Source organism: Ziziphus jujuba, chromosome 5 (genome assembly GCF_031755915.1).
Source record: "Ziziphus jujuba cultivar Dongzao chromosome 5, ASM3175591v1".
NCBI lineage: Eukaryota > Viridiplantae > Streptophyta > Magnoliopsida > Rosales > Rhamnaceae > Ziziphus > Ziziphus jujuba.
This window is the reverse complement of record NC_083383.1, coordinates 24,070,221-24,142,309: the sequence shown is the minus strand read 5'-3', so window position 1 is coordinate 24,142,309 and position 72,089 is coordinate 24,070,221. Positions and strand designations below refer to the sequence as shown.

The 72,089-nt window shown below is 32.6% G+C and overlaps 6 protein-coding genes across 9 annotated transcripts in view; 2 read left to right on the top strand and 4 right to left on the bottom strand.

Moving 5' to 3' along the window:
• The window catches only part of LOC107421314 (protein DETOXIFICATION 14), a 6,267-nt gene extending 633 nt beyond the window's left edge, over positions 1–5,634 (bottom strand). The window contains exons 1-6 of the mRNA XM_025075215.3: positions 5,370–5,634; positions 2,927–3,471; positions 2,728–2,814; positions 2,565–2,621; positions 2,092–2,330; positions 1–53 (exon numbers count right to left, since the gene is read on the bottom strand). The exon at positions 1–53 is cut by the window's left edge and continues 153 nt beyond it. Of these exons, the coding sequence (XP_024930983.3) occupies positions 1–53; positions 2,092–2,330; positions 2,565–2,621; positions 2,728–2,814; positions 2,927–3,471; positions 5,370–5,567 (1,179 nt within the window). The 5' untranslated portion in view covers positions 5,568–5,634. The remainder of the gene's footprint in view (positions 54–2,091; positions 2,331–2,564; positions 2,622–2,727; positions 2,815–2,926; positions 3,472–5,369) is intronic.
• An 18,757-nt stretch (positions 5,635–24,391) lies between these two features.
• LOC107421432 (ABC transporter B family member 9) lies at positions 24,392–31,353 on the top strand. The gene is made up of 13 exons (XM_060817302.1): positions 24,392–24,625; positions 25,957–26,011; positions 26,118–26,293; positions 26,585–26,806; positions 26,898–27,136; positions 27,553–28,078; positions 28,167–28,440; positions 28,583–28,786; positions 28,853–29,249; positions 29,363–29,591; positions 29,849–30,115; positions 30,224–30,487; positions 30,694–31,353. Exons 1-13 carry the CDS (start codon positions 24,392–24,394, stop codon positions 31,339–31,341), a joined length of 3,735 nt encoding a protein of 1,244 aa, XP_060673285.1. The 3' UTR covers positions 31,342–31,353.
• A 4,701-nt stretch (positions 31,354–36,054) lies between these two features.
• Positions 36,055–37,209, bottom strand: LOC107421431 (ethylene-responsive transcription factor ERF022-like). The gene has a single exon (XM_016030665.4). It carries the CDS (start codon positions 36,946–36,948, stop codon positions 36,382–36,384), a length of 567 nt encoding a protein of 188 aa, XP_015886151.2. The 5' UTR covers positions 36,949–37,209; the 3' UTR covers positions 36,055–36,381.
• Positions 37,210–44,486: 7,277 nt separating this feature from the next.
• On the bottom strand, positions 44,487–49,693 carry LOC107421433 (signal recognition particle 19 kDa protein). 3 transcript variants are annotated; one of them, XM_016030667.4, is made up of 5 exons: positions 49,429–49,690; positions 49,035–49,260; positions 46,462–46,642; positions 46,256–46,355; positions 44,487–45,034 (listed from the first exon to the last, which is right to left on the bottom strand). In XM_016030667.4, exons 3-5 carry the CDS (start codon positions 46,636–46,638, stop codon positions 44,904–44,906), a joined length of 408 nt encoding a protein of 135 aa, XP_015886153.1. In that variant the 5' UTR covers positions 46,639–46,642; positions 49,035–49,260; positions 49,429–49,690; the 3' UTR covers positions 44,487–44,903. The 3 variants fall into 3 exon arrangements, with proteins under 3 accessions (XP_015886153.1, XP_015886155.1, XP_015886156.1); XM_016030669.4 differs by having other exon boundaries at positions 49,035–49,221; XM_016030670.4 differs by lacking the exon at positions 49,035–49,260 and having other exon boundaries at positions 49,429–49,693.
• A 12,058-nt stretch (positions 49,694–61,751) lies between these two features.
• On the top strand, positions 61,752–65,935 carry LOC107421440 (uncharacterized). Of its 2 annotated transcripts, XM_016030677.4 has the most exons (8): positions 61,754–61,940; positions 62,441–63,088; positions 63,316–63,693; positions 63,782–63,840; positions 64,123–64,216; positions 64,966–65,025; positions 65,238–65,287; positions 65,519–65,935. In XM_016030677.4, exons 2-8 carry the CDS (start codon positions 62,636–62,638, stop codon positions 65,541–65,543), a joined length of 1,119 nt encoding a protein of 372 aa, XP_015886163.3. In that variant the 5' UTR covers positions 61,754–61,940; positions 62,441–62,635; the 3' UTR covers positions 65,544–65,935. The 2 variants fall into 2 exon arrangements, with proteins under 2 accessions (XP_024930744.3, XP_015886163.3); XM_025074976.3 differs by lacking the exon at positions 64,966–65,025 and having other exon boundaries at positions 61,752–61,940.
• Positions 65,936–67,234: 1,299 nt separating this feature from the next.
• On the bottom strand, positions 67,235–69,143 carry LOC107421429 (putative pentatricopeptide repeat-containing protein At1g53330). Its single transcript, XM_025074971.3, has 2 exons — positions 68,976–69,143; positions 67,235–68,766 (listed from the first exon to the last, which is right to left on the bottom strand). Exons 1-2 carry the CDS (start codon positions 69,034–69,036, stop codon positions 67,457–67,459), a joined length of 1,371 nt encoding a protein of 456 aa, XP_024930739.2. The 5' UTR covers positions 69,037–69,143; the 3' UTR covers positions 67,235–67,456.
• Between the last annotated feature and the right edge of the window lie 2,946 nt (positions 69,144–72,089).

The window sequence follows — 72,089 nt, the reverse complement described above, 5'->3', positions numbered from 1 at the left end:
ACCAAGATTAATATAGGTCCCTATATGTTGCCATCCAATTCCTCTAGCAACCCCTGATGCAAAATAAATAAACAAATATACGTCTTGTAATTTAACTAATATACTCTTTGGTCACCTGAAAATTATGGTCTGATTTATAATGGAAATACATGGTCACGTGGCAAATAGTAAATTATGTTGCAACATTCTTAACGTTTTTGAGTTTTAAGCCATAATTAATTGATGTCTTGTTCATACCACTTACCATATCACAATTTCTCTCATTATAATTTGGCAAATAATTTTTAAGAAAGCAATATGTATTTGTATATAATTATCTGGCTAGGATATCCCGACTTTATAAAATCAGGATACAATGCAAAAGATCATGCTAAAGTGAAAATTATCAATTTTTCATGATTGATTTATATTTTATTCTAACTATATAAAGTTAGTATATTATAACTGGATCAGAATTGTACATATATAAATAAATATATATATATATATATATATATTTAGTCTCTCAACAGGATATCCTAATGAATTTTCAATCAAAACCTATTTATTAGGCATTAGGTCTTTTCAAAGACTAAGATTTAAAGATGTGTTTGGGATTTATAAATCTAGTGAAATACTAACATCCTAGGAGAGTAAAGTGAACCATATTAGGATTCATATCAACCCCAATGTATCCTTAAACTCTCAATCCTTGAAGAGATCGAAGAGCCGATGAATAAGCTCTCAATGAAAAATCCATCAGGATACGCTGATGAGAAACTTACTATATATATTATATAAATATGTATATCTTCATTCTCCTATTAGGATCTTTTTTATTAATATTTGGAATGTTTTAATGGTAGGTATTTAAAAATATATTGATGGATTATTTGAGTATAGTAAAATAATAAAATCCCTAAAATTTCACCGTTGATACATTTTCGAATCTCAACCTTAATGCAATTTAAGGGGCCAATAAAGTATGTGTTAATAGTGTTCTATAAGAACAATATTGATATAAAAATTTCTATGTATAATACATATAGAAAAATGTTTTTCTCTTTGCTTATCCTTGAAAATATGCTATATGGATACTAGGGGCAGAGCCAAGAAAGTATACTAGGGGGGGTCATTTGACCATTTCAAGCACTTGTTTGCACTTCATAGGAAAAAGGGAAAAAAAAAATTGCTCAATAGTAATTAATGGTACAGTAATATAATTTTTTTTTTTTTCATTTAAGTTTTAAAACAATTTTGTATAAACTTAAAAGAAAATTCATTTTTAGATGGTTTTATTTCTTGAATGACTATAGAAATACAAATAACATTGTTGCAAAATGTATTTAGCTAGCAAAATGGGATATATTCCTACAAAATAAAATATTAAAAGCAAAAGAAGAATGAAATTAAAAAAAGCAAACTAACGAAACAAATCAAAAACAAGCAAGTTCAAACTAATGAATTGCCAAAACTAATTAACTAAAATAATATATATTAAGTATAAATACTTGTCATTAAGAACAAAATTATGCTACAAATATTAATTAATATATAAAATTTAATTTAATAGAAATAAAAAAGTTTCAAAGTTGGAGTAAGAAATTTTAAAAGAATAACAATTTTGTAGATAAGTTAATAATTTTTTTTAACTTGTAGATAAGTTGATACTTTTTGTTGAATAATAGATAAGTTAATGCGGGCGGGAGGAGCAATTACCCAATGCTATATATTAATTAGGTATTAGGTACCTTAAGTATATCTAATCTATTAAAAAAATTGAAAAAGCTCAGTGGAGCATGGCCCCCAGAGGCATAACGTGGCTCCGCCACTGATAGGTACTAAAAGTGTGAGCTACAAGATCCCATATAAATTTAAATGCTTGCTTTCAGCAATTCATTTTTTCATAGTAAATTTTTAATAGTAAAAAATAAATAAGTTTCAAAGGATTGACATTAAAATTAAATAGATTAATCAATGTGGGATCCATTTTGCTGTCCACAATATGGTGCCTTTGAGCATAAACCGGGAGGAGAGAGCTAAAAGGAGATCAATTTTGTATATATATATATATATATATGTAATACTTGAGAGAAAATGGAGGAAACTAGCCTGAAAATACCACTTGTAAGCCGTCCATAATGATTGAGAGAGAAATCAATGGACTTATATCCGCAACATGGTCCACAATTTCCCTGTCATTGCTGAAAGCATATCCCAATCTATGGCGGCTAAAGAAGAGAGTTGCGCTCACTATAACAGTCTCCAAAACTGCAAGAACCATTACAGCACAAACAGCTACTTTAGCCGTCTTAGCATGTCCGGCTCCTAACTCATGTGCAACCAGCGTGCTACAAAATTATCATTGTAAAACAATTAATGGACTTAATTAGTACATATAGGAAAGCAATTTGGAATGGGAGACTGAACTGGATTAAAAACCTAAACTTAAATTAGTTCAATCTAATCCAGCATTTCAAACGAGCATATAGGAGTTGGGAAAAAAACTACATATATATATATATATATTTTTTTTTTTTTCGTCATGAGAGTGTTTTTTTCGAAGAGAAAGTTCTAGATCAAACCTTGCTGTAGCTCCAAACCCATATGGGATGTTGTAGTGCAAGTAGGTAATTGAAAAACTGCTCCATATTTATGATGATGAAACATTAGAAACAATTAATATTCAATGAAATTAAGCTGATCAAATATATTTTTTAATGTTTTTGCAATCAAAGGAAAGCATACCATATTGACAACACTGAAGTCTCTAGCTTTGGATTTGGCACAAGCCCAGAAAGCAAAATAAGAACCTCATAAGACCACCATTCAAGACTATAATGTTTGTCATGCCAGTAAGTGAAATTGAAAATGAACAACAAAAAATAATCAATCCAAAAAGTTTATTATTATTATTATTATTATTATTTTATATGAACTTTCTTACCAAACCATTGTAGCTGATGGGATAGCGAAGCGGAAGAACTCTTTTATACTCAAGAAAACTTCCTTCGAAAACACAGCTCGTGTCTTTTCACATGATGAAGAAAACTTCATGTAAAACCCAAGTAAGATCACATTAAGCCAATATGATAAGTTAATGGCTAATGCTGCTCCAAGTATTTCTAATTCCAATTTGAAAACTAAAACCCAACACAGAGGTACATGAAAACACAGAGTTGCTAAGGAGCTGAAGAACATTGGAAGAATCAAGCCCTGAGTCTGGAAATAGCGGATCAAAGATTGAAGTATAGCATAGGGAAATAGATTTGGGATAAGATAAATGGAGTACTTTTGTGCTACAAAAGAAATTGAAGGGTCTTGGCCTGTCAATCTTAATATCTTTTCCGTAAATAACCAGAGAAGAGATACAGGGAGGCAAACAAGAATGAGAGAGATAATGGAAGCGTAAGTATAAATTCCAAGCTTTTGATATTGCTCTGCTCCATATGCTTGTCCACATAGAGTCTCCAATGCACCAGCCAACCCAAACTGCGTCAAAAATTGCAAAATCAATTTACTTTGAAGGTTGAAAATTGTCTCCACAGTTTTTCTGACAAGTGCACAGACCAAAAGAAAATTACTAAGATCAATATCAATTCTTCCAATTTGAAAATTAAACTTTTGTTTTTGGTCCCAAGTCCCAACTAAAAACCTAAGCACGAGGTCTGTCTGAGTCATGACTTAGTGTTGCATATATAGAAGTTACATTTAGGGTTGGATAAAATCCAATCCAACCCGTTCAACCCGTCCAATCCAATACATTTTTAATGGTTTGGATTTGATTTTTACATCAATTGAATTGGATTGGATTCAAAATATTATAAATTATATGGATTGGATTGGTTATGGATTGGAAATATAAATCCAATCCAATCCAAATAATATATTATATAATTAAAAAATTATATATTTTTTTATTTTTTTCATTTTTATATATAAATTTTAATATTTTTTTCCATTTTTATATATTAATTTTTAACCTTTTTTTCCATTTTTATATATTAATTTTTAATATATATATATTTTTTACATCCCCAAATCCCAAATGGATTCTTAAGTGAATGAATTTTGATGAATGTGTATTATTTTATATTATTTGTTCTAATAATTTTAATTTGATGTAGGAGTGAGATGGTGACATTAATGCTTGCTACGTGATAAGTGCATAATGTGTATCATTTTCTATATTTTATTCTTTATTTTCCATTGTAGACTATGTTATATTATTCTAATTGTATTTTATGTTTGGATAATTATAATTTATTATTTATATTTTATATTTGGAAATTTTTTTATTTGTATTATTTATTTATAAATTAGTAAGTTTCAAACCGATCAACCAATCCAAACCAAACCAATAACAAATGGTTTGGTTTGGTTTGGATTTAACATTTTAATGGTTTGGTTTTGATTGCATGTTAGAAAAACCGATAAGTATGAATTGGATTGTATTTCGGTCTAAAACCGAACAAACCCAATACATGCCCACCCCTCGTTACATTTATTGAAATTTCATTATATTTCAAACTGTGGTCAAGCATATTACATTCTAACATAAAAAAACTCCAAACTGCTGACTCAACAAGAAAAAGCAAGAGAACCTCAGGATTCAAGATTCCAATTACTCTGCTCTCAATCAACTCCTATAAATTTCAAATGTCCTTTCTAAATTAGGTATAGTACTTGTTCAAAAATGGAATCCCTTGTAAAATTTGCTGTTCTTGTAGGAATACAATGTTACCAAGATTACATGCTACTTAGTATGCAAAACCAAAAACAAATAATTGTGTGCTGTAGTGTTTTTTTTTTTTTTTTTTTGGGTGTCTTTTTCTTTCTTCTTAGGGGTTTAATATGCATTAAAGATTTTTTCTTTTTCTAATTTCTTTTGTCCCCTATTCTCTTTTGATAATATCCTCTGTCCTATATGATAAACCATGTATAGAGTATTGAATGGAAAGAAAAAAAAAAGAAAAAAACTTATTTTATTATGTGACACTATTTTAACACAATAAGAACCCGTTTGAAATGCTAAATTGGCTTGGACTGACTTAGGTTATTTTAAGTTAGGTCTAATTAAAATTGGATTAATTAAATTCCATATGGATACTAAAAACTACATATTCCATTAGAAAAATATTATAATATTTTAAAATATAAACATTATCGCGTCAAATGTTAAAACTATTATATCATAATTAAGCAAGTGATAATCTTTAATATTTGTCACACCAATTGATTTATAAAGCAAAATGATAATTATATTTTCAATCAAAATTATATACACATATATAATAAATAAGAAGCAGTCCAATAGAAAATGTCTAAAATGCATGTAATTCGAGGTTATTAAGGACAGAAAAGGAAATAGATGAGATGAAAAACATTACAAGAAAACTGAAGCCCGTAACACTTGTGAAAGAGGTAGCAATGGAGACCCCAGAAAGTGAGAGTTCATCAAGATGCCCTACCATCATCACGCTCGCAAATTGCAAGAGGTACTGCATCACTGTCACTGCCACCATTGGTGCAGCTATGAAGCTCACCCTTTTCAGCTCCCCAACGAACACACTCCATCTTTCTCCCATATTTATCTTTAGTCTGCCCTTAAGTCCCTTGGAGAGTCTATAAGAAAATAGAACAAAATAGATCAAGTTTTTGATGAGATTTGGAAAAAAAAAAAACAAAAACAAAAAAAATCCAGGTCTTCTTTTTTTTTTTTTTTTGGTTATCATGTATGTTTATTGGCATTCATATTCATTACCTAATTAATAAATAGCCACTTACTTTATATGTGAAAGTGGTCCATCCACCCTTGTTTCGTGCTTTCCATTCTCCATTATTTATTGGCTGTACATTTAATAATGGTGATTATTGCACAAAATTTTCGTGGGAGTAGACGCAACTTATCGCCTTTTTAATTTTTTTGGACAAGTTCTCACTTATGATTTGCTTCATGTATAATTCATGCGTTTGCACTTATCATAACTAGAGCTCAATTTTATTATTAATATTTCCTTGGTGAGTGGATCTTCTTTTATCTTAATTGATTGTTTTCTTAATAATTTAAATTGATTATTTTATATTACAGTTTTTTTTTTTTTTTTGAAATCATGGGATCTATTTATCAAAAATAATAATAATAGCTAATTTAGTCACTTTTTTTTTTTTCAAATAGTAATATTTTTATTATTTTGTTTATTTATTTTTGGCTAGTGTGGCTAGGGCTCCAAGCTCCCCTCCTCCAAAACTCGATCCCGAGCACACAGGTTAGGATGTGGAAACTTTGCCATTTGAGCTCCACGGCGAGTCCGTAATGACTTATTTATTATTAAGAGAATACTAGGCTTACTTGTTATTAAGAGAATTGAAGGATTAGGATAAAATAACATTATCTAATATGATTTTGACAAGGACTATTTATAAGTCTTGTAGATAGAATAAAAATAAAATAAAAAAAAGACTATTTATAAGTGGCCTCTTGGGCTTCCCATCGAACCTATCCACTTCGAGCTTAGGGCTCAACGGTCTCATTGAACCTATCTGCTTTTTGCTTTAAGACCCAACGGCTTTTGTAAGGATGAGGAAATATTCTCCTACAATAATAATCTTTATGTTTTTTCGGTTTTCTATTTTAACTTTCAGTTTTTTCTTAATTTTTTTTTTTTAAAGTTTCTATTATGGGCTTGCCCTTTAAATAATAATTAGGTTCTCACTAGCTACAAGCTTTTCATTTAAAAAAAATAATAATAAAAGAAACTTTCAAATTGTTTAATCATAAAACGAGTTATGAGTTTCATTTTGATTAATATATATATATTTTTTAATTATAAATGGCTATTATAGTAGTCCTTTATTATTGTTAGCAAAAGAAAAAAATGGTAGTCATTTATTATTCATCCATTTTTGTTTTAATTTTTGCTATAGCAAATTTATTTTTAAGAGAAATTCTAGTTGCAACACTAAAGCAACTCTGTAAAATCTCATACCTATTTAAATACAATTTTAGTCTTTTAAAATCCTTATCATTGTCTTTCTTCTCGTTTTTTATTTTTAAACTTCTCAACCTCATAGCAGGACCAGCCACTGCTTGTGATTGACCGCCTATGGCTACCGAGGGAGTCACAGCACACCCGTACCGCTGCTGCTACCAGTTTCTTTTTTTTTTTTTTAATAAATAAATCTTGTGTTTTTTCACAATTAATTTGTCAGAATCCTCCAAGGCTTTGACTAGGAGAGAAACCTACCGAAAATTTTATAAAAAATTTCAGCAGCATCTCGTCTACAAACTACACTCTCATTAATATATCCTTTATAGAAAATTCACTTTAAAAATATATATATATATATATATATGTATTATTTTTCACATCTTATTATAAGTTTTTATAAATTTATAGGACTTCAATAACAATAGAATAGAAATATAGATATAAGAAATAATAATAAACTATAAATGCATTTATAGGTGTCGGGACATCTTTTGAAGTTTACTATCTGGCTCCAAACAGCCTCGATTTTTTCCAAATCTTTACTTAGCATACAAAATACATATTTTTATAATTTATGGCCGCTTACACCTCCCACTTATTACAATCACGCATTTCTACAGTACTTCATGAATATACCAGATATAGAAATGCAGATAGAATAATAATAATAATAATACAACCTGAACCTCAAACTTTAAATCATTCACTCTACCCTTTAACATTTAGATACTATTTAGATACAAATTGTACTGATAATAATCGATAAATTGTAACACAACTTTTAATAAAATAAATTTCCCTTAAGAAAACACACATAACAGAATAATACTTTAAATTGGACAATTGAGATCTTAATGGTAGCGCCGATAACATCATTATTATCCAGAACTAATATAAATATACATACATATATATTTATATATATATATATATATATATATATATATATACGGGCACACATTTTCTACATATTTGTACATAACCTCTAAAAGAATTTGGAGTGACCTGCCCAAGAATGAAATAACTGCAAGAGGCTAACATACATGCACGAAAGCTACATATACCATATCTATCCGAAGGCTAATATACTTTTTACATACTTGCTTGAAGGCTAATACACCTATTCGAAAGCTACAATGTCTGCCAAAAGGCTACAATACTTGTCCAGAGGCTACAATACCAGTTCGAATGCTACAATACCTGTCCGGAGGTTATAATATCTATCCAAAGGCTACGATACCTACACACTTGAAGTGGAGTTACATCCTATGTATCATATAGCACACTAATGTACGGCCCAAAGATATTAGCCATCTGTAGATATACTATTATCAATGCAGTCAAAGGTGGTTACTTATAATAACTGTCCAAATGCTAGTCTCATAGGCAACAGAAATACAATACTAAACCATTTATGAACCAAGTTGGATCGTTGACCCAGTACGGTGTGGTATACTATAACATAATATATCATATATACATATATATATATATATATATATATCGATAGGATATCTCATGCACAATACAATAGACTAGTGCTGCCAAGTGATATTTGGCATCCTAAACACCATTTGACAGATAGGAGGGAGAAAAGAGAACCTGCACTACCAGGACCCATCCAAAATTTCTCGCCAGAACCTTAGACAAGTCCTAATCCCAAGGAAACACTACCGAATCTCCCAACGGAAAATCCAACAGTATCTTCCCTAAGAGTAGAACTTACTACAATTTTCCTGCACTGAAAACACACTTCTATATGCACCACCTTAATCCTTCCACTTTACTACAAAATATTACCATAAATTTATGCACTTCAAAAATAAATAGGGAACCAATGCACAATTAAATAAATAAATGTCCAAACAGTATACAGAGCATTATCAACTACAATTAAATATAAAATTTAATACAAGATAGAAATGAAAGGAAAAGCCTTTTGGTCTTCGACAACGAACCAAGACATCAAGCTCGCCTCTGGACGATCAACGTCGATTAACCTGGGCCTAAGGGAACGGATTTAAAAATATGAGATGCTAATAATCTCAGTGAGTAACTCAATCTACTATACAATAATAATAATAATAAAAGGGTAAATAACTTAGTTAATTGATTAATAGGAAATAATTAAATAAATAATAGGCAGTTAAAATTAATATTTTTCCTCAAAACCCTCACGATTCACTCAGTTGGAAAAGTTCCATTCTTAAAACATTTTTGCAAAACCCAACATTTTATGCCCCAAAAATCTAGAAAATTTTTTAATTAATAATTTGCAAATAAAAGATAATAAATTAATAATCCAAAAATTTTAGTGAGAAATAATTATAAAAAAAATAAGCCTAATGACAAATATTAAATTGGAAATAAAATATTGTAAACAATTAATACGAAAAAACTATAAAATTTACATTAACAAAAATGATCCAAGAAATATTTAAATAAATAAAATAAAACCAAATAATTAATAATAGAACTCATTTTAAAATGCCAAAACAATTTAATTTATAAAACACTATTAAAAAAAACATTTTAATTTAAATAAAATTCTGAAATGTTGTATGATTAAAATCACGTCGTGAAAACTATTTGATGCACCCAATATATACCAGTGGCGCCAACGGTACTAAGCGTCCCAAGCACTGCCAGACAAGAGGTTAAAGAGAGAAACCACCATACGGTCGCGTGGCATCCCACTGCACCGTTGCGAACATGCGTCCTGGCCATGGAAGGGCGGCCTATCCTCATCCGATGGCAACCACAAGACAACCCCATAATTACCTGTGCGCTACTCACACCCACCTGCGCACTCACTACATCTACCTGCACGCTAATCATATCCATGTATAAAGAACACCAATACGTATATGGTGCATCTAAAAATCATAAAACCAATATATTTATTTTCAAATCTCAACATCTCATAAATACTACCGGGTTTATTCCATCCAATTAAACCCGTAATTTTTCCACAGTTCCTATATAAATTATCGTCATAAATTCATCGCATAAATTCCATCAATTTTAAATCCATCAACTCTCAATTCCATCAATTTAAATATCCAAATTTTCCAATGGCATAAATATTTTTGAAACATAATAAATTAAATCAATATTTCTTTCTCAAATATTCAAAACCAATTTGAATCAAATATGTCATTTAAACCTCATAAAATCCACAATAATCAAAATTCTCATAAATATATATTTCAAACACATAATAAATCCATCAATGAAATTATCAATAATTTAAAATAAATATTCCTTCAATTTATCAAAATCAAAATATGCTTTAATGCACATATACATTTCAATTTATTCAAATTGTGCCATCAAAATTTCAAATATAATTTTGCTAAATATTTAACTCATAAATATTAAATCCAAACATTTAATTATCACAAAATAAATATAATTTAACATCCGAAAATAATTTTGAGGGTGGGTCAATCACCTCAAGCACGCAATCCAACCAAGATCCTCCATAAGATCAATTTTACAGCTCACACGTGCTCCTAGAACAACAATATTACACAGGGTCAAATAAATTAATATTTTATTCAGTTAAATAATACCCGGTATCCTGGGGGCTAACACATACAGCATCCAAAATTCACAAATAAAGTGTCTATAGAAAGCTAGTGAGACGAGGATCACATTACCAACCTTCATTGACCTCAATTTCGTCGGTGGTGGCCGAAAAATGAACGGAAAGTTCTGGCTAAACACTCCCCTCCACGTATCTCACAAACAGCTTGGAATTTGGGCAAATGGAAGTCATTTTTTGAACCAGGGGTCATAAAATAGGGGAGAGGATCGGTCTCACGGTCGAAAACAAAAGAAAAAGGGGTCAGTTGATCGCCCGTTTTGGATGGCCAATCTCGGCACATCCACCAGCCAAATGGCCTGAAATTGGCTGCCGACATCGCCTGACCATGGGCTCTCAAGCCCACCGGTGCGTGTTGCCTTCCAGCCATTGAAACCCGGCAAAAATGACCGGTCAAAGAAAGAGGAGGAGAGAGTCAAAGGAGAGAGTCAAAGGGGAGAGAGAGAGAGAGAGAGAGAGAGAGAGAGAGAGAGAGAGAGAAGTCACTGTGTGTGTTTTGCTGGTGTTTGTTGGGCTCGGGGAAGAAGAAGAAGAAGGGAAAGAAAAGAAAAGAAAAGAAAAGAAAAGAAAAGAAAAGAAAAGAAAAGTATTTTTCCCACGTGGGGAAAGGGAAGGAAAGGAAGGAAAAAAACAAAAACATGAGACGGTTTTCCATTTTTCCCAAAAAAAAAAAAAATCCTCTAAATGATTTTTTCAATTAAATATTCTATATTTTATAATTTACTCCAACTTAAAATAAATTTATAAATTTCTAACAAAACTCAACTCAAATGTCCTATCTTATTGCCTACAACCCTCTTCCTCCTCCTTTCTAAGACTCTAACCCTAACTTCTATACATTCTCTCTCCTTAAAAATACTAAAAAATGGTGATTCTCTCCTTCTTATTCATCTTATCTGATGAGGTTCATCATGAGAGCACTCAAAGATGGAGTCCTAAGCCATTGGAATTGCCAACTGGACCAATTAAAAGAGCTCGAGTAAAGAGATTCAATGGTTTTATCTTGGAGGTATTTATCAATCAAGAATACAAGAATTTTACTAAGGAATAATCAAAATTGGTAATGATATTGAGCATTGAATGTTGCGGATATGAAGACATGAAGGAGACCAACATTAGGGGTAATTTGGTCATTTTTAGGAGCATGATGATGTGGCACGTTGATGACATGGCATCTTGGACATGTGGCATCTAAATGGCTATCAAATGTGGCTTGAAAAGAAAGAAATCAGCTTATTTCCCTTTTAGACCAAGTTATGTGTCTTACTTAATGACCAAGTTTAGTAATTTTAGTCTTATTTTGAAATTATGAAACCTTTAATTTTTTAATTATTTTTAGCTAGATAATCAATTGTTAACTAGTTTTCTAATCTAATTTGTCATGTAATAAGTTACTTTCCTAAACTATAAAAGAATTGACTAGCTAAATTTAAATTAGGAAATAAGTTAGAATTTACGATTTCAGGGGACAATTTTAGTTTCCTAATCTTATTTGCATGTACTTTCGCCTAGAAAAAGGCTTCAATTTCATTAATATAACAACTTTTGATCTTCAGCAAATTTAATACTTGTGAAAGTTAAACTTTTAGATTCTTTAACAACTAACTATCATTTGAATTTTTCTAACTTAGGAATTAAAATTCAAACCTTGACTTATAAATAGGGTATTTCTGCAAAACTTTTGTGGTATCATTTATTTCACAAGACCTGAATTAATCAATTGATTGAGTATTCGTTTGTACAAATTTAAGTTGGATTGCTTAGGCTGGTATCAATTTGGTATCAAAGCTAAGGTTTCTAATTTTCAGGTTTGATTATCTTTTAATTTTTTGATTATCTTTTAATTTTTACTTTTTGTGTTCTTACTGCAATTTAACATTAGGTTAATTTGCATTCTCATCAATATATTTGTGTTTGATTCTTCATCATCATGAAATTTGAAAAAAAAAATTTCTTCTTGCGTTAGGTTTTGTTTGAGTCCGAATTTATTTAGCTTTTCTTGTGTATCAATCTTTGTTTGGGTCTGAAATTTTTGTTATCCTTGCATCTGTATATTAAAAAAAAATTGATTGTTGTTTCCCAATCTTAAGTTTTGGCTGAAATTGCATCAGTTGTTCTTTTTGAAGAATTTGGTGTTTATGTGATCTTTTTTTGTTAAATTCTAGACATTAATTTTGCATTATCAACCTAGTATCTTGATTATAAAAAAAATTTGCATCAAATTGCATCCTAGCCAAAATACATTAGTGGAACCTGTCAGGACCCGTCCAAAGTTCCCCACCGGAACCCTAGACAAGCCCTGATCTCAGGGAAACCCTACCGGACCCTCCTATGGAAAATCCGGCAGAACCTCCCCTAAGGGATGGACTTACCACAAATTCCCTGCACTGAAAACGCACTTCTATAATTGTCCCCTTATTCCTCCCACAGTACTACAAGTTGGTTCCACAAATTTCAGCACTTCAAAATAAATACAGTAATCCAGTGCAAATTAAATACATAAGTGTCCCATACAGTATACAGAGCTTTACGAAGTATTACTAAGTACAGAATACAGCAAGAGTGAAAGAAATATTACAACTGCAATAAAAGAAGAACAGGGTGCTGCACGAACTAAAATAGCGAGGAAGATCAAGTCCGCTCCGAATGAACACCGACAACCTGGTACCTAGAGGAACAGAATTTAAGAGTGTGAGATGCTAATCATCTCAGTGAGTGACCCTATCTACTATACAATATAATACCATGGTAATACAGTAGATAGATAATAATTAATTGGAAAATAATAATTTCTCTCAAAACCCTTACAATTCTCTCAGTTGGAAAAGTTCCCCATTTAAAACATTTTCACAAAAACCTTGTTTGTAATCCCCGAAAACCAAGACATCAAATAAATACTAGAACAGTAATAATTATATTTTTAATTCCAATACAGTTTCCAAACATTTTATTTTTAAAACACAGTTCTGAAAATCATTTGATGCACCCACTATATACCAGTGGTGCCAACAGTACCCAGCGTCCCGAGGTACCGCCAGACAGGAGGTTATAGAAAGAAACCGGCATACGGTCGCGTGGCATCCCACTGCGCCGCTGCTAACCTGGTGTCCCGGCCATGGGGGGTGGCCACCCTCATCCGATGGCAACCACAGGACACCTCATAATATCACCTGCGCGCTACTCACACCCACCTGCGCGCGAATCATATCCGTGTGCACAATATCCATATCACATATAATCAGAACACCAGTACGTGCACGGTGCATCTAAAAATCATAAAATTCACAATTTAAATTATATAACAAATTTCACATTTGCATAAACATATCGGGCATAATCCATCCGCTTGAACCGGGAAATTCTCCACAATTTCTTTATAATCAATACCATAAATTCCATGATTTTCCAAATCCACCAACTCCCAAATCCATCAATTCAAATATCCACATTTTTCCAATAACATAAATAATTCTCGAAATATAATAATCAAATCTCAAAATATTCCATGGGCATATTTTATAAGAATTGAAATCACCAACATAAGCAAATATTTTCCTTGAAATATTTGAAAATCAAATCGTGCCCAATTCAATATTAAAACCACACCAATTTCAAAATCCTCAAAACCATAAAATAATTCCACATGGAATAATTTGTAAAATGCACATTTTCTTAAATCCAATAAATTCACAAATAATTCCACAATAAATCCAATAAATATTTGGCACATAGGAATTAAATTCCAAATATTTAAATCACATATAATATATTCACCAATTAAATTCCCAAAATTAATTTGAAGGTGGGTCACTTACCTTATGCACGTATCTCAATCAAGATCCTCCGTAGGATCGACTCCGCTACTCGCACGTGCACCTAAACATTCACAGTACACCAAACCACAAATATTAATATTTTATTCGGGTAATTCCCAAATGGATACCCGGGGAGCGAACACCAAACGATATCTAAAATTTACGAATTATATACCGAATCGATGCTCGAGTGATGCTAATCACATATCCGGTCTTAATTTCCGATTATCGTACCCGACGGGGTCGGAATTTCGCCGGGAAGCTTTTTCGGGTTTTGGCTCCTCAATTCTCCCAAACCGTTGCAAATTACTGGAAACGGATGCCGGATTCGGGTTCAGGAGGTCGAACACAGTGAACTGGAGCCAGCCGGAAAACTGGGTACTCGCCGGAACAATACTTTCCGGCAACCGTCGCCGACGGCGGCGCGTGCGGTGGCCGTTGGTCGTGAAATTTTGTAGACTTGTAGATCGTGAGGAGAGCAACCCAACGGGACTGGCGGTGAGCAAAACGGAGGCCGGTCGGCGGAGAAATCACCGTTTGAAGATTTCCGGCCCCTCGTCGGAAAACGCTCCGATCCCGGCGCATCGGTGGTCCGATGGCCGTGATTTTTGGTGGGTCGGCCGGACTTGAGGAGAGGATCAAGGTTGTACAGCGTGTGTGGCCAGAAAATGGCCGGAAGGGGGTCGATTTGCGGTGGCCGGCGATGGAGGGAAAAACTCGCCGCCGATCTTCGGACGTCCGATCCGGGCGCGTCCGGCGGCCGTTCGCCGTGAAACTTGGAGGTTTTGCCGAAAATGAGGAGGGGAACCTTGCTGGCTGGTGAGTGTACAGTAACTCGGCCAGAAAGTTTGAAAAATTCCAGTGGCCGGCGGACTCTCTCTCTCTCTTTCTCTCCCTTCTCTCTCTTTCTCTCTCTTCCCTGAGAATTTTAACAAATAAAAACCCCTGTGTGACACTGTTCATGCCACGTGGACCAATCAGAAGCTGACATGTGGCGTTACTGTGCACTTAAGCCAGATATATTAAAATAATACGGTATCCGGCGAATTTCAAACGTTCATAACTTTTTAACCAAATGTCCGATTTAGGTGTGCCGCTAGTCTATGAACTCGTATCGATGAGTACTTTACAACCATACAAGAGTCAACACAAAATTACATCTCAAGAAAAAGTCAACTCCCGGTACCTTTTGGACTGTTTGCACTTCGACTTGTTTCGCCCATAACTTTCAAACCGTAGCTCCGTTTTCGACGTGCTACTAGTCTACGAACTCAGGGCGTCATGCACTTCGCCACGGTACCCTGGTCAACTCGAAATTCCAACTGGAGCAAAAAGTCAACTTTTGACCCGCTCGGTCAACGTTCAACCTGGGTCAACGTGCACGGATTCCGGTGCGATTTGGGACGGGGTGTTACAGAACCGAACTGAATCAAACTTTATCCATTAGTGTAACTTGTGAATTGTGTTGAATTACTTGGATTGAGATTGATATTTGGTCATATTGTTGCTGTTGTTTTAGTACAAGAAAAAAAAAAAAAAAAGGTGAAAACCAAATCTATTGTGAAGATGATTGTGATCTTACTTCTAGTTTTGATGAAGATATATATTACAAATTGAGTGATTTAGGTTTGGCTAGAAAAAGGAGCACTAAGCCTTAAAATTCAAAGAAATAATTAAGGCTGGTTCAAGGTATTATTTTCTTACTCTTTGATTCTTGAGTTTAATTTGCTATCTAAATCACTTATTATTTCCATGTTTGCTCTTGTGGTTATTTTGTTTCAATTATTGGGTCAATTTATTTCATTAGTCGAAACTAGTTTTCTATTGTTTTGTTTTGTTTTTTTTTTTTTTGTTTGTTTTTTTTTTTCTTGTTTTTCTAAGTTAGTCAATCTTATTGATAAGTTAATTGGACCTAATTTTCAGGTTAGTATTGTTTGGGATCTAATTTACAAAGAACCAATAGATTTGATTAAGAGAGGAAAAAGACAAGAGAATGTGAGCTCATTAGAGAGTAAAAGCCAATATTAGTGTGCAAACATGAGTGTTGATCTCTTATATGATTGTGCTTTTATTACAAATCTTTTTCTACAATAAATGGCACAAAAAACAAATTTTAATCCAAGACTTCCATAATCTCTAATTGGTGACATGATGAAGAAGCTCAAATTGGAATTGAAGGAGGAAATAAAAGAGCCTAGGGGAGAAATTAATTAAGTCAAATCAAGGATAAATGCTTCCATACAACATACCGCACCACAAGCTGGAAGGAATAGGGAAAAAGGTTTGGAAAGGGATGAACATATTAGTAGAACGATGGAGATGGTTTGGGAGATGAAACAGTCAATTCAACTAGTACAAGAAGGAAAAACCGTGGGGAAGACAATGGGTGATACCCTAAAATACCTTCATTCCATGGCAAGATGGATCCCAACGCTTACCTTGAGTGGGAGCGAAGAGTTAAGATGGTTTTTTACTGTCATCAGAATCTAAGAAGGTCAAGCTACCTAGTGTGGAGTTTCTTGACTATGCTCTAAAGTGGTGAGATAAAGAGTGCACTACAAGGAGTAGAGCTAGCCAAACACCAATTTTTACATGGGAAGAGATGAAAACTTTAATAAGAAAGAGGTTAGTACCTAATCATTATTATTTATAGTATTTATCAAAAGTTACAAACTTGTTATTAGGTCAAGGAGTGTAAAAGAGTACCACCAAGCAGTGGAGTCTCTAATGCTTTGGGTTAATATGATGGAGGATGAAGAATCTACAATGACTCGATTTCTTGCGAGTTTGAACAAGAACATTGCTAACTAAGTCGATTTACATAAATAGAGCAGCAATTCAATAGGAGAGTACCACACATGTATCTAGTGCACCAAGCCCTTGGAAATCAATAACCAATCAGTGGAGCACCAATAAAGCCCAACCAGATTTCAAAACAACTTTAAGGCCAAAAATAGAAGCTAAGGTCTAAATTTCTAAGCCACTCCAATCAAGTAAGTTCGATCCAATCCTTTTTCGTAATCGTAATATAATATGTTTTAAGTGTCAAGGCAAGAGATATAAACCTAGTAAATGTCCAAATCGAAGAACAATGGTCATACAAGAGACTGGAGAAGTAAAGTTCGAGGAGTAGGATTCAAGTAACAATGAGATGCTACCTTTGGAAAATTGCAATGATTATGGAGACGAAGAAGAGCTGCCATATCATGAAGGATTGAATTTGGTAGCAAGGCGAGCATGGGCATTACACAAAGATGACGAGGATATACAATATGAGAACATCTTTCATACTAGATGCAACATCCAAGATAAGGTATATAGTGTGATAATTGATGATGGTAGTTATGCATATGTTGCTTGTACTTTGCTTGTTGAAAAACTAGATTGACCTAATCTTAAACATTTAGATCCCTATAGGTTACAATGGTTGAATGATAGTAGTGATATAAAGGTGACTAAACAAGTTAGGATTACTTTGACTATCAAGAAATACATTGATGAAGTTTTGTATGATGTAGTTTCTATGGAGACTGGAGGCTTGTTATTAGACCATCTTTGGCAATATAATAAGGATGCTTTACATCATGGTTGAACTAACAATTATGAGTTTAATTTTAAAGGTAAAAGTGTTGTACTTACACCATTATCTTCTAAATAAATACTGGAAGATCAAAGTCATACAAAAGTCAATGGGGAACTAAATGGAAAAAGAGACCGAAAATCAAAAGAGAGAGAGAATGATTCCACCTTCAGCCAACAACAAAAACACAAAGGAGGAGAAATCACCTGAGGCCGAGCTGCAGTCTAAGAAAAAGAGTGTCAAATCCATGGATGAAAATGAGAGGAAAGAAACAAAAAAACAAGAGGGAAAGAAAGGAAAGAAAAGAGACGCATTTTATGGCAAATAGAGTGAAATTAAGCTTTCTTGAGCAGGAAGCCAATGTTTTTAATGATGCATAAAGAATTTCATTTGAATTACTTGGCTAACCCTAATGATCCTATTTTGCTAGTTCCATTATTTCTCTTTTGCAGGAATACAAAGATGTCTTTCCTGAAGACATTCGTAAAGGATTACCTTCATTAAGAGGAATTGAACATCAAATAGATTTTCTTTCTAAAGCTTCAATTCCCAACAAGCCTGCATACAGAACCAATCCATAGGAAACAAAGGAATTGCAATGTTAGTGAACTTCTTGATAAAGGCTATGTTAAAAAAAGGTATGAATCCTTATGCTATGCCTGTGTTATTAGTGCCTAAAAAAGAACATGAAGAATGTGTGTTGATTGTAGGACCATTAATAACATAATCATGAATTATAGACATCTAATACCTAGGTTAGATGATATGCTTAATGAACATGGTGCTTGTGTTTTCTCCAAAATTGATCTCAAAAGTGGATATCATCAAATTCACATGAAAAATGGTGATGAATGAAAAATAGCTTTGAAAACTAAACATGGATTATATGAATGGTTAGTTATGCCTTTTGGTTTAACTAATGCACCTAGTATATTTATGCATCTCATGAATCATGTTCTAAGAGCATATTTAGGAAAATTTATTGTTGTGTATTTTGATGACATCTTAATATATAGCCAAAATTTAGAGGAGCATGTTGAGCATCTTAGGGATGTGTGTGATGTTCTAAGAAAAGAAACAATGTATGCTAACCTCAAAAAGTATACTTTTTGCATTAGTGAACTTGTATTTTGAGGTTTTGTTGTTAGTGCAGAAGGCAAAGGCAATTAAGGAATGCCAACCCTTACATCTATAACCAATGTTAGAAATTTTTATGGTCTTACTAATTTTTACAGGAGATTTGTAAAGGACTTCAGTACCATTGGACCACTTACGGAAGTGATCAAAAAAAGCATAGACTTTAAATGGTGAAAGGAGCAAGAGAAGTATTTTGATTTGTTGAAAGATAAACTTACTAATGCACCTTTACTTTCTTTGTCTAACTTTGCTAAAATATTTAAAATTGAGTGTGATACATCAAGTATTGGTATAGGAGCTATTCTTATATAAGAAGGTAGACCCATCGCCTACTTCAGTGAGAAATTAAGTGGAGTGACACTGAATTATCCGACATATGACAAGGAGCTCTACTCGTTGGTTAGAGCTTCTCCAACAAATACCTTTAGCCAAAGAATTTATACTACACACTAATCATGAGTCTTTAAAGCATGTAAAGGGTCAAACTAAATTCAATAGGCATCACAGATATTAGATGGAATTCATTGAGACCTTTCCATACCCGATCAAGTCCAAATCAAGGTTTGAACATATTAAAAGCCTTTATGCAAGTGATGAAGAATTTCCTGAAATTTATTTGCAAAGTGAAAGGCATGCTAAAGGTAAGTTTTACCTTTTTAATGGTTTCATGTTTATGAAAGATAAATTATGCATTCTTAGCTGTAGTTTGCGTAAATTATTGGTTAGAGAATTGTATTGTGGCAGTTTAATGAGACATTTTGATGTAGCTAAGACATTAGCTATGTTGCATGAACATTTTTATTTGTTATGCATGACAAGTGTATTAAGTGTGAACAAATTAAATCAAAGTTGAATCCTCATGGATTATACACACCATTACCTATACTTAGTCATCCTTTGATTGATATCTCTATGGACTTTGTATTAGGATTACCTAAAACAAAAAGTGGTAGGACTTTGATTTTTGTTATGGTCGATAAGTTTTCTAAAATGACACACTTTATTGCTTGTTATAAAACAAATGATGCATCCCATATTATTAACTTATTGTTCAAAAAAATTGTTAGTTTTCATGGTATGTCTAAAATAATAGTTTTTGATAGAGATGTTAAATTCTTAAGTTATTTTTGGAAGACTTTATAGGTTAAACTAGGTACTAAGTTGTTGTTTTCTATTACTTGTCATCCTTATACTGATGGTCAAACAGAAGTAATAAATAGGATTTTGTCTACCTTGTTAAGAGATTTAATTAGTAAAAACATTAAAACTTAGAAAGAGTGTTTACAAATCTAGAGTTTGCATACAATAGGACTATTCATTCTACTACTAATTTTTCACATTTTCAACTTATTTATAATTTTAATCCTCTAACTCCATTGGATTTATTACCATTACCTTTGAGAGAAAAAGCTAGTGTAGATGGGAAGAGGAAAGCCAAATTGATCAAGCTTCTGCATGAAAAGGCACATGCAAACATAGAGAGGAAGATGAAGCAATATGCAAAACAAGCCAACAAAGGAAGAAAAAAGGTTGTGTTTTAGCCTAAAGATTGGGTATGGTTATACCTTAGGAAGGAGAGGTTTCCTGAGCAAGTAAAATCAAAACTTATACCGAAAGGAGATGGTTCATGTTAAGTATTATAGAAGATTGGAGACACTACTTATAAGCTAGATCTTCTCGTGAGTATAATGTTAGAGGTACTTTTAATGTAGGTGACGATTTGAGGACAAATCTTCTTTAAAAGGAGGGAAATGATGAGGTTCATCATGGAAGTACTCAAAAGATGGAGTCCTGAGCCATTGGAGTTGCCAATTGAACCAATTAAAAGAGCTCGAGCAAAGAGATTTAGAGAAGTATTGAATGATCTTATCCAAGAGATGCTTATCAATCAAGCGTGAAAGAGTTTTGCTAAGAAAGAATTAAAATTGGCAATGATATTGAGCACTGAAGGCTGCGATATGAAGGCATGAAATAGACCAACATTAGAGGCAATCTGGTCATTTTTCCAGAGCATGATGATGTGGCACTTTCATGACATAACATCCTTGGACACATGGCACAACATGTGGCATCTAAGCAGCTGTCTAACGTGGCTTGAAAAGAAAAAAATTAGCTTATTTCCTTTTTAGGCCGAGTTATGTGTTTTACTTGATTATAAAGTTGCTTGTTTTCCAAGTTTTACAATTTTAGTCTTATTTTGAAATTAGGAAGCGTTTAATATTTATTATGTTTTTTTATTATTTTTAGCTAGACAATTAATTGTTATCTAATTTTATAATCTTAATTTGTCATATAATTAGTCACTTTCCTAAATTATAAAAGAAATAAGAAGCTAAATTTAACTCAGGAAATAAGTTAGAATTTAGCACTTTAGGAAACAATTTGAGTTTCCTAATTTATATTTGCATGTTTTGCCTATAAAAAAGACTTCAATTTCATTAATACAATAATTTTTTATCTTCAGCAAATTTAATACTTGTTAGATTTAAACATTTTAGTTATCTAATATCCTTTCAATTTTTCTAACTTGGGGATTAAAAATCTTGACTTATCAATACACAAGATTTGAATTAATTAGACAATCGAATATTAGTTTGTACAAATTTCGGTTGGATTGCTTAGGCTCGTAAAAACACTATATGTATATTATAAATAATAGTAAGATTGTGATTTAAAAAATAAGTATACTACTTTATCTGCAGAATAATACCTATTTTGAGGGAATAACTTTTTCTCTCCAAATGGATATGCAGAAGAGAATTAATTAATTGAGAGACTAATTGCTCAAGAAATAATGTTTTTTTTCTTTTTTTTTTCTTTTTTTTACTTTATTTAATCACTAAAGGAAGAAAATAAAGTGATAAAAGAAAAGGTGAAGAAATTAAAAAAAATTCAAGGCTATGACAATTGTAACATACTTTAAAAGCTAAATAGTCCTTTTAAGGGTGGAGGCAAAAAAGTGCGAGTATAAAATTATTTACATAAATATTTAAACATTTATAGAAAATTCATGTGTCTCAAATCTGCTCCACACTTTCCTGTTTGTGAATGACATGCATTTTACAGACTTATATGACTGGGTTATAAGAAAAAATTTTTAGTAAGTATTCGAATTTGGATATATTATGACGCAGCAAAAATATATAAATATACAAATAAATAACATATAATCCGAATTTAAAAATATCTAATTGCTGTCCTCTCTAGCTCTTTTAAACTTTGACAAAAAACGAAGCCTTGCTCTCCTACTTCTTCCAAACTTATTGCATAACCCATCTTGGAAAACGTATTTGTGCTTAAACCAATTCCAAGCTTTTAAGGTAAGGTTTTGTATTATCCCTTGATTATACTTGAAGCAATTTTTTTCAATTTTTTTTTTTTTTTTTTTTATTGTTGGGGTGGGGGGGAGGGGTTGGATTTTCAGTGGTTTTGTAATCTGAAATTTTTTTAGGTGTAATATGGTTGTAAAATGTGGTTTAAAAACATTAAAATGTTGGTTTTGATTCCTAATATTTATGGGTTTTCATTCTAAATGTTTGAAAAGTTACCGGCTGTTTCAATATATTGGGGCTTAGCTAGGAGTTGGAATTAATAGTTGGGATGGCAAGAATTTTGATTTGTGATTTTATTTTGGAGCATTTGGAGGCTAGATATTTCTCTAAAGTTGAGGAAATGAACAAGGAATTGGTTCTATGGAGGTTGAGGGCTGAACAAACAAGTTTATAGGATCGGTGATAATTTTAGTTGCAATTTGAAGAGAAGCTTGACAAGAGAAACTTTGAGAGATTTAGGTTTCATTTCTAACTTTTATGTTGGAAACTGTTTATTTGGTTTATTTACAGCGTTATATACATTGTCAATCTTTTATATCAAATATTTCTATTCATCTAGAATGGTGGGACATTGACAAAATTTACATGTCTAACTCCCACAAAACGTAGTAGAATGTTTGAAATTCTATATGATCCCAAACAAACGATTTATGGATAAAAGAATAACTATATATTGATAGATAAATGAAAGTTTTATTTGATCACGTAAAATGCTACATTTGAAATAAAAGAGTACATTTTTTTTTTTTTAATGATTAGAGTGTCTTATATATATAACTTTGATGAGTTTCGTTTAAAAGATCATGTTGTTTTAGTTTAAAAACAAAAACCTAAAATTTGCTGAGAGTTGTAGTAGGTAAACATATGAGTGGATTTAAGATAACTACCTTTTCTGTATTGTTCTTATTAAAATTTTAATGGATAACGTTATGCATGTCAAAGGAAAAATAGGAACGCAGCATTAACATAAATTTTGTGGAGATTGCAAATCTTGGTAAAATGAACTTTGTTTGAACTGAAATTTCAAATAAGAATTGATCTCTGTACTTATAGAGTTCAAGCTAATGCCATAGGCGAAAGCTTATCTTTGACTTTTCTATATAAATTTTTCTTATAAAAACATTGGAAGCTAATATTATTATTTACCAATCTTTCCTCTATAAAATCATAATTTTATACTTTAGGCTTATGTTTGTTTGTAAAATAAATATAGTAATAGAATAGTTATTCCATAAGTTTAGTTTTTTCTACATTTTGGTACATTTTTGAATTATAGAATAGTTGTTCTATTGAATAAATAAGTTTCTATTTGAAGGAAGTTATTCTTTTCAAATTATTATTGCATCCTAATTCAGATAAACTTAAAAAATGTACTTATCATATCTTGACAAATTTAGATTTATATGTCTCTTAAGCAAAAATACACATAAATAAATATAAAAGTAAACTTTTAATTAATTTTTACCAAAATTTTGCACTTTAATTTAGATAAACTTAAAAAATATACTTACTTTGTCCTGATAAATTTATATTTAGATGTATCCTACAGCAAAAATACATAAATAAATTAATTAATTAAACTTTTAATTAATTTTTACCCAAATTGAAAATTTTTTAAACAAAAATTATTCTTATTCAACATTTCTAACAAACATATAAATAGAAGTGATTATTTTTTTCTTTTATTTATTTTAATGAATAACTGTTTTTATTTTAGAAGGAATAGTGGTTCTCTATACCAATTATCCTGAAGTTATTTTAACATATTAGACATATATAAACCATACAAAATGCTTAAGGAATGTGGGACTTCTTCAAACTGCTACAAGATATACTTATCAAGCCCCACTTCTTAATAGCTTACAACCTTTGATTTGGAAGATTAATGCGTTGAAGATGGTACGAAACTAAATATTTTCTCTTTTTGTTTTTTAAGGAAAACATAAGTCATGGAAGGAGTGGCAGAAGATGAGGGAAGAAAACAACCACAGCAAGATGTTAAAGTGCCTATCTACAAGCTGTTTGCTTTTGCTGACAGTCTTGATATGGTGTTGATGGTCATTGGTACCATATCTGCCATAGGAAACGGCATGTCGCAGCCATTGTCGAGTGTCCTCTTTGGTGAGCTTATCACCTCCATCGGTTCCTCCGAGACATCCCAAATCCTTGACCAGGTTTCAAAGGTAAAAATTATTATTTTTTCTCGGCAATTTTATTTTTTATATTTAGGTTATACATAACCAATCTCTAATCATGGCATCTTGGTGATAATATTATATTAGAATAAGTCATATTAACCTTTAAAATATGCTTTCAAAAGATAGATCCAGTCCTATTAAACAAATTCAAGGAAATCCAAATAAACCTGACTAAACAAATCTAAGAAAATTCAACAGTTATTATAATAGTGCTTAATATAATACGTATTATCAAGTTTAAGTCAACCCCTTATGAACTAGCAAAATTTTATCAATAAAGTGAATATCATATGGGACCTATATAAATTATTAATTAAACTTTAAATTTACACCTAAGGGGTGGATCAAATGAAAGGAAGTCGCCGACCCATCACACCTGCTTGTAGGAGTTGTGGATTCAATCCTTTGACAAACCCCATTTGAGCCTTGGTGTGGATCCCATGTGTGTACATCACTGTGGGAGAGAGCAATAGAAACCGTGGGCTGGATACTTTGCGGACTCCCACAGAATTAGTAAGACGCAAGCTGCTAATGGCCCATCGATTCCTAAAACCTGGATCGATGATACTTATCAAAAAATCCTTTTTCTCAAAGCCAAAAAAAAATTAAAAAATTAAAAATTAAAAAAAATAATTTTAAATTTTAATATTTGAAATGATTTAAAAGTTGATAAGGAAATTTTTTTTATCTTACTTTTGGATCGACTTAATATAAATCCGATTGTATGAATGTGTATATATAATATTATGGTGCTATAAATTGGGGTAAATCCGATTGTATGAATGTGTATATATAATATTATGGTGCTATAAATTGGGATTAATTACATTCTAACACCTTTAATTTAAATATGTTGCAAGTGTTCTTCATTTTAAAACTCACAATATTGAGCCTTCAATTTTTACTTTATTGCAATAGAGCATGGTTGACTCTGGAATAAGGGAAACTGTTCATCCCATGTGAGTTGCATTTCGTATATCAAAATGCAATTTTCTTTAAAAAAAAAAAATAAATAAAGGATATTTTATAAAATAAACTAGAAAATCAGGTTAATTTTATATTTGAATATTACATAAAAAGACAGTAAAATTTAGTATTTAAAAAATAACCTTTAATTTTATGACTTGTTTGAAAAAATAAAATAAAAATCGAGCCTCAATCTCTAATTTAGTATTTACCCAAAAAAAAAAAAAAAGGTATTGTATAATAACAATATGTAGCTAATTACTATAATTAACCCTATAATTAATTACCATGTTCGTAGCAATGAATCTGACCTTGATACAGATATAGTTTGCATCTTTTTTTCTTTACAGGTTGTTTTAGACTTTGTATATTTGGCAATTGGTTCGGGCATTGCTTCATTTCTCCGTAAGCAGATTAAAATTAGCTTAAAATTGATCCATCTTCAAATTTCAAGTTATTTTCTTTGTATAGGCTAATATTTTTTCAATGTGGTATTTAATACTTATTACAGAGGTATCATGTTGGATGGTTACCGGAGAAAGACAAGCCTCACGCATTCGAGCATTGTACTTGAAAACAATACTAAGACAAGATATTGCCTTCTTTGACACTGACACCAAAGCCGGAGAGTTTATTGGGAGAATGTCAGGCAACATAATTCTCATTCAAGACGCCATGGGTGAGAAGGTAAGAATTAAGAAAAACGTTATTCGTCACCGTTAATAATTTACTTGTCAGATGTTATAATAGGTTCATTTTTTCCATGGAGACTTTTAATTTTAAGCAAACCCAATTAATTAATTATTGCTGCATTAGTTTTGGACCAACTGATGAAGATGATGATAATCATTATTGGTGACAAACACAAAAGCTTAGGAAATTAAAGATAATAAAAAAAAAAAGTGCCTCTCACTTTCACTTTTCCTCTTGCATGTCTATTTTTGTTTTAATGGTATTGAACAGATTCACCATGATTAGATAGGTAAGTTCATACAAAATATTTCGACTGTACTCGGCGGATTCATCATTGCGTTTGCAAAAGGATGGGTTCTTGCATTGGTCTTGCTTTCATGCATCCCTTGTCTAGCCATTGCTATTGCAACTATGGTGATCGTAATGATGAAAACGTCAAACCGTGGACAACTTGCTTATGCAGAAGCTGGCAATGTAGTAGAACAAATAGTGGGAGCCATTAGAACAGTAAGTGATCAATGTTAATTAATATATATATATATATATAACATTGTCTTTTAACTGACTTCTATTAATTTCTTTATGTATATATGCAAAGGTTGCTTCCTTCACTGGGGAGAAACAAGCAATTGACAAGTACAATAAGAAGCTTGAGGTTGCCTACAAAATGTCAGCTAAACAAGGGCTAGCCACTGGGTTAGCAAATGGTTGTTTTCTTGTAATTTTCCATGGAACTTATTCACTTGCCATTTGGTATGGTTCCAAATTGATTATTGAGAAAGGTTACAATGGAGGAACTGTGATTAATGTGATGTTTGCTATCATGGCTGGTGGACTGTAAGTTTAATTTTAACCATCTTCGTACATTATATTAGATGTGTATATATATACATATATATATATACAGATGTATGTAGAGTCAGGTCCACAGTCGTTCTTATCTGATGGTATTAGTTTTGGATTATTTCAAAAGCTGAAATTTTAAAATGCATTAGTGGTTTATATAAGTGTAAACTAAACTACTGAAATTCAGTATGGGCAAAGTGAACTCAATATCTACCCTATAATTCCCTAAGGCGTTTTAAAATTTTATAGCCCTTAAAGCAATTTGAAAGTTGATTTATATAGGAAGTCCTAATGGTAACCTAATGTGCGTTTGGTTGTTTATATATATATATATATATACATATAACACTAATATTCATCATTTTCTTACATGATTTTTGGTATTCTTTTTGTGTCTCTTGGATTAGTGCATTGGGAGATATATCTCCATCTTTGAATGCATTATCTTCAGGGCAGGCTGCAGCTTATAAAATGTTAGAGACAATCAAACGAAAACCGAAAATCGATGTTTATGATACTAATGGGATTGTGTTGGAAGACATAGAAGGTGAGATTGAAATTAAAGATGTGCACTTCAGATATCCTGCTAGGCCAGATGTGGAGATCTTTGCTGGACTCTCATTGCAAGTTCCTAGTGGCAAAACTGCTGCCTTAGTTGGGGAAAGTGGGAGTGGGAAATCAACAGTAATAAGCCTACTAGAAAGATTCTATGACCCAAATGCTGGTGAAGTATATATAGATGGTATTGATTTGAGGAAATTTCAGCTTAAATGGATAAGAGAGAAGATTGGCTTGGTTAGTCAAGAACCAATTCTATTTGCGACTAGTATAAAAGAAAATATTGCATATGGAAAAGAAAATGCTACTGATGAGGAAATAAGAACCTCAACTAAGCTTGCTAATGCAGCAAAATTTATTGACAAGCTTCCAAAGGTAAATTATCACTTCCTTTATATAATTAATTTTGTTTATGCTGATAATCAAGATATCAAGATGGGTAGAATTCTGTTTTCGATTACAGGGTTTGGAGACATTGGCAGGTGATAAAGGAACACAGCTATCTGGTGGACAAAAGCAAAGAATTGCAATTGCAAGGGCCATTTTGAAGAACCCAAGAATTTTACTTCTTGATGAAGCAACAAGCTCTTTGGATACCGAGTCTGAACGGATTGTTCAAGATGCACTAGTAAGAGTTATGCAAAATCGAACAACTGTAGTTGTTGCTCATCGTCTGAGAACAATTAGGAATGCCGACATTATAGCTGTGTTGCATCAAGGAAAACTTGTGGAGCAAGGTAACACTATAAAACCTCTGTTTTAAGTTTCAAATCCCCAATTATATATATATATATATATATAGATATATATATATATATATATATATATATATGTTCCAATTTAACATTTCCATAATCAATTTTTATTTTTTATATGTAGGAACTCATGATGAGTTGGTCAAAGATCCAGAAGGAGCTTACTCCCAACTAGTTAGCCTACAAGAAGGAGCATATGAGACCGAAGACATTCAAGCCTCCATCGTCCACGAGAGAAATACAAGTTTTGATATGGAAAATAACACCATGGTAAGGTCAGGAAACCAGAGATTATCATTAAGGAGTTCTATAAGCACAGGTTCAATTGGTAGCCAACATTCCCATGCACTAAACATTGGTCTTCCTAGCCCTGTTGACACTTCTGACACTGAAGGAGATGAAGAAAGTATCATAAGAAGCAAATTTGATCCTCAAAAGAAAAGAAGCATTCCAATCAAACGGTTAGCATACCTAAACAAGCCTGAGGCTCCAGCCTTGCTGGTTGGAACAATTGCTGCAGGCATACAAGGTGTAATGCCCGCTGTATTTGGCCTTCTACTTGCAAATTCCTTTGAAATGTTTTTCAAACCCCCACATCAGCTAAGAAAAGATTCCAAATTTTGGTCACTTATGTTTTTGGTTTTGGGATGCATTGCACTTGTGCTAGCTCCCATCAAGAATTTCTTCTTTGGAGTTGCGGGTGCAAGATTGATACAACGAATTTGTTTGTTGACTTTCAAGAAGGTTGTTCACCAAGAAATCTGTTGGTTTGATGATCCTACGAATTCCAGGTACCTTAAAATTTTTGAGATCTGAATTCATCAAGGAGATGAAAAACTAAAATCCTTTAACTGTTCAAATCCTCAACTAGTCACATGAATTAATCTTTTGCATTTGCATATAGTGGTGCAATTGGTGCAAGGTTATCTTTGGATGCTTCGACAATGAAGATTCTCGTTGGCGATGCCTTGTCCCTACTGGTCCAGAGTACAGCAACTGTCATGGCAGCATTAACCATAGCATTCACAGCTAACTGGATATTAGCATTCATAGTTCTGCTTGTATCACCCATCTTACTTATTCAGGGATACATTCAAAAGAGAATCCTAAGAGGGCTTGGTGCTGATGCCAAGGTAATCCTTAAGTCTAGTTTTTCTCTCCCTCTTTTCCATCTTTATTTCTATGTTTTGACAACAAATAACACAATGATTTTGTCATACATCATGTATCGGCTTGAAGGCCATTTTTTAACATGGTGCTCTTCTTCATTCTTTAACTCGTGTTGAATGTACTACTACAAATATGTATGCCACTTCCAAATTTCAAACATATGTAGCCTAAATCAAGTGCCAAGGATAAGACCATATATAATGTTATGGAAAATTTACAGGCTATGTATGAAGAAGCAAGTCAAGTGGCAAATGATGCAGTTGGCAGCATTAGAACTGTTGCATCATTTTGTTCTGAAAGCAGAGTGATGGAAATTTACCAGAAGAAATGTGAAGCCACCATGAAACAAGAAGTAAAGTCGGGATTAGTAGGTGGTGTTGGTTATGGTGTGTCTTCCTTTTCACTCTACTGTATGCAAGGATTGATTTTCTACGTTGGAGCTGTCCTTGAGAAACATGGAAAAGCCACATTTGGAGAAGTTCTCAAGGTAAAACACAGAGTTTTGATTTGTTTTAATATTTTCTTCAAAAGGATTTTACTTTATTTATACAATTCTAACAAAAAGGACTATTTTTTTTATTTTTTTTGGGGCAAGGTTTTCTATGCTTTGGCAATTTCAGCAATCGTGGCATCCCAAAATAGTGGCATGGCTAATAACATCAATAAAGCCAAGGATTCAGCCGTTTCAATCTTTGGAATTCTAGATCAAAAGCCTAAAATTGATTCAAGTAGCAATCAAGGCACAACACTACCATCTATTGTCGGAAATATTGAGTTTGAACATGTGAGCTTTAAATATCCAACACGCCCCGATATTCAAATATTCAAAGATTTATGTTTGAATATCCCCTCTGGTAAGGTATATATATATATATATATATACACACACACACACACAACAACCCTACAAATTTCACCATTTTCTTTGTTATGCATTTGCATCTGAACGATGTTGTTTATCATTATCAATGGTAGGCATCGATGACATGACAACTTATATGGATCAACGTCGTCTAGAAATTAAATTTCTAAGTTTTTGAAACATGAAACATTTTTATCTTGCAGACTGTTGCTTTGGTTGGAGAGAGTGGAAGTGGGAAATCAACAACAATAAGTCTAATACAAAGATTTTATGATCCTGATTCAGGTCGAGTAAAACTTGATGGAATTGATATCCGAAAGTTCAGATTAAACTGGTTGAGACACCAAATGGGATTGGTAAGTCAAGAACCAATTCTCTTCAACGAAACAATCCGCGCGAACATAGCTTATGGAAAACAAGGAGATATTGTTACAGAGGAAGAGATCATTGCAGCTGCAAAATCAGCAAATGCACACAATTTCATATCTTGCTTACCTCATAGCTATGAAACTTCTGTAGGGGAAAGAGGAGTACAATTATCAGGAGGACAAAAGCAAAGAATAGCCATTGCAAGGGCTATAGTGAAGAACCCCAAAATATTCTTGCTTGATGAAGCTACAAGTGCACTTGATGCAGAGTCAGAGAGAGTAGTACAAGATGCATTAGATAGTGTTATGGTGAGCAGAACAACTGTTGTTGTTGCTCATAGACTTACCACAATCAAAGAGGCTGATATAATTGCAGTTTTCAAAGATGGTGTGGTTGTTGAGAAAGGAACACATGAAAATCTTATGAAGATCAATGATGGTGCCTATCGATCATTAGTGGCACTTCATATGAATTCAACATAAGAACCAATTAAGAGAACCAAGTCTTCAGATCATGTCAATTAAAAGACAAACCAGTATTATATATGTATATATATATATACATATATATAACCTTGTAAATATTGAATTAGAATTTGTTGGGGTCTTGTTTCTTCTTTTTTCTTTTTTTCTTTTTTTTTTTTTTCCCCCTCTTGTTCCTCCTCTGGTACCTAAGTTGATAGTGAAATCTTTCAGTATGCTTTTAGCTGTCCACAAATAATTTGGATCTGTTCGCTTATAAGGAGCAAAATCAGTTGTTTCCCACTTAAATAAAATAAAAAAATAAAATAAAACAAAATAAAATAAAATACTGACTTCAAATCCTTCCTCTCTTAAATAAAAAATAAAAAATAAAAAATAAAATAAACGGATTAATTGGTTGCATTGAACGCTTTTGTTATAGAAAAATGTAATGCCTGTTGAACAATGATTGAAAATATCTAATTGCTTCATCATAACTGAACTTTATTAACTTTATTGGTCAATATTATGTATCCAAGAGTACAAGTTTCTCTATAGGAAGAACCTTAACAACCAAAGTACCTTAATTGCATCCCTTATATATCAATGCTGAGAGGGGACAGTTAAGCTAGAAAGCTGTTGGTCAATGAGCCAAATATCATGAATCATGATGTCATGCGCCAGTTGGACTTGCACGTTTAAACGTAAGTGCCCTTTTTATAAGTGTTTAACTGGCTTAACTGAATATTGTGTCTTAATACGTTTAAGTTTAGTGGGTTTTAATAGGTTAATCCAATTAAACAAATCCAAAGACTGAAAACAATGTTTGAATTTATACCATGTTAATAAGAGGTGTGGACAAGGACAATTTGATGGCCAAGTCTATGTTTAATTCGAGTTTTAATCTTTTTACCTTCAATATCAAATATATATATATATACATATATATATATGTATATATATAAAAGAAATCTTCTATCAAGATATCCTAATAATTTTAAGATTCACTTTATCCTTTTAGAATTTAGTATATATATATATATATATATTACTCAAAACATTTATACTATCAAAAAAATTTTAAATTTTAATTTTTAAAACAATTCAATGATTATTAATAAAGATACTGATGGTTTTTTTTTTTTCAGAACATTCTAATAAAAGACGGATATACTATAAAATTTTGTTAAAACTACTCAACTTGCCACTTTAATTTCCACCACATTTTCATGAGAATCTAGTATGAATTATTTTTATATTACTGTTTCTTCATAAATTTGAAAAGTTTTCATAAATAAAAAATAAAAGATATTAAGGAAGCTTCGATAGAGAAACAAGGTAACTATAAAAGAGAACAAAATTCAAATTTGATAAAAAGGTCTTTGTCAACTTGAAATCTCAAAAAAGATTCCATGAAATAATTGAGATGGCCACGTTACAATTTTTAAGTCATTATAAAAGATACTATTTTCCAACTTATAGCAGAAAATATGTAACGATGGTACTACAAAGAATTGTCATGTTCTAAATTAGAATATTAGTTCTAAATTAGAATATTAATTTTAAATTATTAGTGTACAATTTTCTACGTTATCGTTTCCATGGTAATAGGCTTGGAAATATACATATAAATATATATATATATATATATATTGTCATTTTATTAAAATCCGTGTATCTTGATTTGATGAATGTATACATATATATTTATATTATAATATGGAAACGTCCCTTTTCTATCATTTTCCCCTTACCTTCATATAGGATCATGAGAGACGGTTCTTACTTGTTAAAGCAGGAAATATATTTTTTTGGTACTAAAGAATAGGATATGTTATATATATAATACAAAAAAATACACATGGTTTTGACCAAATAATTTAACAAATGTTTGCTGACCCAATCATTCAACAATCACAAAACCTACACCGTTCGATGGTGGTAGGTTTGGGATTTTGGGTGACAGCTTCTCTGAATATGAAAAAGGCACTATCTTTTCCATTAATGGTTTTAATGATTAGCCCTCCTTACACCTTTTGGTCGGTTAGACTTAGTGAAGGAAATGCTGACTTGCGTCAGACCCAATGACTTTCTTGCTTTCACCGCAAAGTCATATGGTTAATCAAGGGGCTAGGCCCAGCTTCTGGAGAAAACCTTCGGTACCACCGTGGCACCACCTCATGCTGAGCAACGTCAAAATATTTATTACCACATGTTTTAACATTTTCCACATATGTTATCATTTGTTATTTTTTTATTTTAAATTTTTTCAGCTATCTAAAAAAAAAAAAATAACAGAAAATAAAAATTATTATCATCTTTTATTTTTTTATTTTAAATTTTACAGTTCATAATTAAGTTTTTTTTTTTTGAAAAAATAAATTTTAAAAAATTTTCATGTTTTCTTTAGAAAATAACGTTTAATATTCTAAATTAAAATTCTCCTCCATGGTTTTATTTGTCCATTGTTAGCTACACTTGAAAGTGAAGGTATCCTTCTTTTCTTTCAAAAACTTGCAACCCAGAAAGAATAGTAAAGATTTGGGTTTGGCAAATATGATTTTTTTACAGCTTAGTTAGTTTCTTTAAAACAAGTTAATTGATATTTTTTTAAAAAAACAATGAAATAAAACCATTCCTTTACAACATAAATTCATCCAAATACAAGTAAATTCAAAATTACCTGTGTAGTATCTCAAATCTGCCCCATGTTTTATTGATCATTTTTTTTGTAGGAAAAAAAAAGTTAATAAAAAACCAAAAAGTTTAAAAAGATGGTAAAGGAAAAGATTTACTTCAAAATAGTGAAAAAAAGAATCTTAAGAGAAGCTTCAAAATATTGAAATCCGATATGAACTCTAATTTGCTGAAGGATTATTTCAAATACTCACACTTTGTTCCCTCTCCTCTTCTGTTCTTCTTAAAACTCCATGACGAGTTTATTTGCTTGAGGCGATAGCAAACCAAGAGTGAAATTCTTCTTTGTTTGATTTTGTTTCCCTAAATACACCTTTTTTTTCATCTCTGTTATTGTTTTTAGTGGCTGGCGAAGTTACGGCACCCTTGCGGAAGAGAAAAGGAGAGAGTTTTGATTTTTATTTTCCTTTTTTTTCTTTTTCTTTTTTTAGATAGCTGAAAAAATTTAAAATAAAAAGCAACAGCTGGTAATATATGGCAAATGTTAACACATGTGGCAATAAATATTTTGATGTTGCATAATATGACGTGAAACCACGATGGTACCGAAGATTTTCTTCAGCTTCTGATACGAACCCATGCTGGTGATTGATTGTTTTTATACAAATATACACTCCTATAATATTTAAGCTAATTTCTCTATAACTTTTTAATATTCTCCCTGAAGGACATCCCCAATGGTCATATTCACATTGTATATAGAAGTGATTTTTAGATTCAACCCAAAAATAGTATATAAAGAAAAAAAGAAAAAAAAAAGTGATATTCACCGCAATAAACTAGAAAAATCATTCATTCTGACTAAAGAGTAAATTGGTAAAATTCATTTATTTTTCCCCACCAATGATATTTGAATTAATCAAATCACTCAATCGCACATAATTAAAAATGAAAAAAAAAGTAAATTGTAATCTTAATTTTTACGTAGTTTATTATTATATATATTACGATAAAAAAAAAATTTGTCCAATTTGATGAAGATTGGGTAATTTTCAATTTTTTTTCACTTTATTTTATTTCTCATATTTTCTTATTTGGAGTTCCATAAATTAATTGCCCACTTGGTAGAAAGTGCAGATGAGTGCATGTGATAATAAATTTAAAAAGCTCAGGACCCCATCAAGTTTATTTTGTGGGTCAAGTTTATATATTGTGTGTTGTTGTAAAGGCAAGCATGAAAAATTTGATGTTTGTAACATAAATATAGAATATATGGTAAATTCAAGTCTTCTTGTGAAAGTCTAGCTTGAGTGTTTAATTAATACTTTGATAATTAATTCATCTTTCCAACGTTTAACCAATAGTCAGAAATATAAAAAGAAAATGGGATTTATCGTCATTAACTATAAATTTCATTTTTTTAAGTTATTAAAAATATTTAATTTTAATTAATTTATTGGGTAAAGGCCATGTATCCGGTGCCCACCTCATTAATTTGATGGTCAAGATTGATGTTATAGATGGAACTCATGAACATTAGTTTCAATATCATGATTGCCAAATCATGTATAGTGGGTCGGCCCTGTTAGGACTAATTTGCGTAATTTGGGGTTTAGTTTTCACTATTAATTTCTGCAATTTTAGTTTTAAATAGTATTTTTCCTAACGGAACAACTTAATGATAAAAACATAATTGATCGAATACTATTTGAAATGAAAATAACTTTTCTACCTTCTTTTTTTCAATAACGATTTTTAATTTAAAATTTCAATATTTTAAAACAAAATGAAAAATAAAAAATCTAAGCTATATTCTTATTTTCACAAACTACTATAGGAGACCTTTTATGTTCGTTGTTTTGGATTCGTTGAGTTAAACCACCATCTTTCGAAGGTGAATTTTCAGATTGTCCAAAGCAGAACTTTATTATAATGGGCTTCATTGTCTAGTTTATATGTTAAACGCATGGTATTCCATTATTAAATTAGCATTGATCTTTTAAAATGCAGATTTATTATGTATATTTAATTATGTCTAATACCCATTACATATAATTTAAATATCTATGATTGCATGTAACTTCTTGACAGACCCAGTAAAAATTATTAAGTCATAACATTCAAAATATATATATATATATATAAATACATGTATACTGAGAACTACAAGGAAATAAAACAAGAAAGAAGGGATCGATACGAAATAACAAAGATTTCTGATTTCAGCGACTGAATGAGCTTCCAAAAGCAACAACTTTGGTGCTGAGTAAAATACACCTTCCAATTAATTTCAGAAAACTAATCAATTATATTATATATATATATATATATATATATATATTTCTAAGGTGATCAATATTGTTCAAATTACTTGAAAATTCATTAATGTAGTGTGTGTGTGTATATATATATATATATATATAATTAAGTGTCCCAAATGGACTCCTGCTGCATATCACAATCACTCAACTCAACATCATCATCATAAAAAACCGTAGATGTTGAGTTGGAGTGATCCCCTAACAAAAAAGCCTCCGCCATTTGCATCCACATCTTTGGCGAATCCAACGGCGACTCATTAATAGCTTGTATTTGACTCGGCGACAGCCCCACCGTCACAGGCACCGAGTTAACTCCTCCAGAGCTACTCACCTCTGTCGCCGACGCAGCCGACACCCTTATTGGCCCCCTAAACCGCAATGCCGCCTGCTGAGCAGCCAATTGAACGTCTTCTGCCATCGAGCTCGCTGGCCTCGGAAGACTGTCAACGAGCTCGGGGAAGTTAAGACGCGCACCACGTCCCCGGAAGTGCAACGCAGCGACATCGTACGCTGCGGCTGCCATTTCCGGGGCCTCATAGCTTCCGAGCCATATCCTGGTTTTCTTTCCGGGTTCCCGAATTTCGGAGACCCATTTCCCCCATTTTCGCTTGCGAACACCTCTATATGCCGGAGGAGCAACATGGCTATATGCATGAGCTTCATCTTCCATTTGGGTTTTTTTTTTTTTTTTTTTTTCTTTTTTTCTTTTTTTCACTTTAGTTTTCAGGTGGATCAATCAAGTAGAAGTGGAAGACCTTGTACCTTCACGATGACGAGTCTATATATAAGAACATATAGGATTTACTATTTATATATTATGGAAGAGGGGTCATGAGAGTTTCCACGTAGTTACATAAGTGAGTGGAAAGATGCTGTCAATGCGCATGTGCAAATCTTTTTTCTTTAGTTTGAACATGAGGTCACAACTACATACATGTATTTGTACACACCTATATATATATACATAACAAGTACGGCCCACATATATATATACACACATATATATTGTCATGTGTATGGGACCAAAAGTACATTTTGGATAAGAATAATAATGCATGTCAGAAATTTAATTTATATTCTCTGGAGCTATAATGACAAAATTTGTTCATCAAATTTCAAACACGTATTTGTCCTTTTGAAACAGTCTGCATGACAATAATTTGTAATTATAATTTATGGATCTTAGATTCAATCAAACATCGTGTTAATATTCTCTTTCCGAATTTATCAAAGGATAAAATTTTTGAATACCTATTTATGTGGCATTCTTTTCTTTTGGTATATTATTTTGTTGATTAATTTAATTAAATATTTCAAATACTACTAGTAATACATCAATTACCAATTGGTATATATTCAAAATCTAATAAACAAGATTGATAACTCTAATAATACTTATTTTTAATTAAAAAAAATTACTTATTTTAGTGTCTCACAAGTACGACTAAGATTTTTTAAACTATCAAATTGATTCTGTCTTTTGTTGTATTGCACTAATTTATAAAATTTAGCCAATCATTCTTTTTTAGATAAAAAAAAATAAAAATAAAAAAGATCTAAGAAGTATAAATAAATTAGTGTTTCTATAAATTTTCATGGCAAATAAATATGCTATTGCCGTATGTCAATTTGCTTGTATATAATGGACAGAATAATGAAAATGATCAGAATATGGTTTTAAAATATAGGGTCAAAAGAGAGACAAAAGCCTACAAAATGATTGGGACAAAAATGTCCCACAATTTTGGTATCACGCCCAAGTGAGTGAGGGAATTGATTAATGCATATATATTCTTTTATAATATGAAAGCATTAAAGAGTGTATATATATATATATATATATTTATTATTATTATTATTTTTTGGCTGACCCCTAACGCCCCCCAAACCCCAGCGACTCGAACTCGCGCATCTGTGGCGCAAGTAGTGGCTTCTTGACCATCCGGCCAGGCCACTTCGTCCATTAAAGACTAAATACTCAATGGAGAAGCTTGTAGACGCCGTGACCTGACCACTGACGTATGGGATGGAGGACCCTGTTTGTAGACGCGGTTTCACTGCCAGGTGGCAGTACTGTGACCACTAAGCTATCCTGTTGTATTCACACTGGAAAAAAGTGCTTCTTTTTGTTTTTTTTAACTGGAAACCTACGCTCAAAAATGTTGAACATGACCGGTGCAGTAATAGTATACGGTTTTTTTTATTTCCTCGGATAAATATTTAGAATTTGAATTTTTTATTTTCGTTAATATCAAATTGAAAGACCTAAAGTTTCTAGATTGTCCGAAACACTGGAAATTTTTTCCCCCTCAATTTCCAATATATGTTCTTACAAAAAATAAAAATTTGTGCATTTTGGTGTATAATCTTTGGTGGATGTTTAGTTTTTGATAATATGACATATTTGAGAGGGTTAAATGCACTTTACTGTCTTTTTGTGTCGGATAAAGTTCATTTTGGGGTTTCTATTCTTTTTTTTTTTTTTTTTTTTTTTGCATTTGCATTTGCATTTGCTACCCCTACTTTCCAAAATTTTACATATTTATAATAAAACTATCAAATATAAGAAAACCCTAATGGTTTATCCATTTTTAACCTAAATTATATTTTTTTTCCTGTTTATTTTCCATTAATAAATGATGAGCAGTTTTTGTATTATTTGGAATAAACCATTGATTATAAATTTCAAAACAAAAAATGAAAAAAAATAATAATGGATTTATGGTTGCCAATTAATGGATGAGCCGTTATTAATGGTTTTATCATTGACATGCATGTAACTTTTAGAACTTAAAGGGTATCACGTGCAAATAAATAAATAAATAAATAATAAGCAATCACCTTTTCCTTCATGCATCTCCGTGTCTCAAACACATGACTTATTAGGATGATAATAACAAGAACAATAATAATAATAAATTATCAATCCCAAAATGAACTTTGTCCAAAATAAAAGCTACCAAATTGCATTTAAATTAACGCTATTTGAGAGGGAAATTTGTTTTAAAAAAATAGAAAGAAAATTGAAATAGTTAGTGCATAATTAGGGTTTTCTTATCAAATTTTTTCTATTATTTATAACCGAAAATTTTTTCTAATGATGAAATAAGTATGATTAGATCATATAAAGATGCAAGTTGATTAATATATTTAATTCCATGTATTAAGGAAAATAAATCAGTCTTTTGCATTATTTTCATGGTCAAGTATCCATCGAGGTGTTCTTTCAATTAAGAAAAAAAAAAGGGTGTACCCATCGAGGTGTTTGAAACGGTCACTGAAAGCAACCCTCTTTTTTTCTTCTTGGAAAATAATTTATTGGGAAAACTGATATTGAATAAAATCCACTTCTAGCCATTGACATAATCCAGCAACTTATAAGGAAATAAAGGGACAAGATTATTTGAGTGTGCAGTTTGAAGTCATTCTATTACATATATTTTTTTCTCAATGGTTTCTTATAAGTAACATTTGTTTTGACAATGACCTCAATGTAATCATTTTAATATTTATGATGATGTTCGCGTTATATCAACTTGATGAGATAATTTTATTTAAAAATACATTGACAATTTTATGAGAATTTTATTAAAAAAAAAAAATTATAATTGTATCGTTTTCAAAAGTTTATGTTTATCTGGCAAGTATTCTTTTTTTGTTTTCATGGGAATGGAGGTGTTTGAACTGTAAATATTTGTCAGAAAAAATAGTGATTTTTATCTCTAGGTTATCCCATTGAAACTATCTCACAAGTGTTTGCGAATTAAATGGAATTGGATAGTAATTCAATTATTAAAACAAATGGGTATATTCCAATATTTTAATTAAAAAAGAAAGCTGAAATTGTGATTAGAAAAACACTTATAAATATATACAAAAAGAGTATAATTTTGTGAATTTCATATTTATAATATCTATATAAACGAAAAAGGATTTTTGAAATATCGTTGCTAAGCTTTATATGAAGCGGCAAAATGACATGATACTAGATGTCTAATTTCAACTTATATATTCTGTTCATATTTCTTCGCACACCTCGTATATAAAAATGTATCTATATATATATATATATATGAGAAAACAAAAGGTGAAAATAAAAAATAAAATAATTAAAAATATGTATTTCCCATGCCATTATATAAATTACTTGATATCATTAATTTTTTTATCTTTAGAAAAAAAATATATATATATATATATTTCATTTTTTAAAAAAATTATATGAAAAAATACTCTAAATAGATTTCTTCTATATATTTGTCACAAGTATTAATGCTTTATGGAGCATTTCTGAGGCTATGCTCAAGGCTAGTCTCGAGGTAAGGCTTATTTTTATTTTATTATTATTATTATTTTACTATTGTGGGTATGATGGTTCAAATTCAATCTTAAGTGAAATTAGCTCAGTTTGTAAATTATTCACATCGATGATTGAGAAACTATGGGTTGGAAACACTGGAATAACGAAAATTTTTTTATAACATTTAAAAAAAAAAGAAAGAAAGAAACTCAACATCATTGCTTAAGAAAACAAATTTAGTAACTGTTCCCATATAAAAACAATGAGGCAGTTAGTGTTTAAGTCTAACTAATGCCAAAAAGAGAGGGAAAAAAATAAAAAATAAAAAAAGAGAGCTTTGGAAATAAAACTACCCTATAAGTGGAAACATGCAGTTGGTTTTTAAATTTTGTCTTTTATTTTTTTTTTCATATAATTGTGTATAATTTACTTATGTCAAGTGCTTAGTTAATAATAGTTAGAGTTTATTCGATATACTAGTTAACTATAAAATGAATAAACACAAATTAAATACTATTAAATTTAAAAAACTAAAATATAAATACTAAATATGTTACTAAATAACACTTTAATAATCTATCCTATGCATACAACTTGTGCATACATCTTGAAAAAGAATAATGATGTAGTTAGAAAATTAGAGAGCATAAACCATTAATATTTTGAAGACATGCATATTTGGAAGTGATTTTGAAATGTCTTTTGTTCCAAGACACATGCATGGATGGAAACGTCTTTTTAAAGAAATCATTTATTAATTTGATAACTTTGGAAAACGAAAAATCAATTTTTATTATTATTTTTTTTTCTCACAAGTATGATGTTTCGTACATTTATCAAATAATAAAAAAAAAGAAAGAAAGTATGATAGTTTCGTACATTGGCCTTCACAGAAAACTTATCACAAACTGATCATAAACTTTTTCAACATTCTAACTAGAAGTTGAAATTATTAATGGATTCACAGTGTGACTATGCGTGCAAGTCAAAAGCCGTCCCTTCCATAAAAATTGTAAATTTCACCACCAAGCGGCACGTAATGTAGAATTTATTTATTTGTTTATTCTTATAAACCGATTCGACACGTGTACGTAATTGCAGACCTAGTAAGAGATTACGAAGAGAAAAGAATTGGACAACGACCTCAATAAATTCAAAAGGATACAAAAAAAAATAAATAAATAAATAAAGAAAGTCAACAAGTCAAAGATCCTTTAAGTATTTATTGTCATGGAGTGTCTGAAACAGCTGGATCAAGCTATAAAGAGGTTTGATATCTTGAATTCCATGCATGCATTGCCAGCTTCCATGCTTCGCATACGTTTTTGTTATGAAAAGTGACGAAAAACTGGACCCCACCATCGGATCTATCTTGGATATGTAGCACCGCCAGTCACCGTACCAAATTGAAGTGCGTTTTCCGCGTAGCCACCGCCACATGTAGGTTGGTTCTCATCGACTACGTACACCCTACCATGGGTTTTCCGTACAACCACCCCGAATCTTTTTGTTTAACAAAACAAGGCGTGTAGGGACTCGGATTGTGGTTGGAAAAATTAGAATAAAATAAATGCACCGCCTTTTACAGTGTTATTTGATTTTTTTTATTTTTGGTGGGGTTCTAGAATGACTTTTTTCTTTTAATGCCCCAAAGTTAGGACACGTTTTGCACTTGATTTGTATCTTTTAACCATTCAAAGTCAGTAACAACATTATATACAATAAATTATATGAATTATACTTATTTGATCTTTTATAAACTATTTCCAAAAACATTGTTACATGCTCAATTAATTTTTCTTTCTAATTTTAAATCTTTTTATCATATTTTTATGTTTTCTATTATAAACTACCAGATAGTTTCAAGGGAACAAAATCAAAGGGTTAATTGGGCTGCCAATGCTGTTAGGAGAGAGTTTGTTTCTAGGTGGGATAATGGTTTACCTTGTGTTTTTCCTATTATTTTATCAGGTGATGCTCATGGTTGGATGTAACTCTAGTTTCTTTTTCAATGTACTGTTTACTTTTTGAACAAAGATAGTTTCAAAAAATAAATAAAATAAACATTTTTCCTTCCATAGCTATTTGTTAATTCTATCTCAGTTTTCAATAAAAAAATATATGTTTAAACTATATTCACACTATGAGAATTTTCAAGGGCAATTAGAAAAGTGTCAAAATTTGATAGTTAAATAATATTATTAATATATATATTTTTTCTATTTGACCTTCCTACAGTTTGGTCATGTAATGATTAATATCCATCATCCCATCAAGATTTAAAATTTCAATATCGATCGAAGGTTTAGAAAATAAAAATTTTTATAAAAATATTATAAAGTATCGAATATTGATAAAAATTTACAAAAAAATGATAAAAATTTATTTTAAAAATAAAAAATTTTATTTTAAAATTATTTTATTTAATTAATCAATTATTAAATTGATTATAAAAATTGCAGGAATGTTGAATATATATTATTTTTTTAACAAATTTACTTTATAGTAAGCTGAAATAATTATAAATAAATTATTATTAATAAAAATATGTAATATATATATATATATATATATTTGATAAAACTTGTTTATTAGTTAAGATAAAATAATTATTACAATTATATTATATTTTATAAATATCATCAGTACTCACAGAATTCTTAGGTGGTTGAAAATTATTAGTCTATTCCTCATTATCATTTTGAGATGTAAAATATAAAAATAATTATTTAATAATGTATCTCATTAATAATTTTTCATATAATTATATATATGTCAATTATTAAGGATCTTTTACTAAATACAGTTGTCCTTGAGTATAATATAGTCTATCATTTTTTTTATTTGTTTAATGTTATTAATTTAAATACTATCAATACCAATTTTATATAACATTGTATTTTCATATTATTATTTTTCATTCATATATAATCAACTATTAACTTGTAATTATGGAATTCTAATGAATCCATTTTATACAAAATATATAGCAAATATATATATACTTTATCAGGAAATAGAACCTATCAAGGTTATTTAATTTAATTCACTATATTTTATTTAAATAATTAAATATGTGAAAAATAATTAAAAGATAAAAAATTAAAGCACTAAAGTTAAATTGGCAAAATAATTTATTAAATATCAATAATATTTATGAAATTGTTATTTAAAAAAAAACCTTAAAAAATTTCATAGATATTTTTAAAATTTGTAAGAAATTTTTTGAAATTTTGATAGATATTATAGATTTTTTAACAAAATTGTTAAGGATTTAATATGGATATTCTTATGAAAATTTTTATGAAAATTTTGGTAAAATTTTAAAAATTTCGATGGATATCATGGATATTCTATTTATTTTAATTTGGAATCTAAATTTTTTTTTTAACCTTTTAAAAAAATTTGGATGAAAATTTCAAACATTTAAAACATTGCTCCCACCCCAATATCAAAAAATTATTTCAATTTGATATTACATGTTAAAGGTAATGATTGCAAAACCTGAAAAGAAAAATATCTGATTTTGTTTTTGTTTTTTTTTTTGTTTTTTTTTGTTTTTTTTTTTTTTGAAGATATGTTTTTTTTATTTTTTATTATTATTTGATTATTATAAAATTGAACATTCTTTAAAAGTAAGTACACCATGGATGTAACTGGAAACTTAGGCTTATTTTTTGAATTGTTATAGATTATGAAAAAAATCAGCAAAAAATTCGCCTAAACCAATAATCAAATCAATATTTACAATAAAATTATAAAATTTATATTTTATTATTTGGTATAAAAGCTTAAATAACCAAAATAAATATAAATGATTATTTATATTTGCTGGTGAAATTCGAACCAGCTCATAGATTAAGATGTTGATGCCTCTAACTACTCCTCATATTTTAGCTTTTGAAGGAGATTATAAAAGAATTTAAAATATATAAATTTAGCAAACACTACATTTAGTATAGAATTCTTCTATAAGCCTAACATGGAGATTTAAAAGCAACCCAAACACACACTTAAGCTTTCTTAAACTCTACCTTACAATTTAACTATTATTGGTGAATAAGAGAGTAAACTGCCTCATTTTCTAACATACAATAGGGAAAGTGGTTCCAAGAAATGTCTGTTTGTTAACCAATAAACATCAAATGTATTCTACCACTACTGACCGCATATAGTTTTTTCTTTTAATACAAGTGTTCCAACTTTCATACTCAAATATTCCTCACAAAAATGTTTCAATCCATTGAGAGTTGAGAGATGACCATCCACGCCGGTAGAGTTTTGATATCAAAGGAAACTCCAGTGCTGCATTATTGTTAATTAAGCTATCTCTTCTTTTTTCCACCCTTTCCAGATTTAGAAGATCCAGCAGTTGATGTAGATGCAGGCTCCTGCTTCTTAGCTCTACCAGGATGTCTTGGAACTAATTCGGCCACTCGGAGCATCAGCTGCTTCCCTGTAGTACAAAGCAAAAGCCAGTTTGTCAAATGAAGCAACATCTCATCCAGAATATAACTTAAAAAGATAAAATAAAAATAAAAATAAAAAACAACAAAATTTCAAACTTCCATTCAACTTTGCCTGACTGGAAAACCAAGTCAAGTCTTGTTGAGCTTCACTTTCTTTCTGAATCTGACAATATTAAAAATCTTTAGTTCAAAGACAGCACAAATTCCTTAGAACACCCCCATCCCAACAAAAGAAATATATATATGTGTGTGTGTGTGTGTGTGTGTCTATAAAGAGAGGAAAAAAGAACACTAAGTAGGGGAAATGTTCTTGCGCAAGAAAACATTGGATGGCAAAAATAGGAACAAGTAGGGGAGATGTTGTAGTGCAAGAAAACAATGGATGGTAAAAATAGGAACAAATGCTGATCATTTGGAAAGACTGTTAACAAATCAGAGCATCCTCTCCTTATAGTGGCGAACCCTGGAAAAGCAGGATTTCAATAACCTCTGTCTTACGCTCATCCAACTACAAAACCTATGAAAATGGAAGGATACTATAGGCAGGAAATCTATTTTCTAAGCCATCAGTAGAAACCATATTAACTCAAAGGTTCAGAAGGCACCACATGCATCTTTTCAGAAAACAAATTAAACTTCAAAAACCTTAGCAGTGCATGTTAATTAACTACTAGCTGAATGTGGTTAACATGGTTTGCAAATGCCTGAAAGTGAAAGGAGAATAAGTTTCAAAAATGGCATGCAAAAACAAAATGAGGAACTAAAGTCACAGATAAGTTGGATTCTGACCCCTCCCCTCCAACAATGTTTAGGCAAAAAAGAGCAAACGGAGGAAGAAAAAAATTGGAAAGCCAACGAAACTTTATCAGAAGGGTTCAACTAACAAATTATCAGTTTCAATGGTATCAATATTTTTCTACTAAGAAGTTTGTGCATAGGAGGTATTACCACCAATGGTGAATTTAAGGCAGGTCCATAGAGTAATACATATTAGTCATGTATAATGATTTTACATGACTATTACCTTTGGTAGGCCAGTTTCACATCCCCCTCAAGGATAATGGCATAAGAATGCTCAAGATTTTTGCTCTTCCCAAACTATTGTTAAATAATTGATTACTTTTTTGGAAAAATTGACAGAGAAAACAATTATAAACCTGTCTCCCAAGCCAGCTTATCTATGGAGTTAGTAATAGAAGGATCCTTACGAGAAGAGATGGCTGGATTGTAGAGTGTCCCATCCTCCTTTTTGAGCAACACCCTTACTCTCCCTATTTGCATGAAATCACGTGGATATGCTTTATCTATCTGCAGCAGAAAAAAAATAAATAAATAAAAAGGTAAAATAAAATTGTATAAATAAATTTTCAACCATTAGAGGGGACTAATATATCTCTAGATTTTAAGAAGAGACCTCAATTGCAAATGGGAGCTTGAAATGGCTGCAGCAATCACCAATCTCAGCACACGTGGGATTCTCACATGCCTTGCTCAAACAAATTCGCCTCCCTTCAGCTATTGTTTTCTTTGAGTTTATATAAACCGGATAAAACACAACCCATTTCTTTATGTTGGGGACATCTCCATCCATGTTTCTGATATAACAAAAGTAACCCAAATATACCACATAATTGAAGAGGCAAATGGAGACAAATTAATTGCATTCCTCTTAAAAATGTTGTTTATTCATATATTGGACTAAACTAAACCAAAACCAAATTAAGTGTGTTTCTTTTGTTTTCTAGTTATTCTACATATGCTTGAAACCTCATATCAGAAGTGAAGAGGGCATAACAAAGAATTGAGAATTGAAAAAAAGTTGGATGCAAATATCACATTCTCTGACCAAATCCAGAAAATCACGAGGTCAAAAAACACTACTAAGCAGATCAAAGGAAACACTGAACAGACAATTCCTCAGACCCTTACACTGGCAGCACACTCCATAAGTAGGAGAAAAGAAGAAAAAGAAGTGCCCTTAGAAAGCCCTTGCTCTGAACCTTGATTGATCCTTATGACTTTGCTTGGGTTGTGATCTATACCTACTGGCTAGTACAGTTCTGGCCAAGAACATTATATTTTAAATATATAATCTCAGGGAACAAACTGGTTGTAATTCCACACCAGTAGGATTGAATCAAGATAAATGAGATTTCATACTTAGCCAACTCCTATACCAAAACTGTTCTCAATCCAAAGCGACAAAAATCTTCCTACTCTAGGTGCAATAAGCAAAAAAAGCATGGTTTTCATTTTTGGGTTTTAACTCTAAAAATGAACATCATAGACACACACAACTCATTTAAGCTGATGTCATATTTACAGCATATGATTCACCTTCAAAATCTTAGTTACCAAACAAGTATTTAATTTACAAAAAGAAAAATACTTATATTCCTATATTTTTTTTAGTACACATGTTCTAATTGTGTTAACCCACCTAAATGAGAGTCCCATTACATATTACATATGTTTATATGCATTGTAATACTGGCATAACTATTTTGTTCATATCTGTGAGATTTGATCTCTTTGGAAGAGATCAAGAAAACACAGAGAGAGAGAGAGAGAGAGAGAGAGAGAGAGAGAGAGAGAGAGAGAAGAAAAGCTCAAGAAGAAGTGATCAATTTTGATCAATAAAAAAAATGATTAAAAGAAAAGAAAAGAAACTAACAACTTTAACTTAAATCTGAAACCTGTTTCTTTTAGTTATGTTAATGCCAGAATACCAACCGGTTCAACCACTTTCCATCGATAAATTTACCTTGTAAAAATGGAATGCAGGATTTCATTTTCCTTCTCTTTCTTTTTTTTTTTTTTTTTTTAATGTTTTTCTATGCATCTCAAGAAAGAGAGATCAGGGACAGATGATGTGGAATAAATAAACTGGTAAGAAAGGCAAGTTCAAGCAGTCATAATATCATCATATTGGGGCAGTTCCTATGAACAGACTAAGTTACAAAACTCTACAAGCCAGCAACTTATATAATCTCAAAAGAATTAATGCAACATTAAAAACTATTATTTGAGACCAAAAACCAAACATATTCAGGAACCTTGTTCACCAGAACTCTATACTATACCCCATACTCGTTCACCAAAACTACATCATCACTGACATCAACTTTGAAATTCTATGCCCAACGTCAATTCCAGAGTGGCAAATTTTAAACTAGTAAGTACTCATAAGAAAGTCTCCTTCACATATCACATTCAAACAATTTTTTTAGGCATTTTAAAGAAGAGTCCTTATTTGATAAGAAAAGATGATATTTTCACTTCTTAGTAGTAGTTTTAGGCTTGTAATTGATTTCTGTATGAGTAGGAAGGTTGTGAACCCTAAGCTCGATATTCATATTAAAATATAAAAAAAAAAAAAAAATTCTATCTTATTAATTATATGCAAAGCAAAATAATCATAAAGAAACAAACAAGCAATGATCCATCTGGGTGTCCTCCACCTTCCACACCTCTGCAAAAAAGCATTGCTTATTGAATTATCCCTACTGTTTTTTATTGTCATTGCTATTGCTTGTTTGTACCCATTACTGATTTTGACACATTGCAACAAACAGTTTTGAGAAAATTTCTCCACATATTCTATTTTGTAAACAGATTTCAGGCCCCTTACCAGATGACCTGAATTATCTCTTTAACTTACTTAAGGATCAAACCGGACTATAATTATAATTCAAGATCACTTCCCAAGTCATTTGGAAATCTGCCCAAGTTAAGCTAGCTTCCCACTTTTTTTTTTTTTTAATTTTTTTTTTTTTCATTTTCATCCTATTTTTGCACGCTGCATCAAGTGCTAAACCAAAATGGGTGCATAAATCTCTTCCTATATTTATTATTCTGCACCTAAACCCCAGAAAACAAATACACAATTTGCGAGAAACAAAACCGCCAAATAGCTAACAAATCTACATGCAAACAAAATAAACAAGAAACCACAGCAAAAATCAGAATCAGGAAGAGAGAAAGTACCTGAAAGCTAGCTAATTCTCAGAGTGTGATTCTTAGTGAGGGTTTCTTCTCTAAAAATTGAAGGAAGCAAGTGAATAATCTGAGATCGCTTTGCAGAAAATGCAGAAACAAAGATTGGTTTAAACCACTCAGCGGAAATGGGAAGGCGCGGTGGATTCGGGGATTATCGCCGGCGAGCGAAGACTGACTGTTAGAAGGTGTGGGAGAGCGATGGTGAGGCTTGGGTCTAGGGCATACAAGAATATCTCAATTTAAAAAAAAAAAAAAAAAAAAAAAAAAGACTCCGATTCGAAGAAAAATTCGATAACATACTAACAAAATGCCAACTAAACGTGTAGAGCTTTCGGAGCCAAACAAAAATCCAGAATAAAAGAGGGTCAGAATGAACAAGAACCTTGTGGATGTCGTACAGATTTCCACTGCGTTGATGGTAGATATAAAGCGGAGTCAAGACGGAAAGTCTTCGGTGATACGAGTGGTCCGGTGGTCGGACTGAGTATCTGACACTCCTTTACCCCTTCTTCTCCGTCGCGATGATGCTAGGTTTTGAGAGCCGAAATCGTGTTTCTCTTTTTTACGTTTACAAAAATCATTTTATTTTTATTTTTATTTTTCTTATTTTTTCTGTTTTTAATTAACCAAAACCGTCGCCCAAATTATTATTATTATTATTTTTATTATTTTTTTAAGGAAAAAAAAATGGAAATTTTCAATTAAGAAAAAAGGTTACAAATATCACCCTGTAAGGCAATATTTAGCCACGGGGGGCCAACTTCAAGCCAGGACTCTTAACAAGATAAAACAGTTGTATAGTTAGCTAGACTTAGCTAGACTATGGCTACAACATTAGTTTCTCTGAAATTAAATAAACACTTTAGATTTCCATGAGGAGAAAGCAAGGCTTTTAATCTTTTCCATTAGAAAACAATAGGGATCTAGATGTTCTCCAATAATTTCAAAGTTAACCAAACATACTGCAAGAACGCAGTCAGACACGATTTCACTATAGTTGAAATCTACTTCTTTACAAAAAATTAAAACCACGCCAATGGTAGTAAGCTCAACATGAAGGATAGATCATGATGCATCAAGGGGTTTGGCCAGGGCTCCCATAAGCTCTCCAATAGCATTCCTGATAACAACGCCAATCTCAACCTTCATAAAACCTGATTTAAACGAAGCGTTAACGTTAACTTTTAGCTTATCTCCAAGCAGTGGTGACCAGTGATGATTGACATAAGCCTGCCTTCTTTCCACTGAAACTTCCATAGCCTCTTTATACTTAATATGCAAACGTGTCATTGAATCCAGTAGAGCCACGTCTGGCTTAACAAAAATTCCATGCACCTTGGCATTTCTTCAATTCCACAAGCACCAACATGTCTATGCAAACTTTTCACATTGGGAAGCTGGTAGAGTTGTGACTATCCAAATACGAAGAGTCGCAAAGGAATCATATATTCCATCCTTAAGATTATAATAAAAGTCAAGTTGTTTCCAAATCCAAACCACACTTGCACACCACCATAAGGCATGCAATTCGGTTTCATCTGTAGAAAAACAAATGGGACATGTGCTACTGTTTCCAATGTGTCTCGACGCTAAAGAGTAGAAACAAGGAATCGCGTGGTTACAACAATGCCAGAGAAACATCTTAACTTTGTTAGGGACATCTAATCTCCACGGAGAATGCCACCAAAACATAGATCGGACATCACTAGGTCCATTAATTGCAGTGCTCAGACCAATCTTCCTAGCTTCCCAATAGCCTATTTTGACAATATAAACTCCATTTGCATCATATTTCCAAGCAAAACGGTCCAAATAACCATACCCACTGATAGGTATGTTGATAGGATCCGCCTCGGGAACCTTCCCAGGATCCCCCGGGTGGCCCCGCCTAATGAAGTCCCACTGGACAATCCCTAGAGAATATCCAATGGAACCTTATCTTAAAACGTGGACACCAAACACAAGCGATAACAATAATACCTCAATATGTATATAAAATAAATAAATAAATAAATCTACAACAGCATAAAGTCTACAACCGGTCTACTGTACTACAGTCCATAACTACATGCATAAGTACCATGGTCTCTACTGAATCTCATATCTAAAATCAGAGCATTGTAAAAGTATCAACGAAGTCCAGGAGTACAAATAAGTAATAAATAAATTCAGAAGATAACAGTAGATAAAGGAAAGATAAATACGGCTGCTGTCGTGGAAGGAACAAAACGATAAGCTGTGCGCGAGGTAGACTGCTACTAGCTGCCTATGCCTAATAAAACATGAAATACAGAAATCTCAGTGAGTGGCATAATATAATAGAAAAATAATGATTTATTTCTGAAAAATCTTTCTCTCAAGACCTCTCATTCCACTCGTTTGAAAAGTTCCCCGTTTAAAAATCATTTCACAAAATCCAAACTTATACCCCAATTAATATCATAAAACCCGATGGTCAAAAGTATGAATGAATGATCATTGTAATATTATGAAATGTCTCAAATCAAGATATAAACATTTGAGCATAAAATATAATAAATACAGTTCCACCAAATAAATATGAAAGTACAAAAATCACCACAATATTTATCAATCAACAATATATACAAACATATACAATGTACTATACGATGTACCAATTTGCAAACCGTAGGATACATCCACCTCACGACCCTAAAAAAATACCACAGTAAAATATATTCACCATAAACCAATTATAAGCACCAAAAATTTTGAAGTATTTGATCATGCTTAAACTCATTTGATTTTTAATCTGCTTTCTCAAACCAAATAGTTTCCAAAATGATTTAAAACCTCAATTTAATTACCAAGATATTTAAATACCACAAGTCCACTTATAGACCCATTGAAATTGAAAATCACTTAAAATATTATCAAAAGTCACATAAAATGAAAACACATATATGTAAAAGAAAATCCTCATGTATCCATAGAATGAACATTCAAATCAAACGATAGGTATAAGAAAAATACTCAAACCACATATATATATAATACTATATACCCAAAATATTTTTAAAACTAATAACTACTCACAGTACTGTAGATGCTCATGTCTGCTCCTTTACAGGATCGCCTCCAGGCTCAACTCGAGTGCCTGTAATATAATAAAATATTTTTCAGGCTCCAAACGACTAAACCAAAGACAATTGTATAATCCAAACGTCTCAAAATAATTTACAGTACTACAAAATTGCATAAATTGGACACCGGACAGTCCAATTATACCGCGCGTCCTTAGGATCCGATATCCAAAATTGGGAATTTTCACCCGAAGCCTAATATTTCGAAATCGAACCACTTGATGGGTCCTAATAATATCCAATTTCACTAATTCACTCCAATTTTAACTAATTTGACCAATTTTGTCCAAACACGGTCCTCAACTTATCCAAAAATTAACTAATTGATCCAAAAATGAAAAAATTATCAAATGACCTCCAAAATTCACAAACTTGACGGAAAGCCCAAGAGACAAGGAACTCATCAGTATGCTTACCTTGGTCCAAAGTTTCCTCCAGTGGCAGGAAAACACTATTGAAGCATCGGCCAAACTTCCCGTTGTCGGATCTTTCAAATGGTGAGGAATCTAGACAAAATAACCACGGAAATGAGTTCAGAGGGGTCAAAAATAGTGGAAAAAGTGTATGGGTTGGCCTGAAACGACCAAGAAACGAGAAAATCCAATGACCCGTCTCGCCCGCCACCGTGGACTTCGTCGGCCCGATCTGGGAGCGTCCGACCGCTTCTTGCTGTGAAATTTCACGACTGAGCTCACCTTCAAGTGACCTTTCTAGTTGGCTGGCGTGTGTAAGTGGTGGTTGGCCGAAAATGGGCAAAAACGGCAGTGATCCGATTTGACGGTAAACGGGTCGAAACGACCCAGTTCGGACCCATGGGTCTGAGGAGAGAATTTCTCAGGTTTTGGGGAAGAAATAGGTATTTTGGGCTTTGTTTCTTGTTTGACACGCTTACCTAGGCTTATATAAAGCCTTGGATCACTAACAGACAAAAACTGGGGACTGGCTTAGACACTGATTTAAAACTTATGCTTAAAAATTCTTAGAACCATAACTTTTTATCCGTAACTCAAAATTTGGCGTGCCACCAGTCTATGAACTCATATCGACGAGATCTACACAATGGTACCTCAGTCAAACAAAAAATATTGGCTATGGAAAAAGTCAACTTGAACCCATATATTGTTCACTTGGTTAAACTTAGTCAATTTGGTCAAACTTGTTTAATTATGTATATTTTTTGGTACGGGGTGTTACATATGTGCTGAATTATTGAAGCTTCATCAATATTGAAAATTGAATTTAGTAAATTCACATTCCAACCACCAGACTCTAGTAATAGACTAACTACACAAGAATTATCATCTAACACTCGAGGTGATAGAATATGAGAGGACCTTAACCTTAGCAACTAGGGATCCTTATAAATTTGAACAGGCTAACCATCACCAATATGCCAAATCCCTCCACTTTTTAGCACTCTTCTGCCCTATAAAATGCTCCGCCATGAGTGTGAAGGTTAAGAACCCAAATTTGATTCCCAAAAGGAGCAGCAAGGAAAATACCTCACCTTTAACACCCTAGATACCAATGAACTTAGAAACCTGATAATCTTCCAACATTGTTTTGCTAATAATGCTCTATTAAACTCCTCAAAAGACCTAAAACCCAACCCACCCATAGCCTTAAATTTTGTAAGCTTAAACCAGCTTGTCCATGCCACTCTTTTTCGACCCTCATACAAACCCCACCAGAAATGGTTCATAAGACTAGTTAGATCATTAACCAGCTTCTTTGGCAATCTAAAACAACTCGTACTATAAGTAGGAATGACTTGTGCTACTACTTTAATGAGGATCTATTTCCCTCCTCCGAATAGTAGTTTTCCATTTCAACCTTGTAACTTATACCAGACTCTAGTTTTAATTGATTGAAATAGCTCCTTCTTTTTCCTCCCAACAAATGAAGGCAAGACAAGGTACCAATTATTACCCTCATTCCCTTGAACCCGAAAGGATTGCGTTATAAAGTCCCTAGTAGATTGTGAAGTATTGGAACTGAAAGTAATTGCTGACTTTTGTAAATTGGTCTTTTGCCCCGAAGCATTTTCATCCTAGTGAAGGATTCATAAAATTGTTTGGCAATCATGTTGAGCTGCTCAAGCAAATAACAATGTATCATCAGCAAAAAATATATGAGAAATGATAGGAGCAATGAGAGCTACAAACAAACCAGTAAGAACCGAAGAGGATGTAGCTTTCCGAAATAAGGCAAACAAACAGTCCTTCTGAACATATTAGAAACAAATATGGGGACAATGGGTCACCCTGACGTAAACCTCGTGTAGGTTTGAAAGAACCCATTTCTCTACCGTTTATCAATATCGAGTATGAAACTTCTGAAACACATCTTATCACCAAATTGATCTAGCTTTGTTCAAATCCCATCTCTTGCATCATCCATATTAGGAAACTCCATTCAACACGGTCATAGGCTTTACTCATGTCCAATTTGATGGCCATTAAACCTTCAAAGGTATGATTTCTTTTAGCAATCATATGCATATACTCAAAGGCTACTAATATATTATCCGTGATTTGTCGGCCAGGAACAAAGGTAGTTTGTTCTTCTGATATGATGTCCACCAGCAGAGGTTTAAGCCTATTTACAATCGTTTTAGAAATAATTTTGTACAAGACAGTACATAAACCGATAGGCTTAAAATCCGATACATAAACAGGCTCATTTACTTACGGAATTAAAACAATGAGGGTGTGATTAATATCTCCCATGTCACCTCCATCATTAAGCACACGCAAGCAAGCTATAGTTAATTTATCACCCAGTGTTAGCCAATATTTATGGAAAAAGAGTGCAAGAAGACCATCGTGCCCTGATGCTTTTGAAGGGTACATTTGGAATAAACTAATCCTGACTTCATCTGCTATAAATGATTTAGAAAGAGAGTAAGTCATGGCCTTCGTGACCCTGCCTTGAACTCCAAAACTAAGATCACCACTCACCCTAAAGAAATAAAAAGAGACTAAAAATACTACAGAAAATCGCATGTATGGACTACTGGTTAGTCACCCATTATTCATTTGCATCCCTTATTCCACATATTAAAATTTTCCATCTCCAAGAGGTTGCATAGTTATGAAAATATCGAGTATTATGATCCCTTACACGCAGCCAAGACAACCAAGAATGTTGCTGCCATCTTATCTCCTCCTTCTCAAGCAGACAATCAATTTCTTGTTCAATATTGTGAAGAGAACTTATGTTTTGCTCAGTAGGAGTCTTGGACTGAAATTTAGATAAGGTTTGGTAACAGTGCTGTAGACGAGATTTGATATGGTTAAAATTGTATCTGTTCCAACTCATTAGTCTTCTACCACAAGAAGATAAGCATGAGGTAAATTCTTTCAAGTTAGATAGGGAGCTTAATCTTTCAAGTAATTTTCATGAAGAATGCCGTGATGAAGCCTTAGGGTTCCTATAAAAACCAATCATACGAAACAAGCCTTTGGTAGAATGCTGTACTAGAGCGTCAATATGACCACTAGAGTAAGATTTGATAGATATATTAATCTCACATTTCCAAAGAAGGGCTAAACCTCCGCGCAAACCTACACGTTCAACACCAAAACATCCTCCCAATTTGCATTTAAGTCGATATATCTCAAGCTGATGTGAAGAATACTTTGTTTCCATAATGAAAACAATGTCAGGGTCCTTAGTTTTGAGCATTTGGTTAAATGCTCTGAATGTCCAAGGATTCCTTAAGCCTCGGACATTCCAACTAAGTATTTTCATGGTTCATAGTGGGGCTAGTCTCCAGACCCTATTACTTTGGAAGAAAAAACTTCTTTTTTATGATAATCAACCTTAAAGCATTTATTAGTGGTTGTAGTTTTATTATTGGAACATCTGAAATCTTTAGAGCCAAAGGCAGTATTCTTCCCCCGCACACGAGGCAAAGGAGGAGGTAATGCAGAAGAATATTACTTACAGGTTGATTTGCTGTAGCAAAAAGCACCGTGTTATACATTTCTGATTCCATGTCAGCATTTTTTGTCACGTCATCCACAGTAGTACCTGCTAGTTTAGATTAAATTTCCACATCAGCAGTTGTAACTTCCATAGCTAGTTGCAACATTCTAGAACCGCCTTCCTAAAGGGACGGTTTCAAAACTGCTACCAATGGTAATTGATCTAATGGAGGGAATTGGGTACGAGACAACGGTGATATGTCAGCAGGCTTCTTGTCAGTACCCGTTCAGAATTCCTCCCGGAACCCTAGACAAGCCCCGATCCCAGGGAAATACCACTGAACCTTCCAACGGAAAATCCGGCAGCACCTCCCCTAAGGGTAGGACTTACCAAAAATTACCTGCACTGAAAACACACTTCTAAAAATCACCCCCTTATTCCTCCCACAAAACTACAAGTTGTTCCACAAGTTTACAGCACTTCTCAACAATAACAACAGTCCAGTGCATAAATAAAACATAAGTTTCCTAATAGTATACAGAGCTTTATGAAGTGCTAATCAACAGAAATACAACAAAGATGAAAGAAATAATACACTGAAATGAAAGAGTACAAAGGTACTTCTCGAAACACGATAACAGCGGAAAATTGGTTCGCTCCAGAAGAACGTCTACCACCACTTGCACTTAAGGGAACGGAACTTGAAAACGTGAGATGCTAATCATCTCAATGAGTGACCCTAACTACTGAACACTTTAATGATAATAATAATAATAATAATAACAATTAAGGGAATTGAATAAATACCAACAATTAGTAAATAAATAATAATAACTGTTGGAAATAAAAAATTTCCCTCAAAACTCTCATCAGTCACTCCGTTTGAAATGTTCCCCTTTTAAAACAATTTCACAAAACCCAATGTACGTACTTTCCGAAAACCAAGGGATTAAACCATTTGATAAACGATAAATAAATAAATACATACCCCAATATATAATTAAAATGTAATAAATTATAATAAATAATTTTTGAACACCTTTGGGGTTTGAAACATTATTTGAAAATTACACTTGACACATCACACCATATACCTGTGATGCCCTTCGATACCCAGCGTCTCGAGCATCGACTGGCGGGGAGGTTAAAGAGAGAAACTTGCAAACGGCACTTCGGCGTCCCGACAGTACCGCTGCTGAAACCATCATCCCGGCCAAGGAGGGGGGCTGCTGTGGCCAATAACAAACTTGCCTGCCCACGGTCCAATGGCAACTACGGGAGAAATAATACTTGCGCGCTAAACCACATAATACTTGCGCGCTACCACGTGTCCATACACCAGAACACCAATACTGTATGAGTGCGTCTAAAATAATCATTATTAATCAACCGTACCGTTTTCCAAAATTACCGTGGGAAATATATTAAATTCTCACACTTACCATCCCACATATTTTATTTAACAAATCGGTATGAAACATCGATAACAAATAAACCACAATTTTCTCGAAGTACGAGGTTCAACAATAAAAGTACCGCGGGCATAATTTATAAAATTTAAACAAATATTTTCATAAAATATTTAACCTAATTATGCCCGTAAATAATACTTAAAACCACGTACGATTATTACCGAAATATAATTTGCTCATGCATAATAAATAAATTAAACCACAATAAAATAATAATTAAATCGTACCACATGAGCATAATTTAAATACCAATTAAACATAATTAATTGCCCAAAATATTTTTGAAGGTGGGTCACTCACCTTAAGCGCGTAATCAGCTAAGATCCTCCGCAGGATCAACTCCACTACTCGTACGCGCACCTAAAACAATCACAGTGTACCAACCAAATATATTAATATTTTATTCGGATAATTCTCAAATGGGTACCCGGGGAGCGAACACCAAACGATATCTAAAAGTTGCGAGTTATATACCGAATCGAATCGAGTGATGAGGATCACGGATTCAGTCTTACTTTCCGGTGATCGGACCCGAGGTGGTCGGAATCTCGCCGGAAAGCTTTTCGGGTTTCAACTCCGCAATTCTCCCAAACCGTCGCGAATTAGCGGAAACAGATGCCGGATTCGGGTTCAGGAGGTCGAACACAGTGGACAAGGGCCGGCGGTGAGACTGGGTACTCACCGGAACAATAACTTCCGGCGAGCCGCTGCGGTCACCGGCAACCGTCGTCGGCGGCGGTGCGTGCGGTAGCCGTTGGCTGAGATTTTTTGCAGATTTGTAGATCGAGGGGAGAGGAATCAAACGGGACCGGCGGTGAGGCAAACGGAGGCCGGACGGCGGAGAAATCGGGGTTTGAAGAATTTCGGCCCCTCTCCGGAAAAAGCTCCGATCCCGGCGCGTCGGAGGTCCGGTGGCCGTGAAATTTGGTGGGTAGGCCGGACTTGAGGAGGTGATGAGGGCTGGCTGGCGCGTGTGGCCGGAAAATGGCCGGAAAGGGGTCAATCGGCGGTGGCCGGTGGTGGAGGGAAAAATCGCCGCTGATCTTCGCTGCCTCGATCCGGGCGCGTCTGGCGGCCAATGGCCGTGAAACTTTGGGGTTTTGCCGGAAACGGGGAGGGGCGTCCGTCTGGCCGGCGCATGTAAGGTGAATCGGCGGGAAAATTTAAAAAATTCCGGTGGCCGGTCGGACTCTCTCTCTCTTTCTCTCTCCTCTCTCTCTTTCTCTCTCTTCCCCGAGATTTTTGTCAAATAAAAGCCACCATGTGACACTGTTCATTCCACATGGACCAATCAGGTGATGACACGTGGCGTCACTGTGCACTTAAGCCAGATATAATAAAATATTACGGTATCCGGCGAATTTCAAATGTCTATAACTTTTTAACCAAACGTCCGATTCAAGCGTGCCGCTAGTCTATGAACTCGTATCGACGAGTACTTTACAACCATACAAGAGTCAAAACGAAATTACACCACAAGAAAAAGTCAACTCCCGGCACCTTTTGGACTGTTTGTACCTCAACTTGTTTTGCCCATAACTTTCAAACCGTAGCTCCGTTTTCGACGTGCTACTAATCTACGAACTCGGGGCATCATTCACTTCGCCACGATACCCTGGTCAACTGGAACAAAAAGTCAACTTTTGACCCGCTCGGTCAAGGGTCAACCTCGGTCAACGTGCACGGATTCCGGTGCGATTTGGGACGGGGTGTTACATTCTTGTAAGCTTAATTGTGGTGTGAAGGATCCAAAGAATGAGAAGATACTGCATTAGAATAATCAATTTTTGAAGCCTAATGTTGTCTAAAAGATTTTCCACTGCTCATTAGAGTAATGGAATGATTTGCACACAACGAAGCACCATACTGTTCGCCCTGACCGTCTTCCCTCATAGAGTAATCCTTTTGTGTGTGATCGAACAAACCACAACAAAAACAAAAGTCTGGTAATTTCTCATATTGAAACTCCACCCAAAAAGATTGTTAGTTAACCATGTCAATTTTCATGTCTCGGTGTAAGGGTTTCCAAATGTCTAAGCAAACTTCCACACGCATGAACTTCCCAAAACATAGCTCATCCTCAGCAAAGTCAACCATAATACATTCACCCAAGTGAGAAACAATCGCCTCCCCCACAGCTTTTGTCATACAATGCAAAGAAACATTGTCGACTTGGACCCAAAACAGAGCATTTTGAATAGAAATTGATCGTGGGATGACTGATCCGGAAACTTCCTCAGTCAAAACCAATGATTTTTCAAAATGCCATGGTGCACCTTGGAAGACCTGTTCTTTGTCTTTTATGGTAATAAAATGACAAAGAAAAGTTGCTTCATTAAGTTTTTTAAATTGCACCAAACAAGAATTACGCCATAAAAAATACATCATGTCCACAAAAGCACGCTTATTGAAACGTGATCTGGTGTAAACTTGCACCAAAAGGCATTGATGTAATGAGTGCACATCAATTTGATCTTCACGTTTAATAACCATAGTAGTACACTCATTTGTATTTAGATGTAATCGTTTCTGGAAACTTGTAGTAACTTCATCCATAGGCAAACAGGAAAAGAAAAACTCCTTACAAGAATAAAGGAGACTAGAAAATTCCCACTGTCACGATAACGTGAGAAACGAACCTCTCATGTAGAGAGACAAGGTAATCTGCCCCCAGTTGGAAGTACAATCATTTGTTCACTTTAAAAAAGGACACATCAATTTCCCCCAAATTTGAAAACGTGTTTATCCACACATTTGCAAATACGGATACAAAATTAAATCAAATTAATGTTTGATTAAATTTGTAAATAAATAAGAAATATATATAAACATTTATCATATATAATAAAAATAATTTACTTAATCACCTCAACCAGAATCTTTTTAAATCAATCTTTATTAATTTTTTTCTCTTTTACCACGTGTTCGAGCTGATAATTTCTCTATTATAAATAGCTTATCAATTTTATTTACTAATTAAATCAACTTCATTTTATATATATATATATATATATATATATATATATTATAATTAATAAAATTGTTTTTTTTAAAATAATATAAAATTCTTTATAAATTAATAAATATTTATTTATCAATAAATTATATATTTATCTATAAATAAATTACACCTTTAAATTTATAAATTTTATAATGTTATAAATATTAGTTTATAGAAGTTCTACTGTATATTTATCTTCTTATTTTGGAAGTTAATTTGATTTAATTTTAAAATTAAATAGGGATTTATGAAAAAAGTGGTTTTTTATAAAAAAAAATAAAATGAAATAGAAATAGAAACAAAAATATATATATATATATATATATAGAAAAGAAATAAAATATGTTATTTTATTAATATTGATCATATATATATATATATAAATTATTCTAAGGCTGTGATTTATATAAATAGGTTTTTTGTTCACATTGTCACTTATGATTATATAAATGTTTGAAAATAAGATTGATTTAATTGGTAAGCCATTTATACTTAAGTGGAGAAATTATTATAAATGTTTAAAAAAAGAAAAAAGTAAAAAGAGTTTTTTTTTTCTTTTATTTTTTTCTTCTCTTCAATCAAGTGGAGATTCTTACGATAAATAGCACTTTTTCTCTTGAGTTATCATTTATTTTATGCTCTTTTATTTTATTTTATTTTATTTTTATAATATTTGCATTTTATACATCAAACTACAAATTTAAGCTCCTCCACTTATTATTATTTTTTTTGTTTTTAACAAAAGTGAAAGGATTTAAACTTGAAATGATTTGGTTGTATTATATATCTACGATATCTATAGCAAATTTTATCAAATTTAGGAAACAAAATTTTATATAATTAAACTATTAAAACTTTAATAAAAATTCGAAGAACGTGAGAATGAAATGTAGGACCCACAGTTGCTTTCTGTCTCTTTTTCTCTTCCTTAGAAATTTTTTTTTGGCGAATTCTTTCATTAGCATTCTTGTGAAGCAAAGAACCAGCAAAAGTAAGCAATCTCTCCCTTCAAAGAGTTTTCACTATTATTAGTCATAAGTTACTGCTTTTCTTAGTGCTTATTAATATGGCCACTCGTATTAGTGTGTTTGATTACTGAGAAAACTGGACAAGGGAAATATTGGAATTTGTTAATTGAGAATGTAGGACCCACAGTTACTTTCTGTCTATTGTTCTCCTCCTTGACATTCTTGCGAAGCAAAGAACCACCAAAAAGTAAACAATCTCTTCCTCCAAAGGGTTTTCACTATGAATATTACTTGTCATAAGTTACTGCTATTAATATGACCAGTCGAATTAGTGTGCTTGGTTGCTGAGAAAACTGAACAAGATACAAATTCGTTTGTTAATTGAAAATGTGATGAATCACCATCTTCATCATCCTCAGGTACTACAAATTCGTTTGAAATAAATGCAACTGTCAGATCATTGAGTAGAATGCATTTTTTATTAGTTATTAATTTGGACTGGTTTGCTCATAATCTCTCTCTCTTTTTTATTTTTAATATATATATATATATATATAGTTTAATATGGATAACAAGTAGAAGAAAAAAAAAAAATAAACAATTGTAATTAGTAGCAAATCTGTAACTACGTGTGGAACATTTGACCATTTCAAGTTAATGTTGAAAAAACAGTATCAGTTGACTGTTTCATACGTTTTGCGGAGCAAATGAATGTATAATAATTGATCTTAACCTTAAATCCATTAAATGAATGCAAGTTATTTATTTATTTTTTTTCTTTTGATTATATGATCATATGGGATTCGAACTCTGGACATTCGCTTAATGCCACAAGGCTTTTTGTTTTATTTTTATTTTTTCTCAAATTTTTTTATTGTATGACTGCTCTGTAATTTTCTTTCTATTTGTAACATCCTAGGCAAGTCATATAGATACACGGAATTCTGGATGATGGTTCTATATCTTTTGGAAAATTTGGTAATGAGTCGCTTGGGAAAAATGGTTAGTTTTTTCTCACAATCAACGACAAGAGGGGCTCCAAAAGTTCAAGGACCTTGGATTTGTTTATCAGAAGAAGACTTGCTGTGAAGAATATTATAAAAGAGTTAGAGCTATGAATTCATCACGATCAGAGAAGCAAGAAACCATTCAACCTGATCTTCACCAAGATGTGAGGACTAACACTACACACGAAGGAAATGTCACCAAACCTACTGTTCTTGACGGCGAAAAGAACTTTGGACACTTCAATGAAATTCGAAAATTTGATAGTGATACTAGTTCCGACTTTGATTCTTTTGAAGAAGGCATTGTGGATGAACCAGAAGAAGAAGCTACCGGAGAACCATTTGGTTATTATTGGAATAATGACAACGAAAGGCTTAACATGGCAGCAACTAAAAGGTCCTTGTTTTCTATTGCAAATCATTCAATAGAGGAGGCTTTTTCATCACCTACTTCAACTATTGGTAGTTCAGAAACTGCCCAACAAGAAAGCCTTGCCTTGAGTTCTGTAGAAAACATCACCGGCATGCGAAAGAAACCTGTTCGGACTAGAAAACATAAGGTAAATATTCTGGTTCTTCTTGTTTATCTATCAATAACACCATCTTCTGCAACTAACTCAAGGAACATAAACTGCATATCCTTTAATTATCCACTGAAATTGAATTAATTTATTTAGGTATAATATAAGGTTGTAAGGTGGTGTTCAAGATTTTAACATGCTTCATTTTCAATTTTACATTGGATGATCTAATCTTGTTCGACTAAGTTAACGCTGTCATTTCGTAGGGAAATGCCACTTTAGCTCGAAACAAAACAAACCTAAGCTGCAAAACTACATATGATGCTATTCGGCCATCTGAGAAGAAAAAACCATCTCCAAAAAATAAGAATAGTATTAGAGACAGCAACAACAGTCTTGTCTTGAGCAATCAACGCACATCTAATGCTGGAAGGCGGGGTACTGCCGTCCATGCTTTGTCACAAAGACAACTTTCTGAAGCATGCTCCAGTTCCACTTCATTGCCGAGGAACAGATTGCTAAATTCTTCTCCTACTAGTTCAAGTGATCATAGTTCAAGTGATCATACAAAGGCAAGTCAGAATCACCAAGATTTCGTAGACAACTTTTTTAGACTGCTGTCAATTGGTGTACAATCTGTTCAGGTAGGCATATCGTAATTCATATTGGATTAATAAGTAGATTTTCTGCTAATGTTTCTCCACCAAACCAACATTGCATTTACATTTACAGAGCCCTCCAAAGGAGAGAGCTGTTCTTGGTGGTTTGGAACACAAGGCTAGAGAAAACAGGTCAGGTCTTATAAACTCTATTTCTCTCTGGTTTGTCTTTGGAAACCTTGCATAACTCTCAGGACCTCTCTTTGTTCTTTCTAGAAAGCCCTTATAGCTGAGTGATTACCATATGCAATGAAAGGGTTGTTGATTTGAGAACAAGAAACCAAAACTCATGCAATGAATATTATATACAAACATCTTCTGTATGTTGTATTTGGAATTAATTCAAACTGATCCTTGTTCTGAATTTATAAGGGTTTGGAGCAGTTTTGATGTTGAACTGTTCCAATATACCAGGTTTACAAAGCTTCCTGTGCAGAATAAGTTGAAGCAAAACAATGGAGTTGAATTAGGACAAAGAAATTATATCAAAGAAAAAAAGCAAAAAGAGGTGATTGCCAACTTTTTCTTGGTAGGACCATCTATTAATGAGTTAAATGGCAACGTAGCCCTGAATTTTTTTTTTTCCCTCCTTTGGTGGTCAACTTGCTTCTTTTTCGTCTATTTGAATATGTTCTAGACACCTTGTGAGTGTTTCTTTACCGATGACAAGTAAAACAAGATTGGGATTATGTTCGCCCTTTTTGCTATTTTGTATATTTGGATAACTTATTCACTTCTTAAGGTCAGAAATTGTCCCTTTCTTCTGTTAGTGTGGGATTTTGAAATGGGTTTTTTGCCAGCAGGCAAATATCTCAAGGACCAAGCATTTGTCCATGCAGAGTTTCAATTACAAAATTATTCATGTTGATTTTTACCAGTAGCAGCAGCTACTGGCAGGTCCAGATTTGGTAGATTTGGATAGTCTTCTAGTATTTTTTTTTTTTTCTTTTGTATTAAAAAAGATAGTGTTTAAAAGCATACTTTCATTTTTGTCAATGTAGACTACAGTAGTAAACTATAAGGCAATGACTAAATTAGTGAAATATGATAGTATGATAACAATGAATATGATAGTATGATAATGCTCCAACTTTACTCTCCCAAATATGTTTTCATGTCTCTATCTGAGTTCTTCAAAATTATCTGGATCTCTGTTTTCGTGGCTTCAAACATGGATTATGAATTTCTTTTTATTTTGTTTTACTTGTCAAACTCTTAACATTGAACGTACTGATGTTGTGGCCATGTTGTATGTAGGTATGGCAAGACATAAGTAACGTAAAACTTGGAAGAGACCCCAAGTCTGCCACAAATAAGGTTTAATTTGGAAGAAAAAATGCTAATTTCTATTTTCTTTTTATATTTGTTTAAGTTAACTAGGATAATATATTTCATGAAATAATGCATATCCTCTGGCCATCTGAGCTACTTCCTTTTTTGTTTGTCTTGTTTTGTTTTTGATTTAGGTTTTCATTTTTTTTTTCCATGAAAGAAAGCAAGCTTAATAACATTATGATATACTATTTCAGAGTATAATATCGTTATCAGCACACTTGATTCATGGTCGAAGGGAACAAAGGTACGGTACCTTCAATTTTCTTACTGAAGCTTAATGGTCCTCTGAAAGCATGTTGAATTTGTTTCTGAAAACTTGTTCCCAATAAGAAATAGTACATTTACATTTTGGTTTAATTTACATGTATATGCTGAGGTCGAATACGATTAAGCAGGCAGTACTTGCACTTAAGAATTAACACGTCATTTGTGAATTGTTATTCATTCCTGCTTAAATTACTTAGTTGCCCTGCAGGCTCATGATGCCAAGTTGGAGTTGACAGAAAATAGGGCATTTGTTAGTTTTCCATAGCCTGCCAAATCTGTATAGAACTGTGCAGCACTAACACATTTGAAAGGGCTGCAAACAGGCACAATTGGATGGAAAATATTTACAAGAACTCAATCAAGCATGAAAAACCTAGGGAGTGAATTGGGCATCGAGATGGACCATAAGGCTTATTTCATGTAACTGATTTCTCAGAGGAAAGTAAATTCACGCCAGACTAACAAGTAAAAAGATATTTTTGCTTAGACTGCATCATCTGGCTCTCTAGAGCATGTAACAATGATATTTTTACTTAGACTGCATCAACTGGATTTCTAGAACATGTACTTACATTTAAAAGTTAACGGGTCTTTTCTAATGGATGCTTCATGCTTATTATGGTCGTACTTCCTGACAGGCTGATTAGCACTGTTGTGAAAGTAGAGTACTTGTTTGATGAGATTACAAATGAGTTGTTTTTTTATTTTATTTTATTATCATTTATACTATAATTATATAACAGAAGAATTAATTATTGATACATGAGAAATTCACATCAGAACCCACAAATATGCAAGCATAGTAAAGAAAGCCAAGCAGAAAGATGTCAAAAATTACAAATGTTACATGATCATTATACTTGGTAGCATTGCCAATGTCTATTACGAGAGAGGAAAGCATTACATGAAATTTTTTTTCCACAGCAGTGCAAAATCTGGACCCATTTGAATCTTGTTTAGCCAAAGTAACTCAATGAGAAAAAGAACAGAACCATGACTATCCAAGACAAGTATATTTGATTCTAACAAAAACAATAATTTTCCTGATGACATTAAAATATTGGATTCTAAGTACACATGAACAGTTACAGCACATTACACAAAAACAGCAGACGATACCAAGTATAACCAGCAAACAAAACCAGTTGAAATTTACATCCTTAGCTAGCTAACAGAACAAATTATGTTGCCCTCTTCCACTTTTGCTGGTCATTTTTCATTCAAAGAGGTAAAGCTTTACACAGCTTGACCCAGTTTCCAAGCTTGCAGCATGTACAACCTCCAAGTATCTTAAAGGTATCCAAAGAGAAACAATGCAAGCATGTATACAGCATTCATTACATTAACAAACGATACAGACAGATCAAAATAAAACAGGAAGTTATCTAGCAGAAACAATGTTTCTAAAGAATGTGGTATTATTAAATTCTCACGGCTAGTTTGGTAGCTAGAATTTTCTGGAGACTACGTGCCAATGTGAGTTGAACAAAAACAATGAAGCTAGGCTGAAATGAGTGATTCTCTAATGTACTTCAAATTCTTTTAAACATAGAAAAGCAATTTACAGATTCTAATTGATAAAACTTTGAACATAAGTGTGCCTTCTGTGGCTTGAGACTCTCGAAAAGCATTGACCTTATACTTAGGTATACGTCATTGCAAGTAAACAATGGCCTGAGGCACTAAATGTCAGTTAAAGACTACCTACAAAAGTGAACCAAAAAGCCAGTGTTCCAATTAAAACTAAGACATCATACTACAACTGTTCTGAGAAAGATAACTGGGGAGGGGTGAATCAATAAATGCCAAGAAAATTAGAATTATGACATATTATACTTATTTTTGTTATGATCAACCGTTGAACGTGAAACTCAACGAATTTTTTCTTTGGATACACATAAAATAAAAATAAAAATAAAATTGATCTGTGTGCAAAATGATCTTGTTATTCTTTTCTTCTATTGAGAGTCTTGAGGAAAATGATTCTCATCTCTTTAGCTGCCAGTGTACACAACAGGACATTGGAAAACAAAGGGGACAAAAAAATGCGTAAGAAAAGGACAGTACATGTTCACCAAATAGAATCTTCCAATTTTTATGGTTGATTGTAAACTCAAACTAGAGAACACATTCTCCAAGTCTCTGACTAAATTCCTGCCTGACATCTGGAAACATTTTCAAGTCTCCTATACACTGAAAAATTTGGTCTAAGACCCTTCTTAGTCATGTCAGAGAGAACACTTAGAGCGGTCACTACATTTCCTTTCTTCTGATGAAGGCTTATGAGCACACTGTAAATCATATTGCTTGAGTACCTATGTTTCAAACTTGTATCAACTACATAGTTATATGCCTCCTCATATCTCTGCATGTCAAAATAAGCCTTGACAAGGGCAACATGTGTTGAAACTCGAGGTTCAAGGCCCCTTGACACCATTCCATCAAGAAGCTCTTTTGCATACACAAACTCACCAAGTTTACATGAGTGGCAAATAAGTATCTCAAAGGTCAATTCATCTGGAGGACAATTCTTTTCTTCCATTTCTTTAAGTAATTTACTAGCTTCAGCACTTCCATTATTCTTAAATAAGGTACTAAGTATATAATTGTAAATGTTGACTGTTGGTTCACAACCTAATTGCCTCATCTCATCGATTATAGCCATTGCTCCTACGAAATCACATCTGCGGCACTTTTCCCTAATGATCATATAGTAATAAGACACTTTCCTCTCCGTCATCTGTATCACAAACTTGGCCATTTCAAATGATCCCAAAATGCTAAACATCTCAATCAAGGATTGAACTCCAGAATTTCCACAAGACCCACCAACTTCATTCAATACTCTTACCACTTTTCTTACAGAATCCATAACCAAAGGCTTGTCCAGAATCAAAACCGTTAAGAACCCAAATGCCTTTTGGGTCAGACGAATACCCCTTTGTGCAAAGCCATTCATAATAGAAAGCATTGCTTCAAAATCATTCAATCTCCCACAATTATCAATAACCAAACTACAAACGTCATAATTACTACATATATTGGGTTGTGAGCCTCTAATCCAGTCGAAAAAACGCAAAGCAGAAACTTTTTCACAATTCAACACCCCAAAAATCTGAAAAACAGAGGCAACAGAGAAACTTACATTTATTGAATCCAACTTGGACTCCAAATCATTCTCACCCCTTCTAATCATGTCAATGATTTCCGAAACTTGCTTCGGAGTGGCATTCCATCTGATCCTATCACTACCAGGATTGCCCATTCTCGAATCCTCGTTAGAACTCAAGCTTTCTAACAGCATGGATGAAAGAGATATATCAGACGACAGGGTCGACAATGACTGACAGCCTCCATGAAAACTAGGCTTAAGCAACCGCAGATTCACCAAGAACCCTCTATCACTAAAACTTCCGCAAGAACGTAAAAGATGTGAACTTTGTGAAGATGGGTGCGCTGGAGCACAAACCGAGGATGACCCAGATGAGGAATTCAACGAATTTAACGGAATAAAAGTAGATTTTGAGTGAAATTGAATGGAATTGAAGAAAATAGCAGAAGTGGGTACGGGAAAAACTGTATTTTTGGGAAGAAAAGCTAAGGGAATATAGCACTTTGAAGTTTCAGATATAAGGAAATAAGGATTGGAAGAGTTTAACAAGTACCTGTATTTGTTGTGGAGGTTTTGGATTGCCATAGTAGAGCTTTTGGCCTTCGAGATGACATTGAAGTTAAGCTTACACAGCAGAGAAAACATTGAGAAGGAAAATTGGAACTCTCGCTGGATCCTGATGTTCTCGGGTAGGTTTGCTTTCCGGGCCTCGACTCGACCCGGCTTGACTCATAAGGAAAAAAAAGGGAAAACAAGAGCAAAACCGGAATAGTAAGGGGGTTTTAATAGTAAACAAGATATACTAAGCATCTCCGACCAAATTTTGCATCAAAATGGTATAAAAGTTACATCAAACCGTAATTTTTCAATTTATTACATCATTTTTAATACAAAAAGTATTCTTTTACATTTTTTTTTATCTAATATTGAAGGTTGTTTTGTAAAATTTAAAAACTTAAATAAAAATAAAAAAATGAAATGAGCAAGAATTCAGTACATGAAGGCATTAAATTCGATGCGATACTATTTATTGTCACCAAAATGGGACAATAAATAGCACACGGTTAGAGCAATTTTTTATCAATTTTTTTTAAAATTTTTTTTTGCATCAAGCTTGATTGGAACATAAGATGGATAATACATTGGTTTACACAACTTAGTCTAATTTCACCACTAGTGGTTGAAAAACTCGTCAAAAAATTTGATAAAACTTAATGTAATAGATCTATCAAATGGCGAGGAAGATATTGGATTCGAGCTCAAAGGATTTAAGATAGGGAAGATAGTAGTTCGGTAAGGATTCTAGCTGCAGTGGCATGGGTATAAGGGTTGACCCAATTTCAAGCGAGTTGACCTAGTTTCGAGCAACTCTACATATGCTCACGTGGGTTTTAGGTTTTCAGGGAAATTTTGGGCTTCCCTAAGTATTTATAAATCCTTGGTTCCACTAAAGAATAAAAACTTAAATTGGTTCGAACACAGATAAAAATAATAAAATGCTCAAAACTGTCCAAAATTATAACTTCTTAATCGTAACTTAAAATTAGGCATATCACTAGTATACGAACTCCTGTCGATGAGCTCTATATAATGGTATAAGAATTAAACCAACATCCATTCCCATAGAAAAGTAAAATTTGGTCCCATTTACAAGTCAAATTGATTAAACTTTGATCAAATAGCTTAAACATTCAAAGTCAAAATGCTTCTTGGAATGGGTAGTCAAACATTTCATGCAATATAACACATAAGATTTAAATGTCTTGATCATCACGGTTCCAGAACTTGGGAAATGAATGTGAAAAAACATATAGATAATGGTCAGATTACTGCCTAGAATTAAAACGTTGCAATTTGGTGAATGACAAGTTCACATCTAGGGTTCTTCTTAGATAATCGACTAGAATAATTTAAAGAGTATAATTAAACAAATGCAAAATATCAAACGTGTTCAATCTAATTTATACAATAGAAATAACGAAAGAAAGAATGCGTAATATCATTAGAGTCAAAGGAAAAGAATAATACATTAACAGCAAAATAATATATGAACAACGCAGATGTTTGGACGTGATGCATGTAACTTGCCTTCCACTCTCAATCTCACTTTTACTCTTTTGAAATTTTGCTATTTTTAGAAAACAGTTTTCATAAAACTAATGTATTTCCCCATTAAAGCATAACTAATATATCATGATAAAAAATGAGTAATTATAGTAAATGTCATAATCCCAAATACATTGAATAAAGAAGTCATAATTCTAGTACATAAACCATAATAAAAATAATGGTTTCATGTCTATAGTCTATACAACACCAAAACCTATGTGTAATCCAATAATAAAACATGTCATATGACCTTTAGCATTTGACTCACTTATTTGACCCATAAATAATGATTGTTGGCTAAAAAAATCAAGCTTTATGTTATGTTTGATACTTTTTATTGAATTTCGAAGATAAGCTTTAGATTGTGGTTGTTTTTATTTTCTTAATGAAAAATCAAAGTTTGAGAAATCTTTAGCAAGCATGAACCAGCTTCACACCAATTTAGAGTAATCAAGTATAAGCCCCATGCCAGAATTAGGCTTTCCATGCCAAAGAGCTACTCTATACCATAGCTCCATGCCAAGAGTGATGTTTACACCGTGCTTCACACCCAAATTGAAGGCCCACGCCATTTTGGAGTATTTAGCAAAATACCCACACCACTTGAACACCTTCATGTCATGGTCCACGCCTTACTCCTTTTCAATACGAATTTAGCGTCTCCAAGTAGTGGTAGTGGCTTTGAGCTACACCAATTTGGTGTAACCAATGCAAGCTCCATCCCATTCTGTCTTTCAGTCCTTGAAATTCATCTATTTCATGCAGCAAAAATGGTTTCAACCCATGCCAATTTGGTATATCCCTTTCACCTTCATGCCATGCAGCTCTCTCTCCCACGCCAACCTTTATTGTTCCTCTCCCTCACATGCTCTCCTCACATGACCATTCAAAGGGATGATGAGGTGTCATCATGTGAGCTTTCTTGATGAAAAATGGAGGGTTAATATTCCATTTTTAGTAGGGTTTATGAAAATGGGTAGAGAGCTAAAGAAAGAAGGATGGGGTTTTTGGGAATGACAAAAAGAAAAAGAGGAAAAATGCACAAAACTTAAAGGTGATTCTAGAGAGAGAAATAAAAGAACTAGAGAGAGAAAGCTTGAAATTGAAGGAGAATTAGAGATTATAAAAGATTGGGCTTCAAGAATTGGGCTACCAGTTTTGCTTTCTTAACTTTTTTGCTATTTCTTTTGCATTTGAACTTATTAATATTGGGTTACATTGAACAATGATTACATTGATGAATTCTTATTTGCTTATGATTATGGAGTTTCATATGATCATGTTAGGCTAAATTCCTCATCTAGGATTTTGATGAAATCTTTAATTTGATGATATTTAAGTAATGGGTCGATTATGATTTTGTCTTTATCCATGTTTTTGTGTAAATCTTGCGAATATTGCTTAGTATATTCTTGTATTGAGGAAATTACTTTTGTGTTAGGTAGATTTTCTAATTTAGGCTTGGAAAAGTATAGTAAATTGGTCACTAGATTTACACAATCTAGATCCAAATTGATGTTGGGAAGCTTAATTGAGAATTGAGTAGTCACAAAAAAGA

What these genes read in the sequence shown, in the direction of transcription:
- LOC107421432 (XM_060817302.1), top strand. Translation starts at nt 24,392, where the DNA reads ATGGAAGGAGTGGCAGAAGATGAGGGAAGAAAACAACCACAGCAAGAT. An exon ending in GGGCATTGCTTCATTTCTCC is followed by an intron (nt 26,012 to 26,117) that starts GTAAGCAGATTA and finishes TACTTATTACAG; the next exon opens with AGGTATCATGTTGGATGGTT. An exon ending in AAGACGCCATGGGTGAGAAG is followed by an intron (nt 26,294 to 26,584) that starts GTAAGAATTAAG and finishes CACCATGATTAG; the next exon opens with ATAGGTAAGTTCATACAAAA.
- LOC107421431 (XM_016030665.4), bottom strand. Translation starts at nt 36,948, where the DNA reads ATGGAAGATGAAGCTCATGCATATAGCCATGTTGCTCCTCCGGCATAT.
- LOC107421433 (XM_016030670.4), bottom strand. Translation starts at nt 46,638, where the DNA reads ATGGATGGAGATGTCCCCAACATAAAGAAATGGGTTGTGTTTTATCCG. An exon ending in AGCTCCCATTTGCAATTGAG is followed by an intron (nt 46,356 to 46,461) that starts GTCTCTTCTTAA and finishes TTTCTGCTGCAG; the next exon opens with ATAGATAAAGCATATCCACG. An exon ending in CAATCCAGCCATCTCTTCTC is followed by an intron (nt 45,035 to 46,255) that starts GTAAGGATCCTT and finishes TTTGTACTACAG; the next exon opens with GGAAGCAGCTGATGCTCCGA.
- LOC107421440 (XM_016030677.4), top strand. Translation starts at nt 62,636, where the DNA reads ATGAATTCATCACGATCAGAGAAGCAAGAAACCATTCAACCTGATCTT. An exon ending in TTGGTGTACAATCTGTTCAG is followed by an intron (nt 63,694 to 63,781) that starts GTAGGCATATCG and finishes TTACATTTACAG; the next exon opens with AGCCCTCCAAAGGAGAGAGC. An exon ending in CCAAGTCTGCCACAAATAAG is followed by an intron (nt 65,026 to 65,237) that starts GTTTAATTTGGA and finishes ATACTATTTCAG; the next exon opens with AGTATAATATCGTTATCAGC.
- LOC107421429 (XM_025074971.3), bottom strand. Translation starts at nt 69,036, where the DNA reads ATGTCATCTCGAAGGCCAAAAGCTCTACTATGGCAATCCAAAACCTCC. An exon ending in AACCTCCACAACAAATACAG is followed by an intron (nt 68,767 to 68,975) that starts GTACTTGTTAAA and finishes TTTGTGCTCCAG; the next exon opens with CGCACCCATCTTCACAAAGT.